At 38.6% G+C, this 72,089-nt stretch overlaps 1 protein-coding gene and 1 long non-coding RNA gene across 2 annotated transcripts; one reads left to right on the top strand and one right to left on the bottom strand.

Annotated features, from left to right (window-relative positions):
• Positions 1-16,196: 16,196 nt before the first annotated feature.
• On the bottom strand, positions 16,197-32,402 carry LOC109490238. Its single transcript, XR_002143529.2, has 5 exons — positions 32,260-32,402; positions 29,436-29,671; positions 22,291-25,808; positions 18,268-18,497; positions 16,197-16,427 (listed from the first exon to the last, which is right to left on the bottom strand). It is a non-coding gene; the product is annotated as an uncharacterized LOC109490238 (long non-coding RNA).
• A 2-nt stretch (positions 32,403-32,404) lies between these two features.
• Positions 32,405-56,563, top strand: TMEM64 (transmembrane protein 64; the record flags this gene model as incomplete). The annotated part of the gene is made up of 3 exons (XM_019803866.2): positions 32,405-32,932; positions 47,663-47,818; positions 52,778-56,563. Coding segments are annotated over 3 exons (876 nt in total), but the record flags the coding sequence as incomplete, so codon positions are not given.
• Positions 56,564-72,089: the final 15,526 nt, after the last annotated feature.

Below are 72,089 nucleotides of genomic sequence, written 5' to 3'. Positions count from 1 at the left end.
AACACTTTCCACCCAACTTGCTAACATCTGTGTCCTGCCCCATCTTCTCCCACAGTAATGAAATCGAATCAGCAAAAAAACAAAAACAAAAACCAAACAAAAACCAAAACACAACTCCAAATGAACCAAAGTCCAGGACGAGATGGCTTCATAGGTGAATTCTACCTAACATTTAAAGAAGAGTTAATATCTACTTTTCTCAAACTATTCCAAAAAAATTGAAGAGGAAAGAAAGCTTCCAAACTCACTCTATGAGGCCAGCATAGACACTACAGACAAAATCAGACAAAGACACTACAGAAAAAGAGAACTACAGGCCAATATCTCTGATGAATACGGATGCAAAAATCCTCAACAAAATATAAGCAAACAAATCCAACAATACATTTAAAAAGTCATTCATCATGATTATCATGATGGTCATGTTCCAAGGAGGGGAGTGGTTTGGTATTTGCAAATCAATCAGTGTAATACATCACATTAACAAAAATATAAAAACCATGTGATCATCTCAATAGAAGCAGAAAAAGAATTTGACAAAGTATAATATCCATTCATGAAAATTACCCTCAAAAAAGTAGTTTTAGAGGGAACATAATAAAGGCCATATATGAAAAACCCACAACTAACATCATCCCTATAGTGAAAAACTGAGAACTTTTCTCTTAAGATCAGGGATAAAACAAGGATGTCCACTCTCACTACTTTTATTCATCATAGTACTGGAAGTCCTAAACACAGAAATCAGACAAGAAAGGAAATGATGCGTATGAATCGGTATGAACAAGTAAAAGAAGTAAAACTTTCATTATTTATAGATGACATGATACTATATTTAGAAAACCCTAAAACCCCACCAAAAAACTACTAGAATTGATAGGAATTCAGTAAAGTTGAAGGATACAAAATCAATATACAGAAATCTGTTGAATTTCTACACTAATAATGAAGTGACAGAAGAGAGATTAAGAAAACAATCTGATTTATAATTATACCAAAACGAATAAAATACCCAGGAATAAACTTAACCAAGGAAAGACCTACTCTGAAAACTACAAACACTCATTGATGAAAGAAACTGAAGATGACACAAGCAAATGGAAAGCTAGTCCATGCTCATGGATTGGGAGAACCAACATTGTCAAAATGGCTATACTACCAAAAGCAATCTACAGATTTAATGCTAACCCTATCAAAATACCAACAGCATTTTTCACAGAACTTCTAGAACAAATAATCCTAAAATTTGTACGGAACCACAAAAAATCCCCCAAATATTCACAGCAATCTTGAAAAAGAACAAAACTGGAGGTACCACAGTCCCAGATTTTAAGATAAACTATAAAGCTGTAGTAATCAAAACAGTGGTACTGGCACAAAAAAAAAAAAAAAAAAAAAAGACACAGATCAATTGAACAGAACAGAGAGAGCCCAGAGATAAACTACAATTGTATGGTCAATTATTCTTTGACAAAGCAGGTAAGAATAAACATGAGAAAAAGACTTTCTCTTTGATGTTGGGAAATGATGTTGGGAAAACTGAACAACTACATGCAAAAGAATGAAACTGGACAACTTTCTTATACCATACACAAAATGGATTAAACTCAAAATGGATTAAAGACCTAAATATGAGATCTGAAACCATTAAATTCCTAGAGGAAAACATAGTAATTTCTTTGACATGGGCCAGAGAAACGTTTTTCTAGATATGTCTCCTGAGGCAAGGGAAACAAAAGCAAAATTAAACTATCGGGATGACACCAAAATAAAAAGCTTCTGCACAGTGAAGGAAACCATCTGCAAAATAAAAAGGCAACCTACTGAATTTGCAGCATGGAGGTTCCTCAAAAAATTCAAAATAAAATTACCATATGATCTAGTAATTCCACTGTGGGGCATCTACCAAAAGAAAACGAAAATACTAATTCAAAAAAATATATGCACCCCTATGTTTACTGCAGCATTGTTAATGATAGCCAAGATATGGAAGCAGCCCAAGTGTCCATCAGTAGATGAATGGGTAAAGAAGATGTGGTGTATCAATACACACACACACACACACACACACACACGCTAGAATATTTCTAAGCCATTAGAAAAGAATGAAATCTTGCCATTTACAACAATATGGATGAATCTAGAGGGTATAATGGTACATGAAATAAGTTAGTCAGAGAAAGACAAATACCATGTGCTTCTACTCATGTGGAATTTAAGAAACAAAACAAAGAAGCAAGAAAAAGAGACAAACAAAAAAGACTCTTAAATATAGAGAACAAACTAGTGGTTGTCGGGGGAAAGGTGGGTGGGGGGTGGGTGAACAGGTGAAGGGGATAAATAGTACACTTACCATGATGAACACTGAATCATGTACAGTGTTGTTGGGTCGTATTGTACAGCTGAAACTAATATAATCCTGTATGTCAATTATACTTGAATAAAAAAATACAGACTGGCAACAACATTCACCTTCACCCATTCCAATTTTGATCTAGTAGGGCTGGAATGATAACATAATCTGTATTTTTGATAAGACTCTAGGTATATAATAAAGTAGATTTGGTGGGGGGGGAAGCAACTATTTTCCTCAAGAAAAGGTAATTTGCAAAATGTCAATTTCATCCTTCATAAAAGCAAGCAAGTCTTAACTTTTCCAGAGTAATTTATCCTGTGAAGTCCTTGAATCTTGAACTTTTCCATTTTAGAAAGGTGTTTTTACCAGATATTCATGTAACTAAAGGTGTCGGGGTCAGGGGTAGGTTCCAAGCATAAAATGAAAGTCTGAGGTAAAGTCAAGTCTCCATCTTTTATTATCAGAATACTTTTCTGTTTTCTCATCCAAAATGATGCGTGAATTCTATTTGTTTGTTTTGTTTTTGTGTTCTCTATTAGAAGGCTATTTTTCCTAAATGGTTGTAATATTCCAGAATGTTCTTCACCAACAGTGCAGCAAAGAACAATAACAAAAAGCCTTGGAAATAACAACAGGGGGGAAAGATCAAGAGTTATTACATAAAAGGCATGGAGTGTGACTGAGACATGGCGTAGATTCAAAATTGTTACAAGTATATTTTGGAAGAATGTGGAAGTGTAAATTTTTGGATAACACTGGCTAGGTATCTATCAGGAAAGTATTCTTACAACTATGTAGACTACAACAACTTCTGGTTTACTCATTTTGCTATGTATTTGAGTTACGGAATCTCATAATAAGATATTCTACTGAAAGTACAAACTTGATTTGTTGAGGTTATTGCCTCCAAACATTTAGAGTTCTAAAATTTTATTTCAATTCGACCAAGATCCTTTTCTTCCTTTTTAACAAAATCAGAAACAAAAATTATTTTCATCCTCACAAACCTCTGAGCCTTAACTTTTAATTTGTTCCACTTTACCAAACTCAACCCCCACACTACACTGTCCTTTTAAAAGTATTCAACATAAACATGTTCTCATTTGAATGCTTTACTAGCAGAGTTAATGAGATGTATTAAGCAAAAGAAGAGCTTCTCAGTGATAATTACCCAACTCTCAACTGTGTTCCTGTAACATAAGATACAACAGACTCATATAAAGGAATGTGAACTGTACTTTAAGCCTCAGACTAAAGTGTACTTTACCTGATGTTTTCTCTACAGTGTCATTCTTACTTAAACATATTATTATAGACAGTCCCCAACTTACAATCTTTCAATGATTTTTTTTTTTCACTTTACCATGGTGGAAAAGCAATACCCATTAAGTAGAAACTGTACTTTGAATTTTGAATTAGCAAGTCCACTGAAGTTTCTAATCAGCCAGGTGATCTCCAGGGTAAACAACTGATACACTTTACAAGCATTCTGTACCCATACAGAACCTTTTTCAGTTTCAGTTCAGTATTCAATAAATTACATGAGATACATAACACTTTATTTATTTTTTTTAAAGATTTTATTTATTTATTAGACAGAGACAGAGACAGCCAGCGAGAGAGGGAACACAAGCAGGGGGAGTGGGAGAGGAAGAAGCAGGCTCACAGCGGATGAGCCTGATGTGGGGCTCGATCCCACAACGCTGGGATCACGCCCTGAGCCGAAGGCAGACGCTTAACCACTGTGCCACCCAGGTGCCCCCATAACACTTTATGATAAATAGGCTTTGTGTTAGACAATTTTGCCCAACTGTAAGCTAATGTAAGTGTTCTGAGCACGTTTAAGGGAGGATAAGTTAAGCTATGATGTCTGGTACATTAGGTATATTAAATGTGTTTTTATGATATTTTCAACTCATGATGGATTTATCAGGATGTAACCCCATCCTAAGCCCCCCAAAATCCATATTTAAAGATAAATATTGAAATACAAGTCCAGGAGACTTCTTTAAATGAGTGTCCATTTTGAGGATGGCAAGAACTTTCTCATTCTTTCTTTAAGCTGTTTTCTTGCTTTGTCTTTAAAGCTATTTTCCTCCCTTTATATTTTACCTTCTCTATTTAAGGGACAACTGTGCTACACAGAGCATCTACTTCCATCATACCGTGGTTATTTGGATAACAGCAAAACCTGGCTCGTCACCCAAATTGTTCAGGCGATGATGACACTTAGAATCCATCTGACACAGATGACCCACAACTTAAGAATGAAAGACACTCAGGCAGTAACTGCCTGTCTCTGTCTCCCCTTCATTACCCAAGGGGACGATCCCACACAATCCCCTGGCATTCTAGTCTCTGACAATTTCCATAAGCAAGAAATACTTTGCATTTATCCTAAATTTGTCCCCATGATTATGTTCTCTCAATGTGCCTTTCATGGATATAGATAATTATTCATTTCTTCCTTTGGGAGTTTGTGGTAAAGTGTAGCAGGCTGCTTACTAACCATTAAGAAAATGATCCTTCAGATTACATGGAGACTACTATTTGATTTCTTCTTTTACCAAATTTAGGACACCAATTTTGAGTTTTATTTTAATATCTGTGTGTCAATAAGTTACATACTTCCTTGGTTCTTTCTGAATAATTACTCAAACTTATATATCCCAACTCAACTGTAAGGTCCAAAGTCGCATAGAATATTCTAAAAAAATTACATGCAATGTTCTAATATTTCATTCCTAACTGCTGAATATACAGTATTTCACACGAGGATGGTAACATTATTTCATAATTTATATTGTGTTAGGGTCTGGGCTGAGTGTTGCCTGACACATCACAGGTCACACGAAAGGTTGTTAAGAAAAAGAATAAATCAACTAATGTGATTCATATATTCCCAAACTCATAAATTATCTATGAATGGTCCCATGTTCAACAGTAATTTTCAAATCACAATTTTTGTTAACTATATTCAATAGTTCCATCCAGTGATAAGATGATGGTACTATGTGATGGTTAAGCATGGGGTGAAGGGGTCGGCCAGTGTTCTGCCCAAGTATTAATCCCAGTTTTGTCATCAGTTATGTGTGACTCTGTGCAAGGTATGTAGCCTCCTTCATAAAATCCACACCACTGAGTTGTTGTGAATGCTTGTAAAAGTCTCTTAGCATTATCACAGCCAAACAGTAAGCTTTTAATAAATGTTGGCATGGTGAATGGGCTGAATGTGTGTGTTCCCCCAAAATCCATATGTTAAGGCTGTAAGCCCTAATATTATGGTATTAGGAGGTGGGGTCTTTGGGAGATGGTGGATCCCTTATGAAAGGCATCCTAGAAAGTGCCCTAGCCCCTCTTCTGCCATGTGAGGATGCAGCAAATGGGCTCTCACAGAAACCAAATTGGCCAGCACCTTGAACCTGGACTGCCCAGCCTTTCAGAATTGCAAAAAATAAATTTCTGTTGTTTATAAGCCACCCAATCTATCGTATTGTTTGTTATCTCAGCCTGAACCAAGACATATAGCATCACCACTCTGGCGGTGGCAGGATTTCAACTTCCTGACGATTCACTAAGAGGAGGAGAACACCCTTTTAGAGGTTAGACTCTAGATAATGTTGTCTGATTGAATGGGAATGCATCTTTGTCAAAGGGCTCCTGTTACTCTTTTGACCCCCTCCCTCTTGTTCTCACTTCACTCACTCTTTGTTTCCATGAATTCCATGAGAGAAATCACATTATATGTGCTATTCCCTGATCTCACATCCATCCCTATCCAGCCTACGCTGTCTTCTCCATTGCTCCAAACACATGGTCACCAGTCAACACCATGAACTCAGGTCTCTCTGCCCCACTCTCCTGAAAAACCTGCACCCATGCTCTGTACAACATTTGCTTTCTCTTACTTTACTGCAAAGCTGCATAATGTTGTTGGAAAAACCAACAGTAGCGCAGATTATGCCTCTGTATGTGTATGTCCTCTCATCTCACCTAGTGAACAATCCTTCCACATGTCTTGGTCAGCTTCTCTTCCTATTCTTCAGCTTTTCCTATCACCTACTATTCTTTTCAATGTCCCTGACACTCCTCTATCACCTTCATTCTCAAGGGGTAGCTTTGCTTTCAGACACACACACACACACACACACACACGGCCAAAAAAAAGTTGAAAAACTGAAATTTCTAGTTAAAGTAGGTGTACATAGTGTGTCACTTGAGAGAATGTCTGCCTGAACACAGATATAAGACAGTTTTTCCTCAGATCGAGGTTATCTAAATTGGTTCATTGGTGGTGGGCAGTATCTGTTTCAGAATCATGGTTGGCACCTCTCTAGGTTGCTCCCTGCCTACCTCTGGTGCTGCTGGAGCACCCACAGTAGGAAGGGCTCCTGCATGTAAAGGAGTCAGTCAAGCCTGCATCAGATGTCAAGGTTAGAGCAAGAGAACTAGCTCTTCAAGGAAAAAGAACCAATCTACTCTCCATTTTAGGATGTCCCTTTAGGTTAGATTCATCTGCCTCAATTTCCTGGTACTTCATCTCTGTGCCAACCAGAAGGCACCCATTTCTTGCTAATTTTGTTATTTTCTTTTTTCCAGCACATTGCATCAACGAATATCGAAAGCTCTCCCATCTGTGAGCTGTCAATAGCTTTACCATCACAAGTCTCTCTAGGGCCAAGCAGCTGTAGAAGCCTCTTTAACAGCTCACAATATTGACTGGACTTGGCAGCAACTTACTTTGGAAGTACTAAACCAAAAGGCTAGCTTGTGTTTCATTTGATTAACTGAAAATCTGGACATCCATTTTGCTGACCATGTTCCCAGAAGCAAGCAGCTGTGTCAAGGGCTCCTGTTCAGGGTTTCTGAGCTGAGCCAAGACATTCACTCCCTGACAACAAAGGCATGTTGGCTGCGTATCACAGCTTGGGAGTGAAGGAATGTTCTGGCTAATGAGTGCCAGACAAACATCTTTGATATTTGTTGAGTTCTTTAGTTTCTTTCTTTCTTTCTTTCTTTCTTTCTTTCTTTCTTTCTTTCTTTCTTTCTTTCTTTCTTTTTTAAGATTTTATTTATTTATTTATTTATTTGACAGAGATAGAGACAGCCAGCGAGAAAGGGAACACAAGCAGGGGGAGTGGGAGAGAAAGAAGCAGGCTCATAGCTGAGGAGCCTGATGCGGGGCTCGATCCCATAACACTGGGATCACGCCCTGAGCCGAAGGCAGATGCTCAACCGCTGTGCCACCCAGGCGCCCCGAGTTCTTTAGTTTCAACTAAATATATTTATTCCTTTGCTACTGATAAAGGGGCTCATTTTGCTCAATATCCCCAAATTGCCCAAAAGATGTAAACTGCTGTCCAATGGTTACTTGCCTGGGTTACTGCAATATCTCCTAACCAGTTTCCCTGCTTCCTCCCTTGCACCCATTTTCTAGAGTGGTTTTTAAAAGGCAGATTTTTTTCATGCCACTGAGCTGCTTAAAATTTTCTAATGGTTTCCATCATGCCTAAAATAAAATTCCTATTTCTTATCATGACTTACAAGGACCTGCCAATCTGCTTAAACTCACTTCCTCTAATTGTTCCTCACCAGTGTGCCAGGCATGCTGTTCTTCCTAACCCTGAGCACGCTGAGTTCATTGGTAGCTTAAGAACTTTATCCTTGCTCTTTGTGCCCTCTTCCTGGAATGCCCAGAACAATTTTCTCAATTAAACTTCCTTAATGTCACTGAATACTAACTGGCACAAGTAAACAGAATTAGAGTGAGTATAAGTTTATTTAGCCTCCTTTCTTGTATATCTAAGCATAAACACAGCTTTCTGTCTCACCTACCATTCTTGGAGCATATTAATATTATATCCTTAGTTGTCACCTTTTTTATATTTGAAATTACGCTATTAATTTATCTAAGAAACAATAGTGTCTATACTCCAGTGGTCTAGTTCATAGCTAAAGACTTTAGTAGGTCAAATTCCATCTATCTCTCTGGATCTTAAAATATTACTTAAGGCCCAAACAACTCAGTCCTGGGTTTTAAGGTAAAGGCGAAGCTGCTATCAGAGAAAGCCCCAAACACACAATGGCATAAATGAGATAAATGTTTATTTCTCTGTCATGTAATAGTCCAGGTTAGCCCAGTGGCCCAAGTCTCTGCATGGATATTCAGCAACTCAGATTCCCTCCCTATTCATGCCCTGCTGATCCTTGGGGCTCATTCCTCCTCTACAAAGTCAAACTAGCTCATAGCCATATCTAAGGTCTAAGATCTTAGCCATATCTAAGCCTCTAGCCATATCTAAGGTACCAGACAAAAGAAAGAGGGAAAGTTATTTCCTTTTAATGAAGTGAGGTAGAAGTTAAACTCATCACTGCTGAGCACCTTCCATAGAGGTACTAAGTCCTATGGCCACACTTAGTTTCAAGGGGACTGAGAAATACAGACTCTGTCTGGGCCAACATTTTCATTTCATAATGGAAGAGCAGACTGTGGGAAGCCACTAGCTGCCTTCCATAGTCATTGCAGGCAGTGCTATTCTTGATGAGTGAATTATCAACTGACACAAACATAACACTCTTCTACACTGATCTAATTGAGAAATGAAAGAAAGGAATAACAGAGACCAAAATATCATCTTTATTACTTGACAGAAGCCAGACGGTAGGATATGGCTTTGTCTATGTTAATCACAGGAGCTTTACAACACTGAGTTGTAGAATGAGGCACACATAATCAAGTTTAAGGCAGCACTGGACCAAGGCAACTCTTCTTGTGTGGTGGGGGAAAGTGTGCTCTTGAAGGAGCAGGAGAAAATATGCTCTCTGCAGGCAGATTGTTCCCAAAAGGAAGAGTGGTTGGAATTCAGCCAAGTATTCTAATGCTCAGTTGTTCTAGTCAGATTTACAAAGTATGTCATTAGTTCCTAAGGTGGTGTGATGGAAGGAGTGGAGACAGCCTGGCATGCATGCATTCTCACTAAAGAGTAAGAAAGAGGAAATCACACATCTGAGTATAACTAAACTAAACTAGGTATCAGTGCACTTCTAAAACCCCAATTCTCTACCATCCACGGATCTAAAGTCCTCTGTCTAAAGCTAATTCCTCCTCCAAGCCTCCATGCTCTATCTCTGCTCATCCTAATTTCTGTGGCATCAATTTTGCTTTCTTGCTTAGCTCTAAGATTTTTTTCCTACTGATTTCCCCTCCACAAGTAAATGTACCTATATCTTTCCCATCTTAAAGAAAATTTTTTGATCCTGAATTCTCTTCTAGCTATAGTTTAATCTCTGCTCTTAGCTTCATAAATAAGCCTCTTGAAAGAATAATCTGAATTCATTTCTTCATTCTCTATTCATTCCTCAACCCACAGGATTGATTTCTGCTACCACCACTAACTGAAACTATTCTAATTTCCAAGTTAAATGGATGTTAGCCAGTCTTTATCTCACTTGACTCCTCACGGTGATTAGCATCCTTGACCACTATATTTTTTTACAGTCTTTCTTTCCCACGGTTTCCATGACAACCATTTGTTTTTTTTTTTAATCTCCTTAAGAAATGTCTTCAACACCTCTATCCTATAAATATTGGTATTCCCCTAGAATTCATCCTTAATCTTCTCTTTCCTCATTATATACACTCTCCTTGGAATAACATCTAAATCACCAATACACAATGATTCCCAAATTACAACACTAGCTTAGATCTTTCTCCTGAGCATCATACCAAATATTCAATTATTTACTAGATATCTTCCCATGGATGCCCCTCACTTCAGCATACCCAACATTAAATTCACTAACTTCTACCTCAACCTGAACATTAACATCCACTAGTCACCCTGGTCAAGAACCTGGGAACCATCTCCCATTTATCCTGCTTCTTCAAAACTCTCATGTAATTCTATATAAAAATTACACTCAAATCAGTCCCTTCTTCATCTCTGCTATCATTACCTTATATAAGTCCAGATATCATATGTGTTCACCTGCACTATTGCTTTGGCCCCTAGTCTTTCTACCCCTGAAGAAACAAGGAACTTTCATACCACTGCCAGAGTAATTGTTCTAAACTATGATTTAAATCCTAAATATTAGTCAACAATTATAGAGTAACTGTTCTTCACAATATCTTTGGCTCTAATAACTCTAGCTGCACCTTTGGAGCAAAATCCCAATCTTTTGAAAGTTTGCCTTCTCTGCTCCTATGTTGTTGAGGACTCCTGGAAAAAAATCATGCTATGAATGCACTGACTTCCTTACAAATCTATAGTCTCTGTTCAGCTGTTTTTTTGTTCCCATCCCACCTTTTACCCATAATATCCACTGGGAATCTTTAATACTCTCCTCAGGATCCTGACATAATCACCTCTCACCTCACCTTTGACAGGTAACATGGCCTCATTCAGAGGAGGAGAGAGAACATCTGCCCAAACTGAGATTTTTGTTTTAAAGCAGTTAATGCTAACATACACTTAACAAGATAAATTAGGCAGCAGGACCCTGTCTAAATCTCTACTAGAATGTAAAATACTATCAGGACAGAAAATACTTTAACTTCACAATAAAGGCTAAGCTCCTTCACATGACATATAAGGTCCCTCACGACTTTGCTCCTGCTTGTCTCTGACTGTCCCTGGGAATTCCCCACCTGTAACCTGCTAAACAGCGTCCTTCACAAGAAACTACTTGGAGTAGCCTTTGCACAGCCTATTTGCTCAGCCCAATTTAGATAATGGAATGATGCCTTCGAAGCTTCCAGAACTTTACCTAATTTTAGATCAAAGTAATCATTATGATCACATAAACAAAAGTACCAAAATGGTGTTCAGTGCTACATATGATTCTCTACAGCAATATTGTCCATCCCCCCTAGAACCACATACATACCAACACCCTAGACTCAGAAAAAGTTGGGGGCAGATGCAAATGAGTTACCATTTAAACATATTCTAACCGTAACTCTATTCTTTTTTTATTTTTTTAAGTAAGCTGTAGGCAGGGCTTGAACTCATGACCACAAGACCAAGTCACATGCTCCACCAACTGAGCCACTCAGGCACCCTACTATAACCCTATTCTAAAACAGATAATAAATGCTAAATTCATTGTTTCTCAGTTTTCTTCTCCATTTACTCTGTGCTGTCAGAAGCAGGCTGGTTGCATGGTTAGTTCTGGGAGAAGATAAAAGTTTTACAGTGACTTGAAATAGAATCTGACAAAAAACAGTATTAATTTAATTATATAGGAAGCTATAAAATAATTTTATGTATCATTGCTATAGGATATGTATTTTAAGTGCATCAGAAATGCCATTTTAGGATCTGACACATAAAAACCTGATGAAGAGTTTTTGGAGCATTTTCCTTTGCCACACACGAGAAAATAACATTTCCAGTATTATAGTACATATTAAACCATTTTAGCATCTCCTCATCACCTGTCTGTCTCCTCTGATTGCATATTCCTTGAAGGCAAAGGAGTCTCTGTATCTCCAGAGTAGTACAGTCTTAAGCTTCATTAATGAATAATGAATGAAAGCTCATGGAGCTTCCAGGTCAAGGTTAAGAATACTTCATGTAATTAGTACTTCAAAAGGCATGGGAAATTGCATCACATGCTGAATTTTATACCCCAAGTGACTAGCAAGGTGTGACAAGAGTTCTTTACTCCTCTCAGTTGTTCACCCTCTGCTCCTTCATTTCTGTGTGAAATTTTTTTTCAGTTTGTATTTTCCTCTTTCCTCCTGCTTGTCTTTCCACCTCCATAAACTGTTCCTTATGGAAATAAATTACATTCAAAAGTTTATTGAATAAACTTTAGTTTTCCTGGACTAAATATTAATAATATGTTCACGTTAACAAGTTTTTCTCAGAAATAGAGTCTTCCTAGATTGCTTTGACTTCTGAGGGCTTTATTATTTTGACAATGTTAATTAAGAGGTATTTAACGTGAAATATGGTAAGTATATTTTTAAAAAATACATAGTTTATAAATAAGATATTACTACTATCTTCTGCTTTCTCAATTTTCCACCTTAAAGGAATAGAAAAATTTCTATGAGGCAGCATTGGGCTTTAAAATTGACTTCTTAAGTTCTACTTTGGGATTAAATGATAGGTGTAATTTGCTGGAAATTCAATAACTCAAGAAATTAAAAGTCATTTTGGTATCTATGTTTAAGTACTGAAAAGTGCTTTACATAAGGTACCTTAAGTAGGTGGAACTATAAGGATTCTCTGAAATAGAAATACCACTTTGGACCAAAAGTTACTTGTGACCACATGTAAATACAAAAATGGATTTTACCTATTATTAAAAAATTTAGTTACACATAAACGTTGATACAAATTTTTATGCAGTAAAAACTCCATACTGCCAGATGTATACAGATTTGTGCACTGCTTTGCAATGTCAAAAGTTAGAGGTATGTGTTTTAGAGTTGAGTTTTAAATATCTTCTACAATTTATTTTAACTATAGCGATATTTCTTTTTCCTTTCTCTATTTCTTTTTTCGTAAGATTTTATTTATTTATTTGACAGAGAGAGAGCGTGAGCGAGAGAGCGAGCACAAGCAGGGGGAGTGGGAGAGGGAGCCTGACACAGGGCTCAATCTCAGGACCCTGGCATCACGACCTGAGCTGAAGGCAGATGCTTAACCAACTGAGCCACCCAGGTGCCCCTTCCTTTGTCCTTCTAATGAAATATAAGAATTGTTGATGCATGGATCTAAAACCATCGTGAACACGAATGGCTGCAGTAACTCCAGTAGGTAGCACACACATTAGTCTTCTAATGGTCTGTGACTGAAAACGTGGAGGCGATCCAATGAGTAAAGTACGGTTCATGATCAGTGTCTAGAAAAGAGTGTCTAGAAAAGAGATTCCTGAATGTTTTGTTCATTCATTTAACAGATGCTTATTAAATATAGGCTAGGCCAGGTGATGGGTGCTAGGAATGCAGCAGTGAGCAAACCAGACTGTTTCCTGCACTCCTGTAGTTTACAGTCCAGCTGAAATGCAGATTTTTACAGAGAAATTATAAGAAATCTATGAAAGGAGGATGGCCATGGGGTTATGGACACATTAAACCCAGTCTGAAGGGTTAGCAATGAACAAAACATGTATTTGTATGAGATTTAATTTTCCCAACTTTGTTAGTTATGCAAATGATAATGCTTCTAGAATTAAGGTTGCCCACACACTCTCTGCTTTGGGGGAGGTGAAGAAACCCTCACCTGAAATACCCTCTTCAACGCGGCTCTGAATAAAAGTTATAGCCAAAGGCACAACTAAATGTCTTTCAATAGGATAAAGAAGTCTACTGAGTGCCTACTAAGCACTAAAGAATAAGGCAAACATGTCTCGGCCCTTGGGAAGCTTCCCATCGAAGAAAAGATGGCTGTTGAAGAATAACAAAATTTGATGAGCATCTCAAAAGGAGAGGCTGAGGGAAGATACTATGAAGAAGCAAAGCCAGTCAGCCATGAGCTGAACGCTTCAAAGAGACTTGCAGGTAAGTAAATAGCTCTGACTTTGGCATCTTTAGGTTTTTGTGAGTATCTCAATTTCACTGCTTTGTCTCATACAGAGTGTGTCCTTTTATATGATTTTTGTACTAAGATACCCCCCAACACACACACATCCCAGTGTTGAGTGGCCTAGGATGTGGTAACTCAGGTAAGATCAGTTCTAGGTATAAAAGAAAAAGAATCTTTTACCTTTGGTGCTCCTTTTTTTAAACTTGTCTTTCCTCTCTTCCCTCTTTTAATGAAGTAACAAGACTCATAAAGCAAAAATTTGGTTGCAGGCCTAGGGCGAAGTCAAAGGGGCCTCTTTGCTTTCTTTCTTCTTTTTTTTTTTTTTTTTTTTTTTTTAAATTTTTTTTTTTTTTTTTTTTTTTTTTTTTTTTTTAAGATTTTATTTATTTAGTTGACAGAGATAGAGACAGCCAGCGAGAGAGGGAACACAAGCAGGGGGAGTGGGAGAGGAAGAAGCAGGCTCACAGCAGAGAAGCCTGACGTGGGGCTCGATCCCACAACGCCGGGATCACGCCCTGAGCCGAAGGCAGACGCTTAACCGCTGTGCCACCCAGGCGCCCCTGCTTTCTTTCTTCTAGGCTTTAGGCCAACGGGACAAAAGGAGTCCCTGTAGAACTCTATGACTCAGCCTTGTTCACTAAGGCTCTGGGTTAATGCCAGAGACTTATGTAAAGAGTGTGTGTGTGTCTGTGTGTGTGTGCATGCACATGCATGCTTACAGTTTTCCACTGATCCCCAAGGAATCAGAAGATGGCTGATTTATTTTTCCCAGACTTGGGGATCCCAGAAGAGCCTCTTTTTATCAAAGATCTATCTAACAGAAAACAAGAAGGCAACAACACATTGCCTTTTTAAAAGAAATGTGCTCAATTACTTGAAATAGTTTTGTTGTTCCTTAGGTATAGAACACCATTCCACATTCACATTTTTCATGCCACTCTAGGGATAGAGGAGGGAAGAGGGCTGATTGCATTAGTAAGATCGGAGGATACTGATTAAGCTGCTTTTTTCAAGAGTCAAAGCTTTCCAAGGGGCTTAGGTTATGCAGGTCTCTCTGTTTCTTCCATTTGGCTTAATGGCAGGATAGGGCAGGGTGGTGTGGGAGGCACAGAGAGGCTATCCTCTCCTTAAGTTTGGGGCACAATGGAAGAGTTACTTCAGCAACACACAGGAGAGCTAACAGGGTCCTCTAGCTTTCTCTCCATTTTCATTAGTGCTCACTGGAGTCTTGGGACTGCCTTTGAAGCTAAAAAGTAAGAGAGCAATCCTAAGAGTCTACCATAGCCTGAGGCTATTTAGGCCAAACAAGCTCAAGAAAAAGAAACCTTTCATGTGTTCAGCCCAGTTTACTAGAGCTTTGTACTGTGGCTTGAAGCCAAATTCCCAACTAATAAAATTTTTTATTGTTGTTGTTTATTTTTGTCCCTGAATTCTGCTTTATGAGGATATACCTCTCAGAAGCATTGGAGAGGATAGAATTATTTGAGGCGATTTCAGGGATATCCTTGATATTTTCTGGCAAAACATCATTAAATAGTACCCTGAATTCACTCAAATTTCTAACAATGTAAGCATGAAAAATTGATTTAAAAGTAAAAATGCTATTTTTGTTTGCAGAATACATTTTACTGGTATTGGTGTCAGCAAAGGCCCCAACAAGAGGGTATACAGAGTAATAAAACATTTACAAACCAGCCCATGGAGTTCCATACAAATCTTTTTATCTTGACAGTGAACCCAAGACTGCCCACACTGAACAAAAGCTACCCATGCTACGACCCACACCTGTTCATCTGCTTTAGTGGGTTTGGAATTTGAGAGCTATCAAACATTAAGAGAAACACAAATGATTTGAATACTAGTAATAAAATTATATCTACTGTGAGTCGCATTGCAGCCACATTGTTGAAATTGTGCGATGAGCAGAACTACTAATCACTGTAATACGCCATGCTCGAGTTTCCAAAGGCAAATGCTCAAGACTTCCCATTGCACATATGTTCAGAAACAGATATTATCTGCTGCTTGCAAGAGCATCCTATAAATTCTGACTTTTGTACACCAATTCTCAAAGATCTCCACCCAAAGTCTTTCATTTGCTGTTTCTAGCGAGCCCAGGAGGTAGATAGGAGCCGTGGCTATTCCTTTAGTTGAGTTACTGTGCTCATCTAGCGGCTCTCCTTATTCATCAGGGGTTTTGCATGTATAACCCGGGAGTGCATATTAAATTTTATAGTAATTTGAAAATTACGCAAAAATATTAGTTTTATAATACAGACCACAAACACCAAAGCTGGGACAATGCAGATATTGAGGCTATGATCTCAGTGAGGATGAGGGGAAGGTGTTGTGCCTATTCAGGATTTTAGACAGCTGATAAAGATGGTTCTACTCCCTTTTCCTAGATGATCGCACACACTTCCACGGCATTACTCACCATTAAAATGCTGGTGGCGCCTAAATGTTGTATCTCCAGGCTGTATTTCTCTTCTGTGTCCTGACTGGTATATTCTTCTGCTTGCTGAACAACTCTGGGGAAAAAAAGTGCCCGCTTAATTCATATTGTCTTAAGGCATGATCCGGGCTGGTCTTGCATTGAGCTGAGGCTCTACGGCAGCATCTGCAGAGAAGTAAGCTAAAGGCGGCAACTGATACAGGCAACAAAAGCAGATGGCCTTCATCAAATCTGATGTGCTAAAAACCGCTTCAGTTTATTCCTTATAACACATTTTCTCTATTTGTGAGAACATGGATTGTTTTCAATTCCAAATTATTTTTGTTCTTTAACAGACTCCAAAATTCAGTTAGATAAATGATGAGGCTAAAAACAGAGGGCTTCAAATAAGCATAGTTTACTAGTGGATTGATCCATGATGGACTGATGAAATATCTCCCAGAGATGAAATGTCTGTACAGACATTACTAAAACATCACATGAGGCTATCTGGTGTTATGCTAACACGTAAATGCTCACATAATATTTGTAAGGCAGGTCCACAAAAGAAAACAGTGTAACTGTTTACAACTGAAATAATGATCATCCCCTCATTTTTAGGACATTGGTATTTTAAAATATTAATTTGCAGAAAAGCTGAACATGGAAACAAGAACTCCTGCTTAAAGTAATTAAGACAAGAAATTATAGACCTTACTATGAGACTTCAGCAATCATTAAAAAACCATCTTCCAGCCAGAATTACAAAGAAGGCATGATTTCTGCTGACTTCAACAGATAACACCTTTTCAAAAAACTCAGCTTAAATATTTATACTCAGGGAGGTATGTTTTTCCAAGTTTATTTCTGAGAACATTTGCACAATGAAGTTTTTCTTTAGTATCTGTCTATGCTTGCCTTTATTTCTCATTTGATGTAACTATATGTCCTATAATAGCAAATACTGTTTCACCCGGGGGAACATTTTTCTATTTGTCTGAGAATATCAGTGTTTTTATAAGTGAATGTTGTAAGTCTTAAAAACAGAGGACAACTTGGGGTGCCTAGGTGGCTCAGTTGGTTAAGCATCTGCCTTCAGTTCAGGTCATGATCTCAGGGTCCTGGGATGGAGCCCTGTGTCAGCAGGGAGCCTGCTTCTCCCTCTCCGTCCACCCCTACCCCTGCTCATGCTGTCTCTCTCAAATAAATTAGTAAAACTTTAAAGAAAAAACAACACAGGACAACTTTATTCATTGTTTTTTTTCTTTTTTGTGCTTTGAGGTTGACACCGAACACTTGAAAAGCAATATTACTGGTTTCATATTTTTCCACTTACATATTTTATTTGAAAACATCCATACGAAAACTTGGATGAAAAAATATGAAAGAAGATTCACGCCAGGAAGCAAAATGGTTGTAAGTCCAACAAACATCTTATTCAGACAGAGTGAAGAAACAGCAACATCTACACAAAACTGATTTTGATGTTTGCCCTCTGCCTGACCACGTGTTTAAAATAAAAAAGTGCTCCTGGCCACTTTAATTTCATAGAACCTCTCCCAAAAGTTATCAGTTTATCAAACATTATATTACCAAAAAACGAATACTACTGAGGTTAGCTGTATATAGAATTTAGTGGCAAAAAAAGACAATTCATTAAAATGCTAGGTATCTACAAATACATACGAATACATTCCAAGTCTCTACCTAATAAATTAGTAACACCATATGGCATTCTAAGATTATAGTAAATACCTAGGCATTTAAATGAAAATGAAACTTCCCTACATTTTTTAAAACTTAGGCTAAACTTGTCAGTGATGCCACTTGTTTTTGTTTTCCTTCGGGACTATACTTTCTCAGTATCATTGTAAATATTTCCTACTTAAAATGAATTGGGTTTGAGTAAAATGTTTAGAAAGTTGGTTTCTTCTCACCTGAATGCTTCATGGCTTGGTGAGAAGAGCTCTACAGAGCTACTCTTGCCCTGCAAGCATGCGGAGGCAAAGATTCCTTGGTAGGGATTTCTCCGACGGGACACTCCAGCTTCTCCATCTGATCATGGCAGACAACTTCGGGCCCAGCTATGTTTCACTTGAGCATGGGTGATAGAGACCCCACCGCAATCTCCTCTTACCTATTTCCATTTGTAGAACAAAGTTGATACCTTACATTGCAAATAAACAAATACCAAAATCAATTAAATTTTTATTATAGAAGGTTAGGACAGAAAGCACTACGGAGATTTAAAAACTCATTCATAAATCCAACACCCAAAGGACAGCATTTTGGTGTATTTCCTTCCAGTATTTTTACGCATACTTGCTTTCAGTATGTTTCCTATTCGGTTTATCCTCATTTTGTGGGTCCAAGATAAGACTGCCTAGTATAGGGGCGCCTGGGTGGCACAGCGGTTGAGCGTCTGCCTTCGGCTCAGGGCGTGATCTCGGCGTTGTGGGATCGAGCCCCACATCGGGCTCTTGGACTATGAGCCTGCTTCTTCCTCTCCCACTCCCCCTGCTTGTGTTCCCTTTCGCTGGCTGTCTCTATCTCTGTCGAATAAATGAATAAATCTTAAAAAAAAAAAAAAAAAAAAGACTGCCTAGTATAAAAGGAAATATCATACAAGTTCAGCATTGAGTGAAAAATAGGAAGTGAATCAAAATTAAAAAATGATATGAAACATTAAAATACTAGGGGAAGGGGTAGAATCAGATTTTCACATTACCTATATCATATTGAAGACAGTGGGAGTAATTAAGGAATAGGTCCCTCCCAATAAAAGTATCTAGTAGGAATCTTTGGTTCCAAAATAAAATTTAGAGGTGACTTGGACAATAGATTCCATATTGTTTAGTAGTTTATCTATGTAGGGGAGAATCTTGCTTTGCTCATACCAAAGTCTAAACGGAGTCCAAGGAATAATAATGCATTCTTTCTGTGTGATTATAGAGCAATTTTTGTTGTGTTGGACATAATTTTGAAATAAATCCCTGATTTATGGGGTTGCCAAATACAGAAAAGTATATTTCATAAACTGGGGATATCAGGAGGAATTACAAACAATTCTCTTTACTCTAGAAAAATTTTCCTTTTAAGCAGATTTTTAGGGGTGAGTGGGTGGCTCAGTCATTTTAGGGTCTGACACTTGATTCTGCCCCAGGTGTCGATCTCAGAGTCTTGAGTGTGAGCCCCATGTTGGGCTGTGCTGGGTGTGGAGCCTACTTAATAAATAATAAATAAATAAATAAATAAATAAATAAATAAATAAATAAATAAATATTTTAAAACATTCTAAATTGGAGATGTTCACTGGTTAGAAGGGTGTATTATTTCATCAACTTACTTGCAAGGTAATAAAGATACAAAAGCAGGAGTCCAGATCCATAATATTCCTAACTTTTTTTAAAGTGAAAGCTTTAGAAATACCAGGAACCATTTTTATTACAATTTTTGTCATATTTCCCAGATAGTATGATCACTGTGCAACAAACTGAATATCTGATTTTCTTAGATGGTCAAACTTATTTGTCCAACAAGTCTACTGGAGGTTTTCTTATTGCCAAATAGCCTAACTTTGTGACATAAAGTTTTTTTCCTTTTAGCTTCTTTTTAAAATGAATCAAACAGTGTTGTCCATGTTCATATATCCTTTCCAAGGAGACTATGAACCTCTTGAAGGTTAGGACAATGTCTCTATTATTTTTATATACCCTGCACCTGTCAGGCAATCAGAAGGTGTCTTTTTTTAAAAATATTTTTTAAAGATTTTATTTATCTATTTGCGAGAGAGAGAGTGGGAGAGAGAGCATGAGAGGGGAGGGGGCAGAGGGAGAAGCAGACTCCCTGCTGAGCAGGGAGCCTGATTTGGGGCTCAATCCTGGGACTCTGGGATCATGGCCCTAGCCAAAAGCAGATGCTTAACTGACTGAGCCACCTAGGTGCCCCTAATTTTTTTTTTTTTAAGTAGGCTCCACGCCCAGTGTGGAGCAACATGGGGCCAGAACTCAGGACCCTGAGATCAAGACCAGAGCTGAGATTAACAGCTGGGTGCTTAATGAAGTGAGCCACCCAGGTGCCCCAAGGTGTCTCACAAATGAGTGAACCATTTTCATATTAGTGCATAGAGCTCCTTCCAGTATTTCATAACAAATCAAGAAATGATTGTTTAATTTCTCCATGTCCTTCTTAATCCTCATTATTGAATTTTATTAGATAGCTGTGTTAGTTTCCTAGGGCCGCTGTTAACAAATCCCCACAAACTGGGCGGCTTAAAAACAAGATAAATTTATTTCTTCACAGGTGTAGACTGGGTCACCCCTGTGAAAGCAGAGAATCCTTCCTTGCCTTTTCCAGCTTCTGGCAGCTCTAGGAATTCTCTGGCTTGCAGATGCATCCCTTGTACCCCTCCCTCTCTTCTCATGGCCTCCCTATTCTCTCTGTATTTTCCTCTTCTGTCTCTTGTCTGTTATATCTTCAAACGCCCTTTTTTCCAAACAAGCCCACATTCATAGGTTCTGGATAGACCTACCTTTTGGGGGTCTCTATTCAACCCACTACAATAGCTAATTGTGCAGATTTCTTCCTACTGAATATTTTAACAGTTTCAAAAATAGGCACAAATATTTGTACTAGTTGGTACAAATGTTAAGCTGACATTAAAAAGAGACTCAAAAAACACAGTGGCCTAAAAAAGGCAGAAACTTATTTTTCTCTCATCTTACAGCCTGGGCAGTCTAGGCTGGTAGATAGGCTCTGGTCCATTAGGTCATTAAGGGTCCCTGAAGCCACTGATCTCTGTCATCTCAGTAGCTTAGCCCAAGAAGGGGAAAGTGGAGAACAAGGCATTTCCTTTAAGCAAATGAGATTGGAGTTGCACGCATCACTTCTCCTCTGCCATTCTATTGCTGAGAACTTATTTACTTGGCTACTTCTAGCTGCAAGGGAGACTGGGCAATAGTTTCTCTAGCGGGGCGGCCACATACCCAGATACAACTTTTAGCACTAGTGGAAGGTGGAGGAATGGAGTGGGAATAACCAACAGCATGTGACAACTTAAAAAACAAAAACAAAACTTTAACTCTCCAAATCAAATATTTTTAAATTAAATAGATCACTGGTGGAATTATCACAAGTTATGCATCTAATTACACCATTTGTCATCTTCATTTGTAGACTGGAAAATAAACATTAACTTTCCTGATTTTTTAAAAATTCCTAATGTCTTTGACATTAATTACTTTAAAGGAAGAGATTATTTTGACACTGTTCAGAAGTCGGTTGTTAGACACTGTGCGGTTAAGTCATTAGTATTTTCCTAGAACTATCACTAAAACTTTATTGGAAAATACATCTGTCTTGAGTAATTCATCCCCTGGTTTCTATGAAAGAGTGTTTATCTGGACTTTTTGCTCTCCACCCCTTTACTCTTCCCCATGGTGGTGGAAGGAATTACCTGAAGGAGGGTGATAGCCAATGGCTTAGGCTAATGTGTCTGGGCTGCAGATTCCTACTTTCCCTCCAGTGGGCTGTTCTGAGGACTAGACTGCCAGCAGTTTGTCATTCCGGGCTTCACTCTAAGATAGAATCCCCATCACCCCTACCAGTAAAAGAGTTAAAGTTCTGATCTTTCTTTTCCTGACTCACGTGTGTCTCTCAGTTCAGAATTTTGGTGGTGAGAAAGAGTAACATGAATCCCTTTAATCTCAACAATGACTATGAAGCTTTTTTTGTTTCCCACATGATTTGTGAGCATAAAATAGTCAATCAGAAAAGTTCCTGAAAGGCTACAGCCAAAGATTACGTTTAATGTTGTTAAAGAAAGGGTAACATTTCTGTCCAAGGGAGAGATTTGTTTTCAGTTTACACCCAATCTGAAAGTTATTCTTCTAGTTCAAAAGGAGCAAAATATGACACTTTACTCCCATCCCACTCCATACTTTCCTCCGGCCTGCTCCTACCTCATCACTAGCAAGGGCAGCACACAGAGGCTGGAGTCCAATGCAAAAGACATATTGGGTTAATGGGCTGCAAAAAAACAAAGAGAAGCTAATGAGTTGTAAGTATTTAGCAGTGAGAACTGAACAAAGCAACCTCCTTAGAAATGCCACTGGCAGAGATTACACTGATGGAAACATTCAGAAACTGCAAAGAGATAAAAAAGGGTTTGAACAAGGAACTGACCATTTCAACAGCCTTGTAAGAGGAAAGAGCAGCACAGAACACAAGAACAGGGTCAGCAGAACCTGGCACCTTAAGAACAATAACAAAAAGAGAACAGAACAGAACAACAGGCACACTTGGCTAAGGACTCAGTTGCAAAGACAAATTTGAAGCTAAAATCAAAACTTCACTGAACGTTATTATGGGTTCAATTTCGGATCAAGTTACTCATCTATACTCTATTTTATGGCTTCAGCCAGTTGCAATTTATCCTTCATGTTGTATCTAAAAAGTCCTATGTATTGGGGGGAAACTCATATAGTTACTAAGAGTATATCGAGGCTGGCAAGACCACACCTGATCCTTGTAGCCAAAGTTCTGATGTTCTGAGTGGGCACAGTGGGTAAACAGCACCCCTAGACCTAGGTGATGCTGCCTTAGGAAGGCCTGACCATACCTCAGTGGACTTTATGTCACACATTTTGAGGAATGACTGACTGTTGAATGACCATGACCAAGCCCTAACTATAAACGCATCACACATGACACTGCAAGAAAGTCATCTGAAGTTTGTATGATTTGTTAGACCCCATTTTAAAGATTTTGGTAACATGAGATTCTTTGAATACATAAATTTTACAGTATTTCAGTTACATTATGGAACACAATCAACATTCTGAGATTCCTTCCCTTTCCCTCATTCTCCATACTCAAACATTCCTAGTAATCTTGATTATGCCTCTAGACATTCTCAAGTGTATTTCATCTTTCCATAAATTGGTCGAGGTCCATTTACTTTGTCTTTTGGACATGTGAAATAATCTGCCAAGTGGTTTCCCTCTCTCATTCCCCTCACAGGTGCCAGTAAACTTTCTAAATCCAAATCTGATTTTCTTTCTTTCTTAAGCTACACAAATTCCAGGTACTCTCAACTGACTATAGGATAAAATCCAAAGTCTAAAGAAGTGGTTCTGAAAGTGCGGTCCCAGGACCAGCTGCATCAACATCACTAGGAAATTTGTAAAAAATGTAAATTCTTGCCCTTTCACCCCAAATCTGCAGACTCAAAACCTCTGGGGATGGGGCCCAGGGATCTGTGCTTTTAAAAGCCTTCAGGGGGTTCAGATTCATGCGCAAGTTTGCAAACCACTGCTAGAGGCTGACACAATGGTTATGCTGTCTCCCTTCCCCCAGCTCACATGTGTACTCCATGCATCATCTGCCCTCAGATCTTCCCACGACTTCCCAAGCATATCGTGCCCTTTCACACTTCTGTGCTTTGGCACTTCCTGTGTCTGAAATGCTAGTCCACTCCTCCACTATCTGGTCAACTCCTATAAGACCCCTTAAATCCTTTTGGAATAAGCAGGATATAAATAAATGTATACTCATCCTTCAACATCCAGCTCAAATATCACCTTTGCTGCAAAACTCTCTCTGATACCCAGACAGATTTAGTCACTCCTTCCTCTGTGCTGCCCTTGTACCTAACACTCCATGCTACCGTTGCTTATGCTTCTCACACTGCAAGACGGATCTGTGACGGCGGAGTCTCACCCTCAGCGTGTCCTTTAAAATCCGGAATCAGAGATGTTCCCAATAAGTAATTACTGAATAAGACCTTATTTGGTGGTTTAACAAACGAGCCTGTCTATGCCTTCTTTTTTTTTTTTTTTTAATTCCTTTCTTTTAACTGAAGATGAATCCTCCTCTTCCAAGGGAGATGGCTCTCTTCTTCCTCTTCAAATAGGAGGACAGATTTGAGAGAGAATGACATGAAGAGATGAGGCAAAAGAAAATCAGCCAGCTGGGTCACTTTATGCCTGGAGGTCAGCAGAGTATGCCTTTCCTCCTGAACTCATACTTAATAGATGAAACAAGTGATCTTGATACAAATCCAAATTTTAAAAATATTCTCTAATCATAGTTTCTTCATAAATCTTCACTTATGAGAACAGTTGAAAACCCGCAAGTATTTAATAAATGTTGGAAATCATAAAATTCTGTGTATGTGTGCCTAAAAATAATAGATTTAGTCTACAGAAATAATATCAGTCTCTGATCATATTTTCTATACTGGGAAACAAGGCTCATTGGCAATAGGGTATTCTGAATTTTCCTTTTCTTTACTTTCTAAACAAAACTTTAAACATAATATTTTATACTCCTTTGTCTCCCTAATATCCGATACGGTGTTAATTAACGTAGTGGCTAGACTGAGCCATACTTTGTGTGCACATCTACTTGTACAGTAAAAGAATTATAACTGTGAGGCTTGGCATTTTCCCCCACTATCATGAATGAACAATAGTTTTCTAATTGAACCTCGATACACTGTTTTCACAGAATTAAAAATACTTGAAATTAGAAACACCAAATCTTCTGACTATTCTGGACTGGAAATTATAACTGTAGCATCAGCCTATAATTTCCCATTTTCTTACTGTGAGTGGGAATTAGCTAAACAGTTACTTAGCTGATATGAGTGGGTGCTTCCCCCTTTTCCACTCATTTTTACCTGTCACCTCCATCAAGGCTCACTTCTTCTGGGTCAAATATGTATTGAAGAGCATTATAAGAGGAGAGGGAGGCTGGAGACATACTCCTCAGGAAAATGTACATTTGGTAAAGGATGCACAGGTGTGTGAGCAAAATGATGGCAGATCAAGGCTGGTAAAGATTATAGCATTTCCCATCACCACTGTAATTACAGACAAGAGGGAGTTATACAGGAAGACTGGTTATATTCACAACTAGCTCCTGGAATTAAGGAAACCCAGGAACAGAATAAAGAACACTTGTTGGAAATGGCCAGCCATCAGGAATCATCAGCCTTGCCCTTGCCATCCCAAACCTCTTGACACCAGTCTGATGCACCCATTATCCATGATTGTAATTGAGTTAATGTTCCCTTCTTCACAATTAGACTGTACTTCTGAAGGCAGGAAATGAATTTCCTTCATCTTTATATTCTCAAGGCAGCTAGCAAAGTATATATCCCCACTATGCTTCTGCTGAACAAATAAGTTGAATATACATCATTCAGAAACAATTAGTTGCTAACACTGAAATAGAACTTCACACAGGGTCCAGACACTCATTTAAATTATATATCTTAAGCAAGCCTGGAAAAAAAAGAAGGCACTTGTCTTCTGTGAAGTGCTCCAAAAAGTAGTGCTCGAAGTATTCGCCTTGCTAGCTGGAGAGCTTCTTGAAGAAGAGCACTGTTCGGAGTCCACGATTTGATGCGTCACTGGCACTTCCATTTCCTGTGGCTGCAGGAGTCGTCACTGAAGGATGCCTGCTGTGTGTGTTCCTGTGGCACAGAGTTTCATGAAGTGAGTTCAAGGCTTTTGAAACTCTATTACAAAATTAACCAGATTCTAATTTTGATCCCAGAATTCTAAAATTACCCCCAAAAACCTACCAAAGATGTAGATATGAGGCAGAGAAAGGTAAAGACATTACGCTCGTGCAAAGACTCGTAACTGTGCATGAGAAACAATTTGTGTGAACAATAAATCTCAGCAAATTAACTTTAACTATTAATTTTAATATCCACATATCAAAATGTACTAATCATTATGGAGGTACTTAAATTTAAGTGAAGGTAATATTGTGAAATATTGAGAAATCCATAATTATAAAATAATTTAGAGTTTTCACAGTAATTTACCATTGACTTAGTTTTTAATAGCATCTTACCATTTTGCTTTTAAATGTAATTAATAATGTTTGATTGGATTCTCTCATCTACCTCTTTTCCTCTCCTCACAGATACTAACAAAGTAGGGAATTCAAATAACAAACACAGTGGCAAGGTTATAACAAGGAAGCTGGAAAAATGTACTCACCGTATGACTGACACCTAAAGAGCTGAGAAGATAAATCAGGGAAATTATTTGTGATCAGGGAAATTCATGGAAATCATGCCCTAGGCTATGAAAGGGGAGAGAAAAACTATCTGCATCTCTCCAAATAAACCCCCAATGACAGATTCCATTACAATTAGAAATCAGCACTGGCAAATTTGCATTCATTCCTAGTCATTCCTTTAAACCTCAGAGAAAGCATTGCCTCCCTGAATCTAATCCTTTCCCCAGATCTTAATCCCACCCCCCTCATCTCATTGGGAACCTGGTTTCATCACTTCTTTTCTTCTTTCTGTTTCTCAATCCTTTTCTCTCCCCAGGCTTCCTCATCTCAACTTATGAACACTCTGGAACATCACACAATCTCCCCCATCTTCCTCACCTGGCATTACCTCCTAGCTGTCACCCTTTTCTTCCTTTCTTTCTGTTCAGGATCAAAAGAGCATTTAAACTCTGCTATACTCACCTTTCATTTACTCTCAAACCTCTGCAATTTTCCTTTCATTGAAAGTACTTTCCCCAATTTCCTAAGTAACTGTGGCAGCTACTTCTTTTTTTTTGTTTTTTTTTTTTTTAAGATTTTATTTATTTATTTATTTATTTGAGAGAAAGAGAGAGACAGAGAAAGAGGGAAAGACAGAGAAACAGTGGGGGGGGGTGGAACAGAGAGAGAGAGAGGGACAAACAGACTCCTCACTGAGTGAAGGGCCCGAAGTGAGACTCGATCCCATGATCCTGAGATCATGTCCTGAGCTGAAACCAAGAGTCAGATGCTTAACAGACTGAGCTACACAGGTGCCCCCGTAGTGGCTACTTTTATTTATTTATTTATTTATTTTTTTTAAAGATTTTATTTATTTATTCGACAGAGATAGAGACAGCCAGCGAGAGAGGGAACACAAGCAGGGGGAGTGGGAGAGGAAGAAGCAGGCTCATAGCGGAAGAGCCTGATGTGGGGCTCGATCCCATAATGCCGGGATCACGCCCTGAGCCAAAGGCAGACGCTTAACCGCTGTGCCACCCAGGAGCCCCAGTGGCTACTTTTAAAACAGATTATCTAAGGGACACTTATCGGTCCTCCTTTCACCTTGAACCCTTTCATTGCTGACCCTTCCTTCCTTCTTAATATTCTTTCTTCCTTGGACTTCCAGTATAATAATTTCTCCTCATCTTTCATAAAGCCTGAACTTTGATTTGATTTTATTTTTTTTTAAAGATTTTATTTATTTATTCGACAGAGCTAGAGACAGCCAGCGAGAGAGGGAACACAAGCAAGGGAAGTGGGAGAGGAAGAAGCAGGCTCCCAGCGGAGGAGCCTGATGCGGGACTCGATCCCAGAACCCTGGGATCAAGCCCTGAGCTGAAGGCAGACGCTTAACCGTTGTGCCACCCAGGCGCCCCTGAACTTTGATTTTAAAACCGGTTCCATCACTTTCTCTGTGTAGCCTTGGGTAAGTTGTGTGAACTCAGGTGTTAGTTGTACTGAACTGATCAGCCTTTGACCTTCTCAGCTATCAGTCAGGGTCCCAGTGGGCAACAGAAGCCACAGTAAAGAGAGTCTAATCAAGGGAGTATTACAAGGATGGTGAAGCATCAGGAAACCATTAGCAGAGCCAGGATGGAGCTGGAAACTTGATAAAGGAACTTTGGTCATGGAAGAATTCAGTCACTCCCAAAAACACAGCGAAGCTGGGTTAAGGGAGAGGTAAATACCCTAACCACTTCTTACTCCTACTATCCTCCAGTCGTCTTCTGCTGCCTTTCATTGGTCAAACCTAACTGGAAACCCAGAACATGGAGGAGGCTGGGTAATGCAAACTCTAGAGCTCAGCTTCCTGAGACACATAGCAAGGCAGGGAAAAGCAGAGAATGAACCCAGATGGGGGACTAGCAGAAAACAGCCAGTCACGAGCACATTACCTACCTCCCCCTTTATTCACTCAAAAATATTTAATGTGTGAGGAACTATTCTAAGTAATACAGAGGATCCCAAGACAGAAAAGATGACCATTTTCATGGTGCTTTCAGTCTCCTTAGGGAAGACAGTAAAGCAATAACTATGCACATTTCAGATCACAGATACAAATGAAGAAAAGGAGTACCACAAATCTAATGTAGACTCTATCTCTGAGATGACAGTACAACTTAAATAAGAAGGAAGGAAGGACTCATAAACTTTCTACAAGCTAGGGGAAGAGTATTCAAACAAGAGAGACTAGCAAGGGCAGAGTGCAGACATCCTGAGGTAGAAACCAGTTTGGGTTATCCAAGGGAGAGACAGGAGGCCAGTGTGGCTGAAGGGAGAGTGGCAGGAGATGAGGTAGGACTGGTTGGCAGAAGCTAGATCATAAAGGGCTTTGTAGACTTGGCAAGACTTGGGGTGTTTTTGCTAATGCAACAGAAAGGCTTTAGGCTGGGGGTGGCAGGTCAGAGTGTTTATAAGTTAAGATATATCTCATTTCCATTTGTAAAACATAGCTTCAGCAATTCTGTGAAAAATAAATTGTAGCAGACAAGAATGGAAACGTCCTACTATAGTCTGCATTGCCCTGACCAGAACTCCCATGTTCAGGAGAGCTGGGAGGTGTTTTGTATAGGGGTGTCACTGTTTGGGTCAGGATGGGTGCCTGACACACAAGTAGCATGACTACTTAGAGATAAGGGGTCTTACAACTGGACTGTGTTCCTCTGAAATGTGGATGAGAGGGTAAGAAGAGAATTAATGAGTAGTCAGTAGTGTGAGGACAGATCAAAGAGGTAGAGAAAAAAAAATGCAGATCCAATGGGAAAGAAATAAGAGAACAGTTTCTAGAGGGGCCTTGCTTCCTAATAACTACTCATATATCCATATAAACACTTTGGCTTTCACCCTTTTTATTGAGGTGGTCTCTGGGTCTTTCTTTCTTACATGCAAAATAGTCTAATGAACTCAGTGGTGTTCATTAATGGTGAAATCTCAAGATTTCATTCTTCTCTTCTAATTTCCATCAGTCAGAAAAGACTGATCTGGTAACAAATAAACCCCTCAAATCTCAGTTGCCTAAAACAACCAGTGTTGACTTCTCACTCACTTTAAATATCCATGATGAGGTGAATGGGACTCTTTTCTGGATCATCCTCCCTCTAAGACGAAGACTTACAGAGCATATACTCTCTGGAACATTGTTGATTGCCATGGCAAAGAGGAAAAAGAGTTCTGGAAGGTCTTGCATCAGCAATCAAATGTTATGCTCACAATTCATGGCAGAATGTGTAATATGGCTCATCCCAACTACAAGGAAGCCAGGAAATGTAATCCTACTTGTACCTGAAAGAGAACAGAAAACATTTGATACACTCACCACCATTCACTCATCCATAACCATGGCTTTAACTGCCGCCTATACACCAATGTCAAAGTTTCTAAGAGATGCCCCATTGTCACTCCTTATCCATATTTTCAGCTACCTACTGGAATGCCACAATTGGATTATATCATAGACATTTCAAATCTCAAGAACCAAGACTGAATCCTTTATCTTTCCCAGAAACTTACTGTGTTCTTTCTCTTGGTTAGTGGTCCCGTTATCAAGCCACTACATCAAATAAGAAACCCAGGTGTTATCTTTGACTCCTCCCTCTCTTCCAATATTCAGTTAGTTCCCAAGCCTATAGATGTTCCCCTCTAATTTATTCTCATCCTACTAACCCCATGACCATTACCCTACCTCAGCCCTTCATGGACTCTTGCCCAGACAATTGCGTTGGCCCCATCTAGTTTTTCTGCCTTAATATCTTCTCCTATAAACTGTGATAATTTATTCATTCCTCAAACATTTATAAAGTGTTATTCCTTCTCAGTGCTTAAGTAATGAGCTCACCTTGAAGAAATTCAGTCTAAAGACAGAGACAGCGATGTAGACTAAAAATTTCAACACAGTGGACAAATGTGATAATAATTATGTAGCAAATAGTGGAGAAATAGAAAGGAAACATCAAATTGAGTGTGGGGCTGATGGGAAGCTAGTTTTGGAAGCTTCCAGAGAGAAAGTAAAACTTCAGCTAAATGAGGAGGCATTACGAGCTGCTCCTCCATGTGAGCTATGGCAGTTGGAAAAGATGAAGAAAGAAGCATGTGTGTGACATCACTGAGGTACTTTTCCTGACTCAGCCAAACCAAGGTGGATTGAGAGGAATGGCATGAAGGAGCTAGCAGGAACCTGATCAGTAAGGACCCAAAGTGTCCTGGTCAGTTATCCTGCAGGCAAGTGGTAGAAGGTCATCCACTGAAATAAGAAACTCAAAAGGAAGAGCAGGTCTTGTGGGGATGATACTTTTAATTATGGATACCTTCACACAGTTAAACACTGATTCCAGGAATAGGGCCAAGCATCTTACTTTATTACAGCTGACCCTTGAGTAATGTGGGAATCTGATCCCTACACAGTCAAAAATCCCTATATAACTTTTGACTCCCCCCAAAACTAACTACTAATAGCCTACTGTTGACTGGAAGACTTACCAAAGAATAGTTGGTTAACACATTTCATACATGTATTATGTAGTAGATTCTTATAATAAAACAAGCTAGAGAAAAGATGTTATTAAGCATATTGGAAGGAAGAGAGACTACATTTACAGTACTGTAGTATATTTAAAAAATTTGAGTGTAAGTGGACTCATGCAGTTCAAACCACTGTTGTTCAAGGGTCAGCGGTATTTTATCAAATCCTCATAATTTTATGTTGTTAAGTTGTACTATTATCTTAATTTTTCAATTTAAAAGCAAACCCTGAGACTCAGAGGTTAATGACTTGACCACTTCCATGCTTACTAAATGTTCTGCATTGGAGCTGAAGTTGCTATCTACCAAACCATGATAAGTTTAAGGCGCCTACAGGAACTGCACCCACATGTGTCCACAGGCTGGAGCTCAAGGGAAGGACGGGCTTGGGTGTCATCAGAACAAGGCAAACACGGTGGGATCAAAGTTATGGGCCTGGATGAATGGCTCAGCCAACTCAAAAATGGAAGAAAAGAGGACCCGGGGAACATTAAAGTCAAAAAGGCGAAAAGCGGGAAAAAACCCAAAAAAGTCTGAGGAGCCGTTTGATAGTGGGAATCCTCAAGAAATGTCTTTCCGTGAATATTTTTGAGAAGTCCCTGGTCCAAGTGTCTGGCACTTCGTTAAGGACCTCTGGGTCAGAAGGGGCATTCTGTCAAGGGTGGGCCTTTCTATCTAATTACTCCATCTCCTAACCCGCATGGGGACTGGGGAGGTAAACAATTAGCAAATTCTTCTCAGAGCAAATCAAGAACTCTTCTTCCTCCAGTGTCGCCCAAGGAGCTGTGGATGTGAGCGTCCCAAAAGCTGCTCGCTCGAATCTGGGGTTACTGCAGAAACGACCAATGGGCAAGGATCCAAGCAGCTTGCGGACTGGGACTGGGTCCCGGCAGGGGGAAGAGCGCGCGCCCTGACACGCAGGCAGGCGCGCGCCCGCCAGGGAGGCCGGGAGCGCGCCGGGTCCCCAGCCCGTCACCGCACTTTTCACTTCACTGCCACCTCCTCCCCTCTCCGGTGCGTGCATCCCCTGGGCTCCTTCTCCCCTCCCAGCAACTCCCCTCAGCAGCCCCAGCCCCAGCCGGCCCCCGCGGCCGCTGCCCCTCTCCTCACCATCCCCGCAGCTGGCTGGACAGTGCGTCAGGGGGGCGGGGCCAGAATGCCTCTCGCGCTAGGCCCCGCCCCCGGGCCGAGGCCCCCGCCCCCTCTGGGCGAAAAGGGGCGGGCCCGGCCGGAGATGGGTCCAGAGTTTTCTCACTCTCGGTCGGACCCGTCCCTCCGCCGCTGAGTCCTGCCCTTACCCCGGGCCCTCTCCTGCCCCCCGAGCGGACGCAGGGAGTCGAGGCAGGGCTTACCGGGCGCCATGAAGGGACGCTGCCTGATAGGCGCCGCGGCGGAGGGGCTGGCCGGCTGAGGGCCCGCGCCGGCCGAGGCATGTGGAGCCCGGGCGGGAGCCTGCTCCAGACACTCCCCCGTCTCCTGCAGCACGCCGCCCTCCAGGGCCCCGGGAGCGGCAGCGGCGGCGGCGTGGTGGTCGGCGTGGCGGAGGTGAGAAACTGGCGCTGCTGCTGCCTCGGCAGCACCTGTTGGTGCCGGAGTCTCTTGCTGGTGTGCCTGCTGGCCGCGCTGTGCTTCGCTTCCCTGGCCCTGGTCCGCCGTTACCTGCAGCACCTCCTGCTCTGGGTGGAGAGCCTCGACTCGCTGCTGGGGGTCTTGCTCTTCGTCGTGGGCTTCATCTTGGTTTCGTTCCCTTGCGGCTGGGGCTACATCGTGCTCAACGTTGCCGCCGGCTACCTGTACGGCTTCGTGCTGGGCATGGGACTGATGGTGGTGGGCGTCCTCATCGGCACCTTCATCGCCCATGTGGTCTGCAAGCGGCTGCTCACTGCCTGGGTGGCCGCCAGGATCCAGAGCAGCGAGAAGCTGAGCGCCGTTATTCGCGTCGTTGAGGGAGGAAGCGGCCTGAAAGTGGTGGCGCTGGCCAGACTGACCCCCATACCTTTTGGGCTTCAGAATGCAGTGTTCTCGGTAAGTGGTGTCCCGCTGCCCCCTTCCCTTTCCAAGACTGTTTTCCAGCGGTCTTGTGACGGCCCTGGGAGGGCGCTGCATCAGATAAATGCCCGCAGAGAAGTGACATTGACAACAGGAGTTAAGAATCACTTTGCGTCGCACGCTGAGAAACCTCATACAAATAAAACAAATCTAAGTCTGAGGGGCCTCAGACCTGGTCGAGAAAGAACTGCTCTTTTTTGGCATATGAGTGTGATTAAAAATGAAGAGTCCTTTTAACTTCGAGGGGGGAGATGAATGAAAATGTCCATTTTAAACATTTGCCATCTTATTTCTGTAGCAGCTTTGGCAACAGTCAAGGAGTGAAGTCTTCACATTCCTAGCTTTCTCTCTTGCCTGCAAAAATGCATCCAGGGTTTTGACTCAAGTTTCTAACGACATGGGGCTGAAGGAAGTGTTTGGGTAAACAGTGGAGGGAGTAGCTTCAGACTCCATATTATAGTCTCCTAAAACTTGTAATAGGCCTTTTCTTCACAAAGTAATTTGCTTTAGTACAATGCAAAGGGGGAAATCCTCCTGTTTATTTTTCTTTGGAGGAACTTCATTTTGAAATCACTAGGTAGGGGATAAAACAAAATAGGACAGATAACCTTTTGCCTCATGAGCACGTATTCTTCTTTATACACACCTTCAACGCTCTTTTTTGCCTTGCTTTCATGTGCTCCGCTTATCCTATTTAGTTTTTTCTAGCCCAGTGGAACTGACTGAGGAATAGAAATACTGATAGTGAGGAGATCATCTGCCTGGAAGAAAGGAATCTCGTTTTTACAAACTTCCTGACTTTGGGCCACATCATTAACGCTATTTGCCCTTGCTGTCCTCTTTTCTAAGGTGAAGGGATTGAACTAGATTACTGAGTTCCCCAAATGCAATGATTGTAAACTACAACGAGTTCATATAGCAATTTCCAGGAACTCAACCCTTCAGCTTGATTTTAAATAAAACTGTGGTATGGAAGTAAAGAGATAAGGCACTCAAAACCATACGGGTAGATGTATTTTATATTATGTTAGTGATTCTAATACATTGTATTGTTTCAAAAATAAATTATTGTTAGTCTCTGGAAACTTTCTCATTCTGTTTTGTATTAAGAATAATTCCAACCACTGCTTCCTAAAAGATAAAAATTGGTATTTTTAGGAGTGTGGTATCTTTTTAAAGCCCAAATATCTCCTGATTCATTATTTTAAATAATTTTTATCACCACAAATTGCTTTCAAACCAGGATATAACTTTAACAAGCTGTAACCACCGGGTTAAACAATTTGAATAAACTAGGAGTTTATCTAAAAAAAAAATAATAATAATTCTACCCAACCTACAATTTTTATGATGAAATTAAGAATTTTTTATTTTTTCTTCTTTTTAATGCCTTTTGGAAATCTGTTGATTCTAATCAACAGCAGCAACGACTAGAATGAGGCTTATGTGGGCATGGAAATAAAGGGTTTTTTGTAGAAAGTTTGGTGTTTATGGTGGTTTGATATATTTTTGCCTTAAATTTTTCCCTTTTATAACAACCTATAGTATTAAGTATAAACCTGAGCTTTGACCCAACTTGGTAAAATACAGTGTTCTAAGACTTTGGAAGAGGGTTGGGACTAAGGAACCTGAATCCTTTCCTTCTGTTAGTTTGCTTGCTTCTCCAGTATAGCTTGTATCCTTGTGTCTTTTCTTGTTCACCTACTGTGTGCTTACTACCCTAAGCTCTTTCCAAATATTATTTTTAATCTTTAAACCAGCCCTGCAGAATGTATTTATGCATATAGTATAGACTTGTTTAGTAGTTTGGAGCACAGGACTAGTGCACTGAAGTCTTATTGTCTACGTAGAATCTGTTGACCTTGGTCAAGTTGCTTCTCTCTGTGCTCAGTTCCTTATTTGCAAAATGGGGAAAGAAGTGGGACCTGCTTCATAGGATTATTGAGACAATTACATAAGATAAATACATGCAGTAGAGCCTGGCTTAATAAACACGTGTTCTTTTTTGTCACCATTACTATTGTTATTACCCAAGGTCACCTGGGTACTAAATAAATGATAAAGTAAAACTATGCACTATGGTTTGAGGACAGGGTTTCAACCCATGGCTCTACTTCTTCATTGTATATTTAGTAGCTACTGTAATCCATAATGAGGATTCATTATATATTTATTAATTAAAAATAAGAGTTTTGGAGTACCTGCGTGGCTCAGTTAAGTGTTCAATTCTTAGTTTTGGCTCAGGTCCTGGGCTTGAGCCCTGTGTCCTATTCCGCACTCAGTGGGGAGTCTGCTTGCTTCTCTCTCCCTCACCCTCTCCCCCGCCTCTCGCTCTAAAATAAGTGAATAAAATCTTTAAAATAAAAAGACAGTTTTTAAAAAATGCTTTTTAAACATATTAAATACGTGAATAAGAAGTTATACTTTGTGCTTGGAAATAATTTAAGGTAATTATGTAGTTGAAACTGCACTTGACGGGGCAACTCTTAAGTTGGTGCTGTGGAGTCAAGAGCAAAGAAGGAAAATGGTTTCTTGAAAGAGATATTATTAGCATAATTTTACTGAGGAAGAAACAGAGGCTTAGCCCTCCACGGACTTGTTCAGGGTCAGTCACCTACCAAGTGTGGAGCTGAGGTTTGAAACCAGGATGGGCTGATAAGGTATGTTATACTGTAATATTTTTGCTTGTAGCCATAAGCAGGGTGGGTCGTAGAGCCAGTGGATATAGTCTGTTATATTTTGTTCATTTTTTTATTCTTAACTGTTTATTAGCTCTTTCAACCAAAACAGTTTACTGAATTCACCCAGGGTACATGGGTGAAAAGAAAGCTTAGTTTAGGCTGATTTTTCTTTTAGTCTGACTTTCTATTTTGTCTTCTAGAACTTAATTCTACTTCCGCCTTCTCTACCCCATACCCCTCTGACTGCCCACAGCTGCCCACTTTCCAGGCATATTTTTGGTATTCTTCTTCTCTTCCTATCTTTTGAAAGATCCCTCCTTCTCTGTTCCATTAAGAAAACTCATTTTCTTAATGCCCATGATTAAAGATATTTATCTGAGCTTACCTTAAAGAGGAAGTGAGATATAGTGGTCATGAGAGGCATAGGCTTTGGAAATAGTCCTTGATTAGCCCATGCTGAGTTGTGAGGGTTAAATAAGCTAGTGTAGTGAAGGCTTTAAGTATTACCTGGCACATAGTCAATTCTCAGTCATTGTTAGCTATTATTATTATTAGTGGTGCAGGTAGTGGTATTTACATTTTAGACGCAGGAGATGATTGTAAAGGTTAATATACAGAAGAAGGAAAGGGGCTTTGCTTTGCTTTGTGTCTATTATTAACCATATTTCTTTGCTTTTTCCATGTGTGCTACAAAGGGATAAGCAAACTGACATTCTCCGCTTTTGAATCTGTTGAAATAAAAAAGTACATACACTTTATAGTATCAATTATTAGATCATAAGAAATATAATTTCCCAACTACATTTTCCTTTTAAGAAAATGCACTTTTTTTTCCTGGGAAATAGTTAAAGCTCCCCCCTCCCCTGTTTTTAACGTAATCTTGTACCTGTAGTTATTACTGCCTGTGAAGACAGATTTATAGACTTCTAGTTTGTGTGTGTTTCTAAGTATTGTTCTTATCTGGACACATGTCCAGGATGAGCATTTCTTACAGCTCCGGTCAGGACCAGTTAAATTATGCTGTAGTAAAACGCCCTAAATCTCAGTGAGTTAAGAAGCAGAGGTTTGCTCACCTGTTGACACAGCTTCAGGTTCAGCTTGGTTTGGGGAAGGAGCAGGGAGTCTCTGCTTTAGGTCACTTTTACCCTGGGATGCAGGCTGACAGAGCCACTTTCACTTGGTTGCTGTGACATGGTGAAGTGCACACTGGTGTTTAAAGCTTTCCTCTGGAAATCATCTCACTTTTCACCGGCCTGACAAGTTACCTGGCCCCTGGTCACTTCAAAAGAGGCACGCAGGTGCCAGGAAGGAGCTAGACCTGGGGTGTTTGGTGGCAGTCTTCAGGACTCTGTCACTTGATTACCTCCTCTCTCTCTCATCCCCAACTAATGATGGGTTCTGTCTCCAGGACGCTTCTGTGTGACCTGCCGCCATTACTCTGGTTCAGGCGTCTCGGCCTCCCACCTGGTCTCCTTCCCTCTGAGCCAAGGATTTCCAATTTTTTCTCCCTCCAGAAAGGTCTTTCTAAAATGCAAATCTGATCTTGTTACTCCCCTGCAGGAAACTTTCAAATGGGTTTTCTTTTTCCCCTCAGGATAAATTCCAAACCCTCACAGCATACATACCTCTGTACCCTGTCTCTTGCCATTCCTCAGTTACTAAATGCTCTTTGATGTGTTAACTTCTTTAATTCTCCGCATTCTAGGAGGTAGACATATTTCTGATTCAAACAGCAAATCTTGTCTATAGCTTTGAAGCTTCAGGTTTCCTTTTTTCCTTTCCTTTTCCTAGAAGAAACTTGTCTGTAACGTTGGAAACTAAAAACATTCACAAGAATAACATCCCATCCTATATTTAGTCAATTTTAATCCAAAAAGTATTCTGTGATAGTGGTTGGTATGGGTAACAGAATCCATAATGGTACTTGCAGCTTCCAAAGGGGTGATCCTAAAAATCATTCTCCGTCTCTTTTTACTTTGGTCATGGAAGAACTTAAAAAGCCAAAGATCTGGTGGGTTCCTTTTCTTACATAATTCCCCATGGGAAATTTTGTTTCCATCATCATTTAATCTTTGAAACCTAAAATAAAAACGTGAAGCATAGCATGATTCTCTTTTCATATGTTACATAGCACTTTGCAGTTCGCAGAGCAGATTTATGTATATGATACCCTGTGATCATCACAGCAGGTCTTTGAGGAGCTATCCATGACTAAGAGGCAGAGTTCTATAGAGGACAGGTATCACTTGAAATTAGACTTGGTCCTGACATTCACTGTGACATATTGAGCTAGTTATAGTTACTCTTTGGAGCCTTACTTTCTATTGTAAAATGTGTTTAATGATACTTGCTACTTAATCTGATAAGATATGTAATATGCTCATTATTTACCATTTCTTTCTCTCCATCCTCTGCATTCCAAAGAGAGAACATCAAAACTTAGAGATTTTTTTTTTCTTTCGTAACTTAACAAATATTTGTATTACACCTACTAAGTGCCAGGCACTGTTCTTCCGACATGCACACATTACTTGTTTGACACTCATATCAACCCTAAGCCTCATCTTACCACTAAGGTAATGGAGGCACAAAGTGGCAAAGTAACTAACCCAAGAGCATGCAGTTAGTAAATGGTAGAGTCATGAACTTACCCAAGGTTCTGTTGTTGGTCCAAGAAGAGCTGAATTTCTCAGAGATTTCCTGGTTCCAGTTGCAGAGCACTTGCCCTGTGGTGCATCGCATACATGTTAAGGAGGACCTCCCACATGTCAGGCTCTGGGCCAGATTCTACACAGTTGAATTAGACCTTATCCCAGGACTTGAGAGCAGGGGTCAACACACTGTGGTCCCTGGTTGGGTCCACCATCTGATTTTGTAAGGCACACAAGCCAAAAAGTTTTTGTTTTTGTTTTGTTTTGTTTTTTTTTTTTTTCATTTTTAAATGATTGGAAAAGATGTCAAGAGAAGAATAATATTATGTGCACGTGAGAGTTACATGAAATTCAAATTTCAGTTTCTGTAAATAGTTTGGACTACAGCCATTGGACTACAGACATGCTCATTCATGTTTATACTGGTTGTGGCTCTTTTTAAGCTAAACTGGCAGAGTTGCAGCAGAGACCCCATGGCCTGCAAAGGCTAAAATATTTCTTGCCTGACACTTTATACAAAAAGTTTGCATTAATACTTCAGCAGTGACTCTAATAAAATAGCCATTAAGCCTGAGCCCCTGCAAATGTATGAAGGGGCCCCTAAGCTCTCCTGTATATCTTACTTACCTTTGTATTTAACAAAATTGTCTTTTTGAAAACAAAAGCAATTAATATGCAGATACTGTGAATAGAATGCAAACAAAATAGAAATGAGTAAATTTAAAAGTGCAAGACCTGACCCTATCACTCTGGCTTACTGTTCAGTGGAACCATTTTAAAGAATTATGTGTTAGCAAACTGTTAATTACTTCAGTTATTTTTATGAGCCCATAATAGGTTAAAAACAGTAACAAAGATTTTCTGTTGGTTTTGGGAGGGTCAGGAGCTGTGAAACTGGTATACTAACTAAATGACAGCAAAAGATGATTAAAGATGAACTTGAAGCAAATACAACTAATGAATTTTCCTCAGGTTTGCACTGAGTAATCAAGAGAAAGAGAAGTTTTAGTAATTTAGTTCACAGTTGAACTGAAATTTATTTTACAAGTAAAGTTTTTGACAGGCTAGTGATTGTAAGACCACAAGTATGGTAAAGTCTTCGCCTCATGGACTCTTTGGGGACCTGTAGTTCTGTCTCAGCTCCTGTGTGGCTTTGGTGAAGTCATTTAATGATCTGGCCCCCAATCTTCTTATTTGTAAGGAGAGAGTAGTTAGACAAGGTCTCATAGTTCTCTCTTAAGAAGGCAAATGTTCTGAGCAACAATTTAACATCCCCCTTTATTTTAACAGTTTGGTGATAGTATAGTTTATAAAAATATTTTCTCATCACAAATTCTTACTCTGTATTGTAGGTATAACCATAGATTCAGGTGTACATGATGGGTCATGATACTTGTCACTGTCCCTGTGTATATAATGATCCTGTCTTCTCACTATTAAGGTGCACTGATTCACTGCCAGTGGTACAGGTTGGATGGAATAGGAAAATGGAGATCAGATATGATGGCCAAGTTAACAAATGTGATGCCACCTCAGCCCACACCCTTAGGCCTCACAGTACCACTGAGTCCAACTGGCCATTACTTCTTCGAAACTGTTTACCCCTCTTTGTGCCCCTTCAGTTATCTCATTAGTTTCTGTGGTTTTTATGCCTCATCTTTGGGCTTACAATTCACAAATCAGTATCTCTAGCCTACTGTATCTTAGTAACACATAGAGTATGTCTTATTGTCCCTTATCTAGATAAAACAATTTTTTTCTTTAAAAGCAGATGGGTTTTATTAAAACTTACTTCAACAGTATTTGTTTAGCAGTGTTCATTGTAAAAATTGAAAAGTATAGTTAAGTACAAAGAAGAAAACACGCATTAACATTTTAGTGTTTATTTTTTAGTCTTTGCATTAATGAATGCTTGTGCTTTCCTTATTTAACATTGTGAGTAAATGTAATTAATGATTCTTGTAACCTTTTACTGGATGTAATGAACATTTTGGTCATTAAGAATGGTACAGAATAACTTAAAATGGACACAGTCAACTATGGTTTTCTGTCTTTGTGTCTTTATCCCTGCTGACAGCTGGGTCTTATGTATAGAAGGCATTTGATAAATTTTTCTTGGGTGAGTAAAAATAATAAGCCTATAGCTTTTCAACTCTACAAATAAGATCTTTTAAATTTATCTTCCACAAAGTATATGCAGTAAAGTGTTTATTTTTTTTCTGGGGAAAAGGTTTAGTGTGTGTGTATTAATCAGATTCTCAAATGGATCAGTGACCCCTAAAATACTAACCATTAAAAGCAGTTCCGGATTTAGGTACATCGAACTAATGAAAAGGTCTGTATATATGAAGATGGCCTCTGCCTTGTAGGTAGACTTACTGACCTAACCATCTTTGTGGAAGCCTGCACGTTGAAGGCCTCTTCGGCCGTTGGAGTGGGTCTCTCTGAGCCTCTGCCTTGTCTTGTCTTTCTTTTTTTTTTTTTTTTAAAGATTTTATTTATTTATTCGACAGAGATAGAGACAGCCAGCGAGAGAGGGTACACAAGCAGGGGGAGTGGGAGAGGAAGAAGCAGGCTCATAGCAAAGGAGCCTGATGTGGGGCTATCCCATAACGCCGGGATCACGCCCTGAGCCGAAGGCAGACGCTTAACCGCTGTGCCACCCAGGCGCCCCTGTCTTGTCTTTCTAGTAGCAAGATTTTTCCCAGTACTTTCACAGTTACTGCTTAACCAGAGGGTCTCAACCTTGACGTTAGGTTGACCTCAGAGGTTACTGGAAATGCTTTTAGTATTCATTCAATATTCACTTAATAAGTAACTGGCAGGTACCGAATCTGTTCTAGACGCTCAAGTTACAGCAGTGAACAAGGCAAAGTTCATCCCAAATCCTTTAAGGTGCTTGCAGTCTAGTGGAGAAATAACATTCTAGGCATAGTATGGCATAAATTTTGCTGATAATTTTCATTTATAATATTATTTCCTTCTGGGGTTGGGGGAAGGTGTTCTCAATTTCTGAACAACTGATTACAAGTGGACTTGGTGTCCTTACCTGTTTATAAATGGGCAACTATTGTAAGTCTCCACATTTATAAACAGTTTTGATGTTGATATTGTCAGCATCCAATGAACAGATATTTAGCACCTAATATATAGTAGGTATTGTGCTAAAGACTAGAGACACAATGAAAAACAAGACAGGTCCTTTCCTTCACAGAATTTCTAGTCTGGGGAAGAGGTGAAGGGCAAACAGATAGTGAAATCTTTAGTTACTAGCGTGAAGGGGATGGAGATGGTCTAATGTCCAGTCAGAGAACTTGAAAGCTGTTCTTAATGCAGACCAGGGAGCTCAGGGAAGGTTGGCTAGAGATGTCCGTGACTGAGTAGTGAAAGACAGTTTAGGACTTTTGCCCAAGTAAGAGGAGTGGGAGGAAGGATGTGAGTTTCCTTGCCAGAAGGAACATCGTGCAAAGGCCCAGAAGGAAAAGACAGCAAGGAGTGTTCTAAGAACAAGAGAATTTTGATGTGCCTGGAACATAATGTGACATGAAGCATGAGATAGTCAGAGTCTGGGTCGTGAAGCACATTGCCTGTGGAAGTGAACCTGAACCGTATTCTGATGGCAATAGGAAGGAGTTGAAGCAGAATTCTACCTGCATTCTTAAAAGATTTCTGTAGGTTTAGCATAGGTGGTGAGTGCGGCTGGGTCTCCTCTCCATGTCCAGACTAGAGAGGGGAGATGGGATAGGAATAGAACAGCCAGTAGGTGGGTTTCTTAGGTATTTAGAAAGTGGAATTGATGAGACAGGGCAGATGAGTAGATGAGGGAATGAGGTAAGAATGAGCTGTGTGACTGACTTCTGAGGTTACTAGCTAGGGAAACTGAGATTAGGGACATGGGGAGGGAAGGTGGAATGGGCTGTTAATGTTTTTTCTTATACTGGTTTTGAAATTTTTATATTTATATTTATATATTTTTATATTTATATTTTATATTTTATATTTCTGGAAGTGAAAACTATAGTTGACCCTTAGAACAATGTAGCGGTTGGGGTACTGACCCCCACCCTGCCCCTGCTCAGTCAGAAATCTACATAGAACTTTTGACTCCCAAAAACTTAACTACTGAGAGCCTACTGTTGACTGGAAGCCTTACTGATAGCGTAAGGAGTTGGTTCACAAATATTTTGTATGTTACTATATACAAATAATATATTATCTTCTGTTTTCTTACAATAAAGTAAGCTAGAGAAAAGAAAATACCATTAAGAAAATCTTAAGGAAGAGAAATACGTTTACAGGAGTGTACTGTATTTACTGGAAAAAATCCATGTACAAGTGGACCTTCACAGTTCAAACCCGTGTTGTTCAACAGTTGTTCAACTGTAGTTGCCATTTGCAATTGTTTCTGAAATACAGATAGTATTTGAAGGTATATATATATATATATATATATATATACAATAAAACACAAAGTTTATCAATAAGTAGTAATTAGATGAAAAGAGGAAACTGTACTCATTTTCATTTCCTTTGGCTATTCTTTTCTTAAAAATTATTTTGGGGATTCATGATTTTTTCTATATAATATTATTAAATATGTTTTTAATTGGAATTTTCCTTAATTGCAACTTTGTCAATAAAACAGCATCCTTATTGTATAAGCCAAGAAAATTCAGGAAAGTATAATTTGCCGAAACTAATATTAGATTCACAGAACTGTAGGTAAAACTTGAGTTCTTCTGAACACAGATAGATCCCCTTTATATTGTTCATTAGATCTATGTCAATATATTCTGTGTAAAAAGTTATATAGTTTCTTAGTGGATTAAATTAAAGCTGGTAAAGCCATTGTATAAATAGCTGAGAACTGAGGAAGTGGAGGGGTTGCCTGGGGAGCTGTATTTTGTGCCATGCCTGAGAGGACAGCAGGCCCTGGGTTCTGGGAACATCTGAGCGATCCATCTGAAGATAGGGGTTCTCTTTGTTTGGTATAAGGTCATGTTCTACATTAACCCATACTGGCCCAGAGTATGAATTACATCTCCAAGGAAACCACAGTACCTCTGGGAATGAGAATGTGTATGCCTCCACGGTGCTTCTGAAGTATTAGAAGCACGAGAGGATGGCAATCAAGCAACATTCACCATCCCTGAAGCTCTTACTGGAGTATTTATGCTCACAGAGACTGAGCAGCAGGACAACAATGACATCCTAGGTTGAGATTTCTAGTTCTCTGGAATACGAAAACAGTCTTGAGCCAAGATCCCAGGATGTGGTAGGCAGGAACTCCAGTGAGAATATTCTAGGCTCACATTTAATGTCTTTCTGGCAAGTAGGACAAGCAGACAGATTTTTAAGAAGTTGGTGGGTGAGAACTTATTGGGGAGAGAAGTTTGAATAGGTCTTTCTGGGAACAAGTATTCTAAATTTATTATGTTTTTCAAAGAATGGAGCTAGACGCAGATTCTGAAGAGGATGTTAGCATTTAGGAAGTGCTGTATTGGAATAATTTGGAACCTGTTTAACTTGATAAAGTTAGGAATAGTGGAAAAATGTGTGTGTACATGATTGTGTTGCTGTCCTGGTTAAATTATTCGACACTCCAGCAAAACTGTTAAGAATGATTAGCCATAATCAGTTTTTTTACTTTCCTTGATATATACACACACACACACACACACACACACACACACACACACACACACACACACACACACAGTAACACTTGCTTTTTCCCTAGGATGACGTTTTGTCCTAAAAGGTTTGGTGATATTTGATTTCTATTTGGACAAGGGTCTTGTTAAAGAGTTGAGTTGTAGGGTTGTTTCACATTTATGAGATCTGCTCTTAATATCGCCATTTGGATATTACTGATTTCACATCTGAATGTCAATTTTATGTTTTACTTGGAGAAACTTCATTACATTTAAAGACTATGGACTGAAGCTTTGCATTCTGACATTTTGGAAGTGAAATATTTACTTTAAAGACAACTTCCAAAACCTGTAATGTTTCATTAACTGCAATATAATAATTTTTATGATTCATTTTTTGTCATGTGTACTCATTTTATACATTTGACTGTTTATTGTAAAGAAAGGTCTCTGTTGCTCTAAGTACCCCAAATTGACAGAGGGGCCTTTCTTCCTCTCATTCACCTCATTCCTTGACTAGACTCTCCAGTGCTTTTCTACCGGGGACAGACTTGTTTCGCTTTTCACCCCGGGCCCCTAACAGGTATCACCGTAAGTACCTGTCCTGTATAGGATTCCCTTGCATGTGCTCTGTAAACAATCCAGAGCCCACTGCCAGCCGCACGGATACGTCCTGCATGTTCCGTGCCACGTTGTTCTTGTTCAGTCTCTTCTTAGAACACCTTAGCTTCCTCATCGCACCTATCTCTGCTTGCCAGACCCATTTTTAGCTTTCAGAGTCCATTTCAAGTGCCTCTTTTTCCCACATGGTTGCCCTTTGGCCCCTATTCCTGCAGCTAATGTTAATCCCTGGTTACTCTTTAATGCTCTACACATCGTCCTTCTCAAGAATTCCTCACTGCCCATTTTTGAGGTAGTTGATGTGTGTTTGTCAGTGTGTAAATTCTTTGCGGTAGGACTTGTATCTTACTTTCTGTCTCTGGCCAGCACCTACGAGAACTTCTTGCGTAGGCAGCTTGGAGTCAGTAACTGTTTGGTTAAATTGTTAACCAGTCACTGTGTATTCTTTCCAGAACAGCAGTGGTGCATCCCCAGTCCATCATCTGTGAGGAGAGAGGCATGTAGCTTTACTGAAAATATGACTTACATGATTATTAGAGTAGGTTGGCTTGTGGTTAGAGTTAACTGTACGTTACTCTTTTAAAATACCAGATCTTAACATAAGCAAAAAAAAGTTTAGTAAAGTGGCCAGTAACTTTCTTATATCCTAGTAAACCTCGATGGGGATATAGAAAAGTTATTCTCAAAATTAATAGCACTAGCCACAAGAACAACACAAATCCTTAGAGGTACATGAATAAGAAATGTGTAATATGAATAAGACCATCAAACTTTCTTAAGAGATGAAAAAGATTTTGAGTAATTATAGAAATATTTCCAGATAAGAATATTGAATATTGTGGGGATTTCAGTTCTATCCAGATTAATTTAAAAATTTACCTTAGTCCTGATATAAAATGTACAAATTTTTTCTTTTTGAATGACAGAATGATCTAAAACTTATTTGTAAAAATGAGTAGGTATGAATGGTTATGGCAGTTTTAAAAAGAAGAGTCATGAAAGGGTTTGTAGGATAGGGCATTCTTTGTCAGATGTTAACTGATAGTCTTTGCAACAATTTGATTTCAATACAAGATTTAAGATGTCAGTGGACAGTATTAGAGCCCCAAATAGACGCTTTATATATCGTTACTTGATTTGTAACAAAGTAAACATCACAAATCATAGGTGAAGTTATTGATTATTCAATAAGTAGTGGCAGGAAAATTGGCTACTGGGGAAGGGGAGGAATAAGGCTATGTCCTTACCTTTAATTCCAGAAGGAATAAGCGTAAATATTAAATGGGAAAATAGAATCAGGAAAGAAAGATTTAAAAAAAAGGGGAGGATCTAAAAGGACCTAAAGGAAAAAAAAAAGGAAAAATCAGAGGAAAAGATTGATAATATTTGATTATATAAAAATTTTGAAACATTTGTATGTCAAAACATAAAATTAAAAGATAAGGGACACTTTAGTGGAAAATATTTGCCAAATAAAATAGACAAAGTTTGCCCTTACTATATAAAGAGCTCTTATGGATAAATAAGGAAAAAAAATAACATTCCAATAAAAATGGGCAAATATGAACAAGGAAAGCCATAAAGAAATGCAAATAGGAAAATGTATCTTTAAAACTAGTATCAATATATATTAAAGTATATAGGATAAACAATCATGAAATATCATTTTTACTCCATCAGACTAGGAAAGATAAAAATTTAATCCTTAGGGTTGTAAGAGTATGATGAAATACACACTCATGCATTATTTATTGATAGATACATAAATCAGTGTGAACTTTTTGGGAAAACAGGTTTTACTATTGGATCCGATAATTCTACTCCTAGTGATCTATCCTGAAATAATGGAGATACATATTGTCTTCGTCATTTCTTCCTGTGTAACACTCCAAAACTGAGTAACTTAAAAATAAGTATTTATTATCTCACAGTTTCTGTGGGTTGGGAATTCCTGTGCAGCATAGCCAGGTGCCTCTGACTCAGGTTCTCTCACAACCCTGCAATCAAGGGGAGGCCAGGACTATAGTTAAGGCTTGGCTGGGGGAGAATCTGCCTCCAGGCTCACTCATGTGGCCTCAGGTCTTTGCTAGCTGTAGGCTGAAGACATTAGTTCCTTGCCACATGACCCTCTCCATAGAGGTACTTTACAGCATGGCTTGCCTGCTGTAGGGAGAGATGGAGCTCTGTTCTTTTTGTAACCTGATATTGAAGGTAACATCTCCTCATTTCTGCTGGAATCTGTTTGCTGAAGTAAGCACCGGGTCCTAACCACATTCTAGGGGAAAAGATCACATAAGGACGTGAATACCAGGGGATGAGTTTTGTTGGAATATGTTAGACACCCCTATACAGGTTAATATACAAAGGTTTTCATCAGTTTTTTTTGAATTCATAATAAAAATATAAATAAATAATCACATATAGACAAACAAATAAGTAAGCAATTTAAGTATTCTATAGCGAAAGAATGGTTAAATTGTGCTACGTCCACACAGTGGTAGTATAATTGCATAATAATGATAATGTCTACCTTTTTTGAGTGTCAGTCATGTGCTGTTCATTTGCTACACATTGTACAAATATTTCTGATCCTGACAACAACCATGTAAGGTCGGTTATTGTTCTCATTTACAGATGAAAAAATTGATGCTCAGAGACAAAGTGGTTCATTGAATTCTCAGCACTGGCATGCCATTATAGGGTTAGCAGGCTTCCAAGCCCCGTAACCACACTGCCACTGAAGTATGCTTATGAAGATTATTTAATGACATGAGGAAGACTTACAAAACTGTTTTTACAAAGTGATCTGTGTGTGCACATTTTATTTACATCGAAGAAAAAAGATAGTCACAAGTGTTATCTTTCAATGGTAGAATCATAGAATATTAAAATTTTTCTTTACACTCTTAATTTCATTCTAAATCTACATTGTGCATGTATTCCCTTTACAATCATTTTAAAAAATTGGAATGCTTTGTAAAGTGTTTCAGCACCTTCTACTCCCAAGGAGAAACCACTAAGAAGACTTGTACACACAGTTTTATGTAAAATTGAAATTTTACTTGTTAATGAATCAATTCCTTTAATCTGCTCTTCTAGATTACTGATCTCTCCTTACCCAACTATCTGATGGCATCTTCGGTTGGACTGCTTCCTACCCAGCTTCTGAATTCTTACTTGGGTACCACCTTGCGGACAATGGAAGATGTCATTGCAGAACAGAGTGTTAGTGGATATTTTGTTTTTTGTTTACAGGTGAGTTTAAGGCCAAGGGTTGTCTTTTTTTTTTTTTTTTTTAATTTTCTTTTTCTATGGCGTTGCTGATTTAAACCTAACAGATTTCATTGAAAATAATTTAGAAGGATTTTTCCTTTTTATAAATCTTTTCTTGTTCTTTCAATTATACTTCATATTTTGACATTTACATTTTAATTGTGTGGATATATGGAAGTTTATAGAACTGAATTGATACTTACTGAAAATTCTCTTAAAATGAAAAAGGAAATGACAAAAATAAGGTTCTTTTTGCAGTGATTTTCAGAATCATTCTCTATTTTGAGTTTTGTGAGGTGTTAATACTATATTTCTGAAGATAATTTTAGTGAGATTTGGTAGAGTTGAGTTTTTATCTTTATCTTCAAATTATTAAACTCTCCAACTAAACTCCAGTTATTAAACTTTATCTTCAAATTATTAAACTCTTAATATTTTTAAGAGTATTATACTGGCAATGTAAATTTTTTCCAGTACAATTTTATGTAGAACAGAATATTTTTTTAGAAAATATTGCTTTATAAAAAGCATCTGAAGTATTCCATTACAAATTTAAGTAAGATTTGCATAATGGATTATTACTGCCATGCAAATTGTAATGTAGTTTAGGGTACAAAGAATTACATATAAAAGGTTGATAAAAGAGAAGAATCCTGCTATGTAGGCATATTTATTCAGTTCCTTTAAGTTGCAACAGGAAGAGTTAAAAAAATTCATTTCTTTGGTTGTGCTACATGTCCTTCCTGAGATTTACCAAAATATAAAATCACCATAATTTTTGATGATTTAGTAAGATGCTGATAATAACTTTTATTGAGAGCTTTATATGCCATATATTTAAGCTCATTTCATCCCTACCAAAGGGCTAGGAGGGTATGTACTTTTATTATCTCTAGCCAATTGTGTATACAACTCTTCCCAATTCTGTGTTCAGTGACATCAGCATTGGAACTTGAAATTGATCGTGGCAGAGTATTTATACCAGGGAAAATGGCAGGTGCTCCAAATCAAGATTCCTACCTCTGATCTCCAAGAGCTAGTTTATCAGCACACCAGTGGAGGGTAATTTGTCTAAAGTCCCAGCTGCAAGGGGTAGAACCATGATATGAACCAAGGCAGTTGGCTCTGTGAACTCATATGCTCATAACTAGGACCATAGTTTACTGAGCAGATAACACTGAGCTAGCCAACATCTTATTGATCCCTTAACTTGTTAGTTTTAGTTTATATTGTTATTAAATATATGGTACCATATTAGAAATTTAGTGTTAGCATTATTCTCAAATTTTAAGGTACTATATTGTATTAAAAATACTATGATAATTAAAGCCAGAGTTGATTTTCTCTGTGTTTATGTAGTACAAGTTCTGTAAACAGAGTAAGTCCAGGAATATTTATACTGAACTATAAATAAAGCTTATCAATTAAATGGCTTGCTTTAAGAGAAATTTTGTAATATTTTTGACATTCAGGGAATTTTTTTTTTACTTTTTTTTCTACAAAGTTATATATGTGTGTGTGTGTGTGTGTGTGTGTGTGTGTGTGTGTATTTTAAAGAACCTGAATCTAGGTTTAGAGTTTTTATTATAGTTGGTTTATATTTATTAATGTAGTATGTTAATCACATATTAAACTTTTTATGCATTATAGCTACATGATAATTTATGTTTATAATTACCTTGAGGTACTATAAGATTCTAACATACACTGCATTCTCAGATTTTTTATTAGTATAAATTTAAGAATATTTTATGTTTTTCTAGTTTCCTGAGAATAAATAACCCATTTGAAATATCTTTCTCCCCCCTTATCTGATGTTTAAGTAATTAGAACTTGTCATTATTAGTAGGTTCATAAGATTTTCACTATTTGATACTTTATATTTCTGTGCATTTTAGTAAATCATTCAACTATAATTGGTAGTTACAATAGAACAAAATAGTTCATGTATTTGTCAGTAGTGTTTCTAAAAATATAGGGTCTTCTTTTTATCTAGTGATTTCTCTCCCCTTAGTTTGAGCTGACAAATTTAAGACGGGGAAAAAAGGGCAAATAGTTCCTAACCCAGACATTTATGAAAATAACAATAACCACCACAACAAAAAAAAGTAAAGGCATATTTATGCCTCAGTTTTATTTATTGATATTACTTATAGCTTAGTATATTTCAGAAAGGATTTAATTTAGCTTACAAAAGATATGCAGGACAATAAAACAAGAGGGAAAAGAAGTCATCTTGAAGGGGGAAGTACATAGGAAAAAGGATGAAGCTTAGGTGAAAGTAGAGTAAATAAATTCATGAGGTTTCTCATATTTTGCTAGAAATAAGCCACAAATGAGCGTCTAAGCTTTATAGCCACCTAAATGGAATCAGGTGTGTGTAAAATTAAAGCAATACAAAATAGATGTTCAGAGGAAGGCACAACTATTTGTTGTACAAAAATCCAACTTAGATTCTGTAGACTCGCAATTCAGTTACTCTTTTCCATGCCCTATATTTTTCTGTGTACCCACCAGCCAAAACCCTAGATGAGTCCAAGTTTTGATATGCTTTGCACCTGTTGTTTTCAGGAAGTCATACAACCAGATTGGTAATATTTAATTCATCGTTGTAAACCTTCTGCTAGTTTCTCAACATTGCCCCATAGCCCAACTGTTTCCTTTGTCTTCCCACTCCCCCATTTCCTCAATGACTATTGCAAACCTATCTCATCTCACAGTTTTGATTCCTATCCCCACCCTCTTCAGTCTCAACAAATTACCTCTTTTGCTTAACAGAAACATCAGAAGCCTTCAAATGGGAAACCCCTCAATTTCCATCTAAGAAAGCCAGTAATGCTCTTGTGTTCCTCTCATGCTCTCAGCTTGCTCTCCATGTGACAGTGGAAGAAACACCTTGCTGTAGAATGCTTGTCCTTCTTGTGTTTGATTCTTTTGTTTTAAATAGGGAAACTTTCTAAAACAAGTTTTTGTTTTTTGGGTTTTTTTTTTTTTACATTTTCACTAAGGTGGTGTGTTGGGAGAAGAATCAGTACAAATTGCCAGGCCCTGGGTCTAGAAGGGCATCTGGAGAAAATCCCATGTAAAGATGTAGCCAGTTTACCCTCACTGGGAACCTGAGAAAGGTTTTCTGCTAGATCTAAGCCTACTTTCTATGACTGTCACGTTAACTTTGTTGAAATCAGATGCGTTTTCCAGTTCTCATCTGGGTTGATCTCTTAGCAATGTAAGATTCTGTTAACCATGCTTTTTAAAAATACTTTCTTCCCTTAGCTATTTTGATTGTTTTTTCCACTTTCCTGGTTCATTTATCAGTATCTGTTCCTGTTTTCACCCCAGAACTGATGTTCCTCATGATTCTAGCCTAAGCTTTCTGTTCTTACTCTGAAAACTTTTCTTCTTAGCAAATCCTGTTATTGTGGTGGCTGCTATTATGTTTATTTGTGTAAGGACTCCCTAATACACATCTTGAGCCCAGCCTTCTTTCCATAGCTTTGGACCTGTTCCCTGCACTGCTTTGGATCTCTATTAGGCCCCTCAAATTCAACATGCCTGAGGCAGAGTTTAGTATCTCATCCACACTCTTTCCAACTTAGTTCTAAGGTGCTTTCCATGTCTTCACATGGTGTCATCATAACACTAAGTATCAGACTAAGGGTTTTCAGTGAGTAGATCTTGTGTTGTTGTTGTTGTTGTTTTATTTAAGAGAGCTCATATGTTAGAGAACAAACACGAGATTTGAAGGCCCACCTTTAAAATACCAATTTGCTCAGAATTCTGTGGAGTAATGAATACCCACTTACTAGTGCCCCCCTTGCACAAGTTCCAGATTCCCCTCTCCCCCACCCCCAGCATGTCTGCCTCTACCCTTCCCCAGCTGCCTTCAATGCTTGTATTTAGAATACTTTTCCCACAAAACTGCTAAAATTATGGGTAGGTTTTATTGAAACAGTGTTGTATTTTAGCGGCACTAGGGATAGTGATAGGGATAGCCTTCGAAACCTACTGGGACATTAAACATCACTGTTCTGACCTTGTTGCACCGAGTCTCCCAGCTCTGAAGAACTGATTAACAAGTGAAGTTTGGAATAAGTACCATTTAGAAGATGTGTCCTGCCTAGACACCCTGATGAACTGTATATGGAATGTTAAAGCACATTAACACATAAAGAGGGGCCACAGTTTCCTATCGGGCGGTGGCAGAAGCCCAGGTAGTGATGTGAAATCACATCACTAGTTGAGTGGCTGAACCAAGACTAGCATCTGACTTTGATGTCAGTGCTTTTTCTGGTATCCCTCTGACGGCCATTTTTTTCTCAATCACCATGTTTTCCTTTGGTTTTGTTTTTCCCTAAGCACAGACAATTTCATGTTCATGGTCTCTTGTTAATTTCTCTTGAAGTTTATTGGCATTTCATTGTTTTAAAGTGGTCGTTATATTTTAAGTTTTGGCTGCACCAGATAGTTCATTTGCAAATGGTAGTGCTTCTAAGTGGACTTAGGAATACCCATGGATATTTATAGTCATGCAAAGATATGATATTACATTAATTACATTAATAAGATTATTAAGCACACCTGTGTTGTAGACACTTTTTTTTTTAAATTCCATGAAGGAAGGTTTTTGGTACAAAGAGACAAGTTTGACTTGTATCAAGCAAACATCATTTATATGGGCTAAAAGGGATGTATGCTCGCCTTGTGTTAACCTGATATCCTATGATGGTTACTTACAGACTGTAGCCCTCTACTCTCAATTGAGGCAGCCTAGGAAAGAATGAATGGCAACTGTATTATAACCTATTTAAAATTCTTACCTGACCATATTTGAGAAGCATCCTGTTTGAAACATTTCTAAGCCAAATATTTATTGCATTTATTTCTCCGTTTTTTCCCCTGTGTGAAATATTGTTAACTGTAATGTTTTATTTTTATTCACAGATTATTATAAGTATAGGCCTCATGTTTTATGTAGTTCATCGAGCTCAAGTGGAATTGAATGCAGCTATTGTAGCTTGTGAAATGGAACTGAAAACCTCTCTGGTTAAAGGCAATCAACCAAATACCAGTGGCTCTTCATTCTACAACAAGAGGACCCTAACATTTTCTGGAGGTGGAGTCAATATTGTATGACTCTAATGTATGATTGTCAAGAGCTGGTGTGCTGTCCAAGGTCTAGTGGTCACCTTACCAGTGGGCAGAGACAAGTTCTAACTGTATTACGGCACAAACAAAACTGACTAGTTTTTAAATTGCACAATTTTTTTAAAGGAAGAATCATTTTCTGGATATGTAAGTGTAAATGTAGATGCAAATTTGGGCTGCACCTCTTTATCATTTATTACGCCCGCAGTGGCCTATAGGTCTGCACTTTAGTGTTTTTTAATTGTTTTCTTTCTGAGTACTTATGAACAGAGAAATAATCCAAATATTTTTCTGCTTAGTGTCTTTATTTATAAAGTCCATGAATAGTTGTAAGCATCTTCCCTACTTATAATGATGAGTAAAAGTATGTAACTTTAAATGTATGATATTATTCAGATGTTCTTTGTCCTTTTCAGAAAAGATAGTGTTTTTTTGTTTTGTTTTTTGTTTTAAGTGGGACCACTTTGCTTCCCTTTTCCTTACTAGTTAGAAAACAGACATTAACTTTCGGTTGAATGTATTTTTGCAAGCATCATTGCAGGGCCATTTACATCTATTCACACAAGCTTAAATCCTACATTGTGGGACTGAAGTGCTCTTAAGATATCTTTTTATTTTCACTGTGGAATATGCAAAGCAAAAGGGAAATTATTCAATGGGCGGGGGCTCAAATTAGAACCCGTGTTCTAATTCCATTACATTGGCTTAGATCTTTCATCAAAGGGCTGTCCCATTGCAGTCTTACTAAAAAATTTTAGTAAAATAAGCTTCTTTTTCTTTTTATATTCATCATTAGGCTTTGAGATAAAGATCTATTCCTTTAAAGTGATGGACTTACCATCATTGAAGATGTCACTCAGGTGGCCTTGTTTGATCAAATCGCCTTTTAAAAAAAACAAGCTTTAAAATCATGTTTATAAGTCCACTGAATTACATATATATTTGTCCCCATAGTCTTCAGCTTTAAAACTATAAATATAATGTTAACTTAATGCCCAAATTTGTATTATTTGCCCTACTATAAAGTAGGTTTATTTTGTTTGTTTTTTGGTACTTGTTTTTCTCTGATCAGACTCAGGAATTCTGAAATGTGAAATTAAGTCTCAATTCTTTCTCTTGCAGCTTGAATTGAGTGTATTTATTAATAGCACTTAGGAGTATAGCATACAATAATTTGGCATATGATTCATATGACACGTATCACACATTGATCACCTTATGTTTTTAAAATGGTTTAATTGTGAACTTGATGACTAGTTTTTTTACAACCCAGATTATAGATATGAATGCAGATTTTCTGGTTGGTATCTCTTTGGCTACGAAGATTCCCCCTTATCAGAGACCTCCGATTTGCCTTTTCATTAGGGTAAAACTCTGATTTACTAAAGTGCAAAAGAATTCTTTGGGAGCAGATTAGTCTTATGCTAGAGACACATTGCATTTGATTTTAATGCTTAAGTTTTTTTGCCCTATTGCAGTTATAATTGATTTTCTTTATTTCATCATGTCTAAGTTTTCTCACCTTTTGGTAACAGAGAAGTTCATTTTTATGTCCATACCAAGACCTTAGTGCAAATGATCCAAGAGGCACCTGGATCTACAGTACTTAATTGGCCTCCAAATCCTTGCTTTCATTGGTAGAAAAAATATATAGTGCTAGAATATTCTTATTCTTTTTTTTAATCCTAATTACTTGTTTTTATTTTTTAAAGTATTTTAGTTTAATAATCCCAATGAACAATATGCTTGATTTATTCTTTTCTGTCTAACTTGACAATATTTTCCTTGTGCTTGTTTGTTGGTAAGTTTTTGTTAAAGGAATCATTTAAGATCACTACTTTCAGACTTGTGTTACACTTCATGTCTTTTGAAGTGCATTTATTTACTTAGCATTTTGTAACTTGAATAATTTCACCAAATGAATACCTTTTGGTAGTTTGTAATGAGTTCTTCCAATTGTTGCATTTTGCTTCATACTTAAATATGTAAAGGTAGAAGAGAAATAATTTTTCTGTATCCTGCCAGTCATAATTTTATATAATAAAATCATCCATTTTTACTTAAAATAGTATGGATTTACTATTTCTAAAATACTAATCTAAAGCTGTAATTTTCCTTTGCTTCATTTTTCCGGTCTCCAAGTAAAGAACAATCCATTATATTCATGCTGTTTGATAGCTGAATTGGTTACTGGGTTTTAGATGTGCTCTCTATAAATTGTATGAAGCATTGCCATGCCTTATTCACTCCATCTTTAACCCTTAATCCTAGATTTATGGCACCAAGAGATTTAACAGGATCCTTATATGTTGCCCAAATAATGCCTCCAGTTCCAGAATATGTATATTTGTAAAAGTTATGATTTTTCAAACTGCAGTATGTAGTTGCTTTATGAACATTTTAAAAAGCATGCAACACACCTAATTTCTCAATCTGATGACAGATATGTTCTATTTTGAATTCTTTGGGCCTTTCCCTTAGTTTTCCATATTTTTTTGGTTTATTGTTAATGATTTGTTTATGCTTTGCCAAATTTTGTCATGTAAATTATTTTTAAACAGCACATCTTTTTAAAAATGTGTACGTAATAATTTACTAAGTGCTTTCACCTCCATTTTCATTTGATCATCTGGTTTGTGAAATAACTTGAAATCTGTACTCTTCGGTTTATGAAAATAATAGAGCCAAATCTCTGTCATTAGAACATCTGTTTTGAGTTCGTGTTCAAAAGTGACTGGATTTGCTCAGAGCCAGCCATACTCTCGTTTTATGTACTTTGTAACCAGCTGCAAACCTGTCTAAGATGACTTTCCTTTGATAGGGTCAAATATCTGACTATAAAACATTTCCCTCCTTGAGAGGTGAAGTTCAGTAGTTTCTCTTACTTATACTCTTGCTAAGTGGTCTAGTTATTGGCATGTCCCAGCATTTCTGCATGTGTTAATGTGCAATGCTGATTTGGACTGTTCTTGGGGAAGGTTCTGTGGCTTATATATGTCAGTATTTGTGGGACTAGCTTTAGAATGCTTGAGAAAGAGCCTAGGTATGTGCCAGACAGATACCGGTCAATGTTTAGATTCATGGTTAATCCATGCTATTCGAAACCAGGTGGTGTTCGCAGAGAGAAAGGAATGTTCACGAGGACCTCAGGAGCAGTGATACTGACCTACGTTAATGACTTCAGTGATGGGATTTTGTTTCAGAGGCTACTCACTTATCAGAACAACAACACTGTCTGGTGTTCAGATTGGACGTTGCTGATTTCTGTTATAATAAGCTATTTAGGATATCATTTTTTTAAAGGTCATCTCCTTAAGTTTAAAAGCCTTTAAAGAAGGGAGAGGAATCACCTGTTCCACAGGATATCTGAAACTCAGGAGTTCAAATAACTTTGCATAATGAACATGAACTGTTAATTTATTTCACAACTAAATTATAACTTGCTAAGTGTTTGCTGCAAACTATTTTCTATGGTAGCTGAAGATTTAAAATAGATAATTTGAAGGGTGAATCAGTAAAATCTCTTGATAACTGATATCCCAGATCACTTGTGTGCCTGAGAAAATAAAAGGTGATATTTTATTTTCCTTCTTTCTTCTCTTTCTTTCCTTCTATAATTTGATGGCTATAGAGACATGTGACATGGGAGGGGGCCATTTAGGAGGAAGGGAGGACATGCTTCTAAGATGAAATGGTGGTGACTGACCCTAGATGAGGGTGGTTATGGTGATAGCAGAGGCCCTATGGAGAAATGATTCTGTGTCTAACATTGCCACTCACTCTTCCATTTTTTTTTTCTAATACCCCTACATCATGAAATGCCACCTGCCTGTCAAAAAATCTTAAGTCATTTGTCCCAGGCTGCAATAATGTTTACGATGCCTTCATAATGTTAAAAGACTCACCAATATGATTTCCTGTTGACCTCTACCCTCCTTCCGTGACCGTTGCCTTGAAGGCATATTCTGCTATCATAACACTTTCATCTCAGCACCTAAAATAATACTTGTCCTTGTTTATTTGTAGCAGTTACCATACTGTCATGTACATCTTTTGGGGCCATTTTGATCAAAATTGCTTGCTAGAACATAAAATAGGCCAAAGGGGGGACACCACATGTGACAGACTGCTTCCCAGTGGAGAGGTGCAGTGGAGCGCTCATTGGAGAAGCGCGTTTGGCTGTGCGTGTGCTCATGACCTGAGATGGCATAGTACTTTCTGCCACGCTCGCCCTCCTTCGTTGAGGGTTCCTGTCAGCACTCATTGTGGGGAAAACGTAATAGTATACTGTACTTTGAGGTCAATATTGGAAATTTTAGATATAACATTAAATGCCCAGTCGTATTAGTGTATGTGTATATGGTAAATTTAATCATGCAGCCATGTTTCAACAAAGTTGATTAAACAGTAATTACTAACTGATATTACTATCTTAAAAATGACTAATATGCTGTAGGGTAATCTGCTAGGTGAAAGGCTTAAAAATCACAAAATATGCAGAGAAGTGGAATAGAAAAGAGTGAGTAGAGTATGCATTGAACCAAAAAGAATAATTTGAAAATTACAGAATTCTTACAGTAGGTATACAGTTAGAGTGGTATTTTATTTTTAAGATTTTGAGAGCACAAGCAGGGGGAGTGGCAGGCAGAGGGAGAGGAAGAAACAGGCTCCCCACTGAGCAGGGAGCCTGAGGTGGGGCTCCATCCCGGGACCCTGGGATCGTGACCTGAGCAGAAGGCAGACGCTTAACTGAGTCACCCAGGCTCCCATATATATTTTTTAAAGATTTTATTTATTCACTATAGAGAGAGATGGACATGGAGCATGAGCAGGGGGAGGAGCAAAGGGAGAGGGACAAGCAGACTCCATGCTGAGCACAGAGCCACATGCTGGGCTCAATCCCAGGACCCTAAGATCATGACCTGAGCCGAAACCAAGAGTTGGACGCTTAACTGACCGAGCCACCCAGGCACCCCTAGAGTGGTATGTTTTAACGTAAGTGTGTTTATCCTAGGATGCATAAAATTCATGACCACCATATAGCAGAAGCAGCTAAGAGGGAATGCTTTGATTCTGTCCTTATTAGTTACAAAGCGCTTTTCAGTAGAAATGTTTTGAAGCATGGCCTGTTTCATACTCATTATCTCTCCCAGTCCTGCACTAAGTTGACCTCAGCAAGGAGGGCAAGGAACTGAGTGGTTTTCCATTAAGTTTTTTTCAGTTCACTACTCCAATTTTAAGTTAATTAACTGGTTTTATGTCACAAAATTTCTACTTTAAATTTACAAAAGAACAGCTTTGCTTGGAATCCATATTCTAGGTAGTTTTCATAGGAGTGCATTACATTATTACAGGGACATGGAACAGATTCTGGGAACATTGAACCTGAGATTGTCTTTCTTACACTTAGCTGCTAGGATCTACAGACTGCTGGGCACAGATGAGGTTTGCTTTCTGGTGGGAGTTTGGGCAGAGAAAACCAGAGCAAGGCTTTCTCTGCTGGGAGGAAAGACTGGAGAGCTGCAGATCTTGGGGAGACTTTTACTTTGAAATTCATGGGCTTCTCAATGGAAGTTTGATATGGGCCCCACCAAAATATGTCAGCTCTCCTTGGCCTCCAGTAGGCTGAGAGCAGCTAAGTGGCCTGAATGTTTCCTGCTGCCAGAGAAGGAGAGAATTCAGGAAGACCATGTACAAAGAAGCTTCCTGCAAACTTCCTCCAAGGAATTCACAGCTTGCCTGCTTCACATTCCATCCTTGGCATTTCTGTTGTCTCATATTAATTGCAGCATTGTTATTAGTGTCAAACAACTGGAAACAAAGTGAACACAGCTGGTAGGGGAATGGCTGCACAAATTATGGCACATCCACACTAAGGGAGACTGCGCAGCCAATTCATAGAAAGGAAGAACTAGGTGGGTGTCCATGAATGCTGACGTCCACTCTCCTAGGCTGCTCCCAGCCAGTCACTGGGCAAGGTGGGGGTGCTTGAGTCTGTCCATTCCTGCCTGATACGGGATTCCTCTAACAGGAAATATTTCCTTAGGGACACCCACTCAGTTGGGCTGAGGTTTTCTCAGGACTGAACTGCAATCTGGGGTCCATCCTTCACTCCTTTCAGAGGTGTTAGTCCCAAGTCTTGGTCAAAAGGCCCTCTCTGCCAACTCTTGCTTCTTCCCCTTTATTCTTCACAGGCATTTCCCGCAGTAATTCTCTTGTGTTTAATTCAACTTGCATCCGTTTCTTGGAAGATCTGAACTGATACAATCTGCCATGATGCAATAAGAGGGAAAAAATCACTTCTATGGTATTTCTGCCAAAAATGCATGATCTGAATCTCTTCATGAGGAAATACCAGACAAACCCAACTGAGGTACCTTGTAAACACAACTGGCCTACAGTCCCCAAAACTGTCAAGATTATGATAAAAAAAAAAGACTGAGAACCCAGTCCACATTGAAGAGATAACTAAATGCATGTGTGATCATATATTGAATTTGTTACAAAGGGTATTATTAAGATAAATGGAAGACTTGAACTGGTTCTTTGTATTAAATGGTGGTAACCATCTTGATGACACAAGAGGAAATGCTCACTGGAGAATTCAGGGATAATGAATGGATCATCATGTCTGAAGCTGGGTTCAGAAAATAATGGTCTTTGCACTATTCCTACAACTTGCCTATAAATTTAAAATTCTCATCTTTCAAGAAGTAGATGTGGAATATGGAGAATGGACTCAGAGAAGCCAAGAAGGAAAGTCTGGAGACAAACTGGAAGGCTGTTGCAGATGTCTTGCTAACAATGAGTGGGCCAGCAGGTTTGGTAAGCAAAGAGAGATTCAAGGTAGATGTAAGTGATAGAATTAACCAGACTCATTAATGAATTGGATATGGGAGATAAGAAAAGGTGTTATTAAAGATAATTTTTTGTTTCTAGCTTTAGCAACTGAGTGGAGGCTAGCCACTCAGTGTAGCAAGGAAGATGGAAGGGAATAGGTTTGGGAAGAAATTCAAGAGCTCTCTTTCAGATGTGTTATATTTGAGAAGCCTGGTATTAGTAAGGAGTTGGTTATATGGATCTAGAACTTAGAGTAGAAGTCTGGGATAGAGATGTAAATTTAGGAGGTAATAGCATAGAGCCATTGAGATGGATGGGATCACCTTCCAGGAAAAAGTAGACGTTAAAAGAAGTCACTAAATTAAACCTGATGATCTCCACCATTTGTGGGTCAGTTAGAAGAGATGCAGCTTAAGGAGACCAACTATGATGGAACAAATTTAAATAATTACTCATCTGTCTCAGACTTTTAAAATGGAATGTAGGTAGGATTCTGCTTGCTTATCCGAGACAGAGGCATGCCACAGTGCTGGATTTGTGAGCACCTGCCTCAGAAAATATTTCTCTATTGTAGTTTTCCCTCAGGCTACAATGGGCTGACCATTCCTGCTTGCAGCATCCACCCTCCATTGTGAGAGTGGCTGAAAACAAGACGGGCTCTAACTGTGGTTTTAAATTTGCACTTGCATTAGGCTCACTCCTCATAAGATCTTTGGGAATTACTTTCTCTCCTGGGGCTCATTAGAAGCTTCCTAGGGTTAACAAACAGGTAACTAGTTGCCTTATTACATATGTAATAAGGGGAAGACTACTCTCATTTTCAATTCACTATCATTGTTACCATCAAAGGGAATTGTAAATGAGAGTTTTCTTAAATACAATTAGCTTAAGGCTACTTAAGTATTCTTTCAGAAAACATTCTTTAAAAATGTTTAACTCTGGTCTGTGTCTGAAAGATACAAAACATGTAGATTGATTTTATATATTTTATATGCTTGCTATTACACAAATTTGATAAAAATAGCCAACATTCTTTAGATAAAGATAGGGGGTAGTTCTTTTGGGGTACCCCAGTAACAGGTGAGTAGGAAAGCAAAAACAAAACTAAGTAGGCAGGAAAACAATTCTTTCGGAGTGAAAAAAGGGGGGCAGTGATTTGACATTTCAGTGAAGGGATTTCTAGGAAGATGTCACAAATATTCATGGGGACAAGAAATCTGTTCCAGTGTCCTGTAAGATGTGTATTTTGTATAACCCCTACTAAAGATTGTCTCGAGAGGTCTTGAGAAAGCTGATGTTGACTTAAAGTATTTTATTTAATCTGTCAGTTTAACAGTAAGACTTCTGTCTCAGCTCTGCCATTCACTAGGGAGAAGCTTCACCAAATGGAGTTTGGCTCTGACTTTTCCCCAGGTTCCTGTTCTCTGTCCTCATATTTATTACCAATCTAGCTAGAGTTCTTGGCTTCTAACTCTCCAAGATGTTAATACTGAAATCAGTAGTAGTAGTAGTAGTAGTAGTGTGTTGAGTTACTTGAGTGGTATTTGCCCTTGCACAGAGCAAAAGGAGGGGCCAACTGAACAGTCTCTCTTCAGTATCACCGTCAATGCACAGTTGCTTTTCTCCTTTTCCCCAGAGTTGATTAAGGACCCTGAAGAGGGCTCAGCAGAAGCATATACATGGAAATAACATGTTTCATGGAGTCTTAGAGATCCCTACTAATGCACACTATTTTCTTTCTTCACCCTCACTCTCTCAGAGGCATTTGTCTTGTTCTCTGTCTTGTTCATCACTGCCTTGCTGGCACCTGGAATAGTGCCCAGCCCCTAGTAGATGCATTATAAATATTTGTTGACTTACTGAATAGTAAAATTAGCATAACCTTGTAGAGATGGGATATGGCTTGCTTACGTTACTGGATTTAATAAATATTCCAAAAATGTTGGCTCTAAATCATTTGTCAATTTTTCACTTTTTATATGTTCTATAAAAACCAGGGAATATAATTTAATACAATTATGCTGTACCAAAGGATCTTTGTTTTTCTAGACTACGGCAAACACGTTCCCTTTACTCAATTTCTCCCAGTGGTAGCGTCTTACAGAGCTATAGGACAGTATCACCACCGGGGTAGTCCTATTGATGCAGTCGAGATAGACGAGTTCGATCACAAGGGCCCCTCATTTTGCCCTTTTATAGCAACACCTACTCTCTTGTCCCTACCCCGTACCTAGCCCTGGCAAACTTTGTCATTGTATAGTGCTAATATAAATGGCATTATATAGTATGTAATCTCTTGGAACTGGCTTTTTTCACTCAGCATAATTCTCTAGCGATTCATCCAGATTGCCAATAATTGGAAAACAGTTCAGTCTTACTGGTAATTAAGGAAATGTAAATGAAGAAGATGATGATGATACTATTTTGTTAAACCACCAAAGCTTAAAAAACACAAAAAAGAAAACAGCCAATGTATGCAAAGTTGGAGGAAAATGGACGCTTTCATAAAAACAATACCAGCTAATATTGATTGCCTATTATATACTTTGCAAGGTTCTGAGCATTTTACCTATGTCAATTCATCTAACCACAACAACTCTGTGAGGTGAGTGCTACTATTATCTCCATTTTATAGATGAGCAAAGCAAGCATTGAGAGGTTAATTTGCCCGAAGTCATAGAATGAGTAAATGGCAGGGCTGACTCAAACATTTATTTCCTAGTTTGTTTCTTAATAACAAATATGCATTATTTGTAATTTCAAAAATTCATTTGTCTACAATTAAAATGACTCTCCCCTATGGTAGCACCAAATATTCTGGCACATAATTATTTCAATACTCCACTTCATCTCCTGTGTCCTACAGCGCCATTCCAACCGATCCAAATTGGTGTTATCGCTACTGAAAATTATACGTAAGTTATTTCTACACTATCTATAATTTTAAAAATATTTTCCTTTTGATTGTTTCCAAAGCCTTGAAATCATGACTATCAATATCTAATAAAATTTATAAAGCAAAATGTATGGATATCTCAGTGTATTTCCTAAGTTCCATGATATCTGAGGCATCCTACAGTAAAACCAAGTTTATAAGGCTTATTTTTTAAAAAGAGGTAATTTATTTTAGATCTATAGATTCAGATTTTTTTAAATGAGAAAATAAGTCAACTGTCCTGAAGGTATCATTCTTACAAAACTGTTTTAAAACTGAAGCATTCTTTGTGCAAGAACCAGAATCCACGTTAACAAATGGGTTCTAAACAATCAAAAGTATTACAATTATCTAAATGATATCTAAGGATGGTATATGGCACATAGATTATGTTTATGATTTAAATATCTGCCTATATTTGAAATAAAATAGCTATAAAATTTACTATTTTCCCTCTGGTAATAAAAATTAGTGAAAGACAAGCAATGTCTGTTTTTCCTTGAGCTTTTGTCATAATAGTTCATTTGCTTCATTCTAAAAGCATTTTTATTTTCTTCCCAGTTTTAAAACTTTTTGAAATGTATATTAATGAGGCGAGGAAGAAAATTATATGAATGGCTTAACATTACTCAGTTAAAAATAAATTCTTTATTTTCCTAAACTTAAAAATACTGTTTCATGATTACTAGGGCTTGTTGTCTTTAAGTTGTGAGTAAAATTATGGCAAAACATTTTGTTTCCAGGTAAAAGTGTTACAGATCTGAGCTGACTATTACTGTCATCATTATCCATATAACTGGGCAGGTATATTGATGATGTAGCCAATATGAACACGTCAAGAAAACAAGTCACTGGAATGTTTGTGACTCAGAGCACATTTGAACAATTCCTATTTAACACGTTGTGCGATAGCTCTTCGGAGTCATGTACTTACTACTATCACTCAAAAATAATGACAATAAACGTATCCCAGTATTTTGACCTTAGTGCCATTATAAATTAATGTTGAATATTTGATTCATCTTGGATTTTCTTTTTTGTGCTTCTTGGGATTTTTATTATTCCAAAGAATTATTACATAATTTTATAAAAAGATTTCTTTGTAGCAAATTCTTCATAGAGAAAATGTAGAGAACTCAAAATAATTCTCAACAGATTTCAGATATGGATTATATGTTCTAATTTTATCTAGTGGGAAATAAAGTACTAACTAAATTTGCCCTTCACCCACAGAACATATGAATTGACTAAATGAGATGCTAATTATATGAATAAGGTAGGGTTAGTCTGAGAATTAAATCCTATTTAAGTATTATATATATATTTTAAAGATTTTATTTATTTATTTGACAGAGATAGAGACAGCCAGCGAGAGAGGGAACACAAGCAGGGGGAGTGGGAGAGGAAGAAGCAGGCTCCTAGCGGAGGAGCCTGATGTGGCGCTCGATCCCACAACGCCGGGATCATGCCCTGAGCCGAAGGCAGACGCTTAACCACTGTGCCACCCAGGCGCCCCAACCTATTTAAGTATTATATTGACGAATATCTGTTTAATTAATGTATTTCAGGCCTTTTCAAGATAAGGAAATTTACTTCTCGACTTCATTAAATTCACATTCAGATTTATAAATTTTTCACATTATTATATTGCAAATCCCAAATTATCTTGGATTCTTAATAAGAAAATACTGTTATGGCCAAGATAAATAATTTAAATGGTATTTACTTTTACATAGCGAATAGATTCATTTCTGCAGTAGGGATCTGTGCTGTAAATCCTGTAAATTAAATCCTGTTTGCCCATTGAATTCTAGTCTGTATCTGGAATTATTCTTTGGGAAAATGTGTGCCACCATCTAGTTTAGCTGTGATACTGCTGTTAGGAGCAAAGCAAGGACATTTCCATAGTAACAATGTAGCCTTTTCTCTAGTGACCCACCCATCTCCTGGGAAGTTCCTGTACTTTATTCAGTACGATCTGGCTTCCTCCTATTTGGATAGTCTCAGGGTTTGAGTACAAAGTAACAGCTAACAGTTTTCGAGCTCCTACTGAGTGCCAGGCATGATTCTAAGCACTTCACAGAGATAATCGAAACATGTGAGGTAGAATTTATTAGCCCCTTTACAGATGAGGAAACTGAAGAGCACAGAGCTCTCGTGGCTAGGAAGTGCTTGAGAACACAGTTTGATTCCAGAGCTGAGATTAGGACCACTATGCTATATTGCCTTCTTTTTTTCTAGACTAGAGCTTCTCAATCGCGGATGGATTATAAGTGTGCTCAGACATGGATCCTCCCAGCCTGTGGGGTTGCCGGACGGGACCCCAACACACCAGTCTGTTCCCATGGCTGTGAGCAGCTTCATTCACTCAGACCAGTGTGCTACACGAAGATGACTGGTTTCTACATATGCCATAGTGTGAAAGTATTTGACTAGCACATTGCCCCAGAACAAAGTACACGTTTAGAGATAAATATATGAACTGTGTTTCCTAGCTTGTAACCGACATTAAAATAAATTTTCAGATTCAGCTATCTCTTGACAAGAAATAACATGTATACCTTACATAATTCTACCTCATGTTGCTTCTTATTCAACTACTACAAATGAAAAGAGGTTTGAGAACAAAGACTAATCATTTCTTCCGTTGATATTTTGTTACAATGAACATAATTGTTCTTTCCTGTACGTAATGCAACATTGATCCTGACTAGAGTAACTAGAGTTCCCCTAAAGTCTTAACATCATTAAAACTGCCTTTATTTCATTATTATTGATAATTCATTTTTGACTATTTATTTGGGCTGCCTGCCTCCTAATTAATCGAATTGGCAAATATTTCACCTTGAATGTTGAGGTACCACAAAGCACATAAGGGTGCATAAGGTTAATAAGGGAATGCTTTCTGAAGAAGGGATGTCTGTAGGTTTAAAAATATATATGCTGGAGAGAGTAAGTATGCTTTTGCATAGCACTAAAGTGACTCTGGAAACCTCACATCACTTCAGTACCAGAATGAAATAAAGACAAAATAGTTGAGAATACTTAGAAACAGCTCAGAATGAACCCACCTGGTAATCCCAACTGGCTTAAATCAAAGTGTAGACACAAACACTTGCACTCATATGTGTTCATTGTGTTTAAAATGATTTGTTCACAATCCATTAATTATGGAAGCTCATCTGGAAATGTGGTTTGTGGTCTTCCAGATTTTACCTCAGTAAAAGTTTCCAGGTAAAGATAAACATGTTGCAGATGAGTCAAGTCAAAGAACAACAACAACAACAAAAAAATCATTTCCTCTTGATTGCAATAAGCCAGAGAATGATTACACACTTATGACACGTTCAGTCCCGTTTAGTACCTTGGTGGGGTCCATCTTTGGAGCTTTGACCATTTGCATCTGGTCTGGATAACTGATTCCATGTGAAATACCAGGGAAGAGGAAGCAAAGGTGACTTTGAAGTTGTAAGCCTCACTAACTCAATGGCAATGGGCCATTGTGAAGGAAAGTATCACCGGGAAGAGTTGCTGGTTGGGTGTGTATGGGGTGAAGATGATGAATTCTTTGGAGCACATGTAGATCTGAAGGAACCAGGAGGAGATTCAAGTGGCAATTTTATGAAAGCAATTGAAAATGTTTACCTGGGATCACATGGAAAGATTAGGACTAGAAGTTTTGAGTTGGAAGACATCTACTCATAATTTTAGGGGTGAAAGAGACCTTCTATCCAAAAAAGAAAGGATAAAGATAAGCTGAAGAGCCTCATCACATTACTGGGATAGCTTTTCACAGGAGGAGAAAGGCTGGTGGCAAAGGCTGACAAAGGCCACACTGGCCGCCTTGATGTTCCTGAACCCACCAAGCATAGCTCCCTTTCAACTTCAGCCTGGAATGCTCTTCCCACAGAGTTAGAAGTGCTTCCTTTGTGCTCCCATAATACTCTGTTTCTGATGCTACATTCAACCACAGACTATGACAGTTACCTGTTCAGGTTTCTGTCTCACCTGCTACACAGTAAATATTCATTGAATCAATGAACTGGATATATAGAATGGAAAGAGACTGTGCTCAGGCCACAATTCAGCACTTGAGATCTTGGCGTTCTCATAAATTGGTCAGATGGCATGTGTTATTTCAAGGAAAATATAACTGAATGCCCATTGTGTGTCAGCCATTCCCACAACAAAGGCCAAACATTTTTAAACAATGTCAACAGGACTCTCCATTTCTTGGCTCTGGTTTTCTAGGTACTCCTCTTCAGGCAGGTTTTCCCTAAGTAACGGCAAAGTCCACATTCACTGCTCTGAAATGACTCTGTCCCTCCTGGGGTCACTTGCCCACCCCTGTGAGTCTAGAGCAGGTGGAAGCCCTGATGGACCACCCAGGGGAGAGGTGGGACAGTTTTGAAAGTAGGCTATGCTATAGGGGCAGAAACAATACGAAGTAACCGAAGTCCATGCCAGAAATCATACAAAGGCCATCAAGTGAAACAACAGTAGGAGGCAGAAGGGAAAGGGAGTAAATTCATTCTCCCCCCTCCTCTATCTTACTGTCAAAATTATAGTCTGTCAGAGAGAAGGATGCTGAGCCCCAGGATTGCCTTTGCCTTGTGCTTGAGGTTCTGTAGATGAAGGAGAGTTTAAAAAAGCATCAGCTGACAGCAAAGCCATTTGTTGGCATTAGAATATTGAGCCTCAGTGTTTTTATTTGAATCTTGCCCTTGGTTTGATGTGAAAATATAATAATGAAAATCTTACGCAAATTTTAAAAAGGCCTCTCAAGTTCTAAATATATATTTTATATATTATATATAAATATTAATATATTTATAATGATACAGGTATAGCATGAGCTTTGTAAATAGACCCAGGTTCCAACCCTGCTCTACCATTTGCTCTCTGTGTGAAGCTGAAACAGACGACTTAAACTTTCGTATCTCATTCTCTTTAGTGCTTACCTTAGGGGTTAAATGGGAGAATGCCCATGAAAAGCATTTAGCACTTGTCCAGCACAACAGTCAAAACTAGTAGGTATCATTGGCAATATTGTTGTGGCTTAAGGATTTTTTTTATTGTGATAAAAGATGCATAACAGGAAACGTGCCACTTTCACCACTTTCCAAGCACGCAGTTAAGTGGCAGTAAATACAGTCACATTGTTGGGCAACCATTATCACCATCCATCTTGAAAACCTTTTTAATCTTCCCAAACTGAAACTGTACCCATTAAACAATAACTTTCCATTTCTCTCTCTCTCTCTCCTCCAGATTTTGACCACTACCATCCTACTTTCTTTCTAAGTTTGCCTATCCTCCATACGTCATGTAAGTGGAATCATATGACATTTGTCCTTTTGTGTCTGGCTTATTAAAAAAGAATTAATAGTAAAAGCTAAATCCACACTTTTTAGTCATTGATTCCTGGGGTTCCTGTACTACGTGGACCACATTCAAAAGGCCTAAATTCGACCAACCTCTTGCTAGTATTTACTAATTGCAGGCACAATCTCAGTAGGAGAAAAACAATCTCTACCACGCATCGAAATGCCCAATCTATCTCCACGAACATCACGGCAGCAGCGTTTGTTTCAGAGACTATAAAATCTGAAAATATTTCTGAGCTCAAATGCTTGGGTGCTTTAATTGTAGCTGAGTTGAAAAGTTTTCAGCCTGCGTATTGCAGCTTTTTCACGATCAGCCTCCCGGCTCCTTTCCTGAAGTGACTGTAAATTTGCAGTTTACCAGTAAGCAAAATAGATGGTAATGAGACATAAATATTCATTACTAAAAAATGAGGGTCTAAATCAAGAGATAAGATTAATTATTCAGAAAAAGCTCTATTTTAAAAGTTTCTCTCACAGATGTGTAGCAATTACGCAACCTGTTTCTTTTTATCATGCATACGAGTTCACCGAGCGTCTCCCCGCCTGGCTAGTAAGGCTGCACTCTTCAGTACAATGATGCCAATTCCTAATTCCTGGACAAAAAATAAGGACTGCTAAGCCCATAACCGAGCAAGTTGTTTCTGTAGCGACCAGTTACCCACAGGAACTCTCTTAGGGTTACACTCCTTACTCCAATCACTTGTCCATGTCAATGAGGTTTTATCAGTTAAGCGGAACTCCCTACAGCTGCTCTCTGGGAGCAGAGGGTTTCTCCTTAGCTCAGTGCCTTCACGGCTGTCTTTCGGATGCCTGTGACCCAGATTACTACAACCATTACTGCAAACAACAAATGCCACCTTGGAAAGCAATTTCTGCCTCCTTGGTCTGATCTTGGGCAAGGAATTATCTCTGATCCTTGGCTGTTTCATCTGTAAAATAGGTGGATAAAGATAGCCTGTGGAGGCCCTAGAACCACGTGTGGCCGGTAGTCAGGAATGCAGGTAAATATTAGATTTGGGAAAGATGCATGCAAGTCCGTGTTGTACTTTTCCAGCGCGCTTTCTCCTTGAGACTGTTTCTCATTTTTCTGCCAACAACCATCTCACAGCTTCTCGCTTCGGTATTTGGGAACTGAAATTTCCACCCCATTTGCCCTTCCGCTAGCAAGGCCCCATCCAACCTCAGGCTCTCTGCCTGGCATAAGCTAAGACCGCAGGCTGGAAATCGCCACCCTTGTGATTTAATTACCTTTATCTCATCCGTACCCTTGGCCCTCAGGCCTCCGATTGCTGCTTTGCAGAGCAAATTTGATAGCTTCCTATCTCTAGCTTCTAACCTAAACAAAACGGCAGTGATTCAGACAGACGTTTGAAAGGACACTGTGATAATCAAGAGAGAGGAAGATTCTGCAAGAACAATCGCCAAAAACAAAAACAAAACCAAAACCATGTTTACATTTTATGTTCACTCTGGGCTCTTTGTTAGAAAAGGTGATGCTATTTTTGGCACATACTTCCGTTTCTTCGAACAATTGTGCTGGTATTTATTGGGGGCTTACTACAGCCTAGGCACTGTGCTACACACCTTGCATATGCTATTTCATTTAATCCACCCAGTAATCCTCGAAGGTAGGTGCCACGCATACCCATCTTATAGAAACAAAACCACAAAGGCTTACAAAGGTTATGTAACTCGCCTAACTTCACACAGCAAGTGGCAGGGCTGGATCAAACCAGGCCAACCCGATAAACTGTGGTCTGGCCACCATGCTGGAATATTCAGTGATACATTCAAATGCAGGCCCTCACTTCAGAAAAAGTAATACTTAGTTATTCCTTTAAATTGGGAAGCCTCTGGAAGGCTTAAATGTGCATTTAAATGATTTACTCCACTTTCCCCCCCTCTTATCCTCTTTGTTTTTCTTCTATTGAGGTCCTTAGGTTTAATTTTTTTTAAACTAAAAGCCATCTGTTCTCTGTTCCTTGCAGTAGGCAACATAAGGCTTCAAGAGGGCCATACGACTGTACATGTTTGAAATCCCTTGTCAACATAGCATGCTGAATTCATCCAAGAGTAAATGGTGACCTCAGTGACTCTTGTGGTTGGAATTTTTCTTTTTTAATCAGAATAGGAAGAACATTTGAATAATTTTCTGTGAAGGTGTGCCTGTAAACTAAGAATTAGGAATGCTCTCGATCCAAGTAGGAAAAAAATAGTCCCATTTGTAGAATTTATTATCTATATAAAAAAATATCAGGAATCACTTAGGAGATTTTATTTGCATGAGTTATGACAGTTGTCTCCAGAGTGGGTCCAGAAGAGAGTCCTTTGGAGGGTTCTATTTCTTCTATTAGAATTTCTACTTGTATTCTTTCTTTTTTTGGTTATTATTTTTTAGTTTCTATTTTTGTATATACTTTATAATGTATGTATTTATAATATATAATTTATATTTGAAATCATGTAGTATTATGTACATTATAATACATTATATATTTATGTATATCCATATATTTTTATTTTATATACTTATGTATGTATATGGACTACATGCTCAAAATGCTTTATCGATTAAATGAGTGATCAAAAAAATTCTGGAGAGCATGTTTTAAAAAACTTTTGAAATGACAAAATATTAGGAATTCTCATGAATTTGAGGGTTAACTTCCAGCATTTCTAAAATATTNCACCAGGCTATCCCCTTCCCCCACCCCCTCCCCTCTGAAGTCCCCAGTTTGTTTCCCATAGTCCATAGTCTCTCATGTTTCATTCCCCCCTCTGATTACCCCCCATCCCCCCCTTCCCCCACCGATCCTCCCAGTTCTTATGTTCCATAGATGAGAGAAATCATATGATAATTGTCTTTCTCTGCTTGATTATTTTTTGTAATCCAAAGAACCAGAACATTTTTTAAAGATACATTATTTTCATAAGAGAGAGCTAAATGATAATAAATATATTAGAAGATGAAGTTAAAAGGCCACTTGTAGGATATATCGGGCTCATCTACATTAAAGTACAATGAGGATTAAAAGCCATAGCGATATCCTTGGGACCCTGCAAAATTCTTAATTATTCTCTAGCCTAAATTGTCTTAATTCCTCTAGTATAAAGATAAAATTATACAGAGTGCCAGTCATTAGTAATGATTTTTTCAAGTCATTTGCTTATACTTGCATTGGCCTCCTCTGTCCCTGATGTGACCTACAAGATCTCCTAGTTTCCTGATGGTACCCTACCCTACTTCATTGCTCTTCACCAGTCTCCTCTAAGTCTGTGCTGCATTCACTTCTCTAACAGTTGTCTTGCCTTTGGGCATTTGCAGAATCCATTCCCTCTTTATGAAACAGCCTTTCCTGCTCTTTGCCTGGAGAACCTCTTCCATCCTTTCAGTCTCAGCTAAAATATTCATTGCCTCTCCTATGTGTTCCATGGTATCCTGTACTCTCCTTGCCTTTAACATTGATCACACTGCATGTTTCATATCTAACTTTATGAGACACACCTTACATTTCTGGCAGATTGGACTATCTGGTCTCATTTCCCTGGACCCTTTGTCTAGGTGGAGAAATAATGGGGCATGACTGAAGCCTCCGTACCTGCATGATGAAGAAATTTCTCCTGCCCTTAAGTGGCACTGCAGACACTTCCTTATCAGCCAGTTTGTACTTTGTGGGTGCTTTATTAGACCTTTGATCTCTTCACTTAATTATTTCCCACTCTTCTCCCCCCCCCACCCCGCCCTTTTCTCCTTCTTGTCTTTTCTTCTTTCTTTTTCTTGTTAGACTGACAGGTTGATCTGCTAATATTTCTGGGGTTTGTTCATCTACTTACAGTCTATGGGAAATTAACCCTGGTCTTCTAGGTAAAGTCAGTAAAAACTTATGCACTGATCTAAATAGTGGCCAGCTGGGGAATGCTAAGCAAGGGCAAGAGAATGCACCAG

This window comes from Ailuropoda melanoleuca, chromosome 9 (genome assembly GCF_002007445.2).
Source record: "Ailuropoda melanoleuca isolate Jingjing chromosome 9, ASM200744v2, whole genome shotgun sequence".
Taxonomy (NCBI): Eukaryota; Metazoa; Chordata; class Mammalia; order Carnivora; family Ursidae; genus Ailuropoda; species Ailuropoda melanoleuca.
The sequence above is the reverse complement of the archived record's forward strand: the minus strand, read 5'-3'. Positions and strand labels throughout refer to the sequence as shown.